Below are 52,976 nucleotides of genomic sequence, written 5' to 3'. Positions count from 1 at the left end.
GCCCGGAAATGCTATCTCTGCCAACAGCCAGGTCACTTTGCCAGAGTCTGCCCCCAGAGGAAGGAATGGCAAGGGATGGTAGGAGCTGTGGAGGGAAGAGAGGAAGAAATACCGAAGCAAGTAAAAGCCAACGCCTGGCTGCCACCGTCGGGGCACAGCAGCCAGGCCAAAGAGCAGTGAAAGTGCCCACGCCAGAACCTCCTAAACCCGCCCTAGTGATAGAAGTGGCGCTAGAGCTGCCAAACGGACACCCTCTAAAGATAAAGGCGCTGTTGGACTCAGGCAGCTCCTGCAATTTCATGAGCAAAGAGTTTGCAGCTGAACACCAGATACAGACGATCCCTTTAAGCAACCCCCTGCAGGTGACCACGATCGATGGCAGGGAGCTGTTGGGAGGAGAAGTCAGCTTGCAGACCGTCCCAATGATAATGAAGGTGGCAAGGCACACCGAACTGATAGCGTTTAATGTGGCCACCTTGGGAGGAGCTCCCATTATATTGGGGATGAGCTGGCTAGCGTTACATGATCCGCTGGTGGGCTGGCATCAGAGAGTGGTTTCTTTTGGTTCAGCACATTGCTTAGAACACTGCAAAGAGGGAAAGGGTTTGGCAGGGGCCCAAGCCACCCTAGCAGGGACTGAAGTAACGGAGAACGTGAAGGTACCACGACAATACGCAGATCTCCGCGACGTCTTCAGCGAAAGGGAAGCTGACCAACTACCCCCGCATAGACCCTTTGACTGTCAAATCAATTTACTCCCTGGGGCACAGCTCCCTGTAGGCAAGCTGTACGCCATGTCAGACAGAGAGATGCAGGAGCTAAGAGAGTTCATTGACAAGAACCTGAAGAGAGGGTTCATCAGAGAGTCCAGGGCGGTGGGGGGCAGCCCAGTGTTTTTTGTGGATAAAAAAAACACGAACAAGCCGAGGCTTGTGTGTGACTTCAGGGCCTTAAATGCAGTGTCAGAACCAGTGGCTTTCCCTATGCCCAGGATTGACGACATTTTGACAAGGGTCAGGAAGGGAAAGATTTTTACTAAACTGGACCTAAGGGGGGCGTACAACCTGATACGAATAAGGAAGGGGGATGAATGGAAAACCACCATGTTCACCCCTTTGGGGGCATTTGAATATTTAGTTATGCCCTTCGGCCTACAAGGAGGCTCCGCGTGCTTTCAATCGTTTATGAACCACGTCCTGGGGCCTTTGCTTTACAAGAATTGTGTGGCCTTCTTAGACGACGTGTTGGTGTATTCTGAGAATGAGGAGCAGCATGTGAGAGACGTCAGAGAAGTGTTGAGCAGGCTGCAAGCCAACCAGCTGTGGGTGAAACTGGAGAAGTGTCAGTTTCATACCAAGGAGGTGGAATTCCTGGGGTATCGCCTGTCAGACAAGGGATTGGCCATGGATCCCGGCAAGGTCCAGGCGGTGCTGGAATGGAAAACACCCAAAACAAGGAAGGATGTGCAGAGGTTCCTAGGATTTGGGAACTTCTATCGTAAGTTCATCCGAAACTTTGCCCACCTGACGGCGCCCATTACGGACTGTCTCAGCAGTAAGAAGAAGTTCGTTTGGACTGAGGAGGCGGAGCGAGCATTTGAGGAACTAAAAAGGGCCTTCGCCTCGGAACAACAACTCCTGCATGTGGATTTACAAAAACCGATGAGAGTGGAAACTGACGCATCAGACAGAGCTATTGGGGCGGTGCTTCTGCAGCCAGGGAAGGAGGAGTCAGAGTGGAGACCGTGTGCCTTTTTTTCGCGAAAGCTGAACAAATCCGAGAGGAACTACACGGTGTATGACCGAGAACTACTAGCCATTCATGAGGCGTTCCGGAGATGGAGGCACCTGCTAATTGGCGCACAACATAAGGTGCAAGTGTGCACTGACCACAAGAACCTAGAGTATTGGAGGACGGCACGAGTGCTCAACCAACGGCAAGTGAGATGGGCCCAGGAGTTCTCCAAATTTAACTTTGAGATTTGTTACGTGCCAGGCCCAGAGAACATTAGGGCGGACGCTCTCTCACGCAAACCTGAATATTTGGAGGGGGAGGGAGCACCCGAAGAGAGACATGTCATTCCAGAGGACCGCTGGGTGTGTGGGGCGGCATTGGTGGGACAAAGAGAACTGGTAGAGGAAACAGAGAATGATGAATACGCCCAGAATAAGCTCAGAGGTCTTAGGGGTGAGGGAGAGGAACCAGGGGGTTTCGAGGAAAGAAATGGAGCTTTGTATTACAAAGGGGCACTGTATATCCCTGAAGGAGACTTAAGGGGGAGGGTACTCAAGCAGTTGCACGACAGCCCCACGGCGGGGCATTTTGGACAACACAAAACCATGTGGTTGGTCACCAGGGAATTTTGGTGGCCTAAGGTGAGGGAAGATGTACGGGAGTATGTAAGAGGGTGTGAGCAATGCCAGCGAGCCAAAGGGGAGAGGCGGGCACCGGCGGGGCTATTAGAACCCTTACCAACCCCAGAACGACCTTGGGAGGCAGTGTCGATAGATTTTATGACTGATCTGCCGAAGTCCAAGGGGAAAACAGCCATCATGGTGGTGGTAGACCTACTAACAAAGATGTGCCACTTTGTAGCCTGCTCGCATGCAGTCACGGCGGAAGAGACAGCGAAGTTATTTGTAGAACACATTTTTAGGTTGCACGGGGTGCCATTGAGGGTGGTCTCAGACCGAGGAAAACAATTTACTTCCAGGTTCTGGAGGAAGCTCATGAGCTTACTGCAGGTGGAGGTCAACTTTTCGACTGCCCGGCACCCTGAAACCAACGGGCAGGCGGAAAGAGCAAACGGAGTCCTCCAGCAATACCTGAGGTGTTATGTCAATGACAGAGAGAATGACTGGGTAGAAAAGTTGGCGCTGGCGGAATTTGCCTACAACAATGCCGAGAATGTGTCCACAGGGATGAGCCCCTTCTTGGCTAATTATGGGTGTCATCCCAGGGCTTTCCCAGGGGGAGAAGGGGAGAGATGGGGTGTCCCGGCAGCCGAGCATTTTGTAGAAGAAATGGAAGCAATCCATCGTCAGCTCCAACTCAACTTAGAAAGGGCGAAGGAAGAATACAAGAGGCAGGCAGACAAGAACCGAAGGGAAGGTGAAACCATAAGGGTGGGAGATAGGGTGTGGCTGTCAACCCAAGGGTTGCCGTTCAAAGGAGGTTGTAAGAAATTAAGACCCAGGAGATTGGGTCCCTTTGAGGTCATTCAACAGGTCAACCCAGTGGCTTTCAGGCTCCGGTTACCCAACCACATGAAACTGCACCCAGTATTTCACAGGTCGTTACTGTCACCGTATGAGGGGGGACGAGAAGGGATGGCCACTCGGGGACCGGTCATAGAAGAAAGGGAATGCAGCAGCCATGTGGCAGAAATCCTCGACGCCAGATGGAAGGGGGATCAGGTGGAGTATTTGGTAGCGTGGGAAGGAGAACCGGAGTCAGAAAACACTTGGGTAATGGCAGAAGATATCAATGACGAGGTATTGATAGAAACGTTCCATCAAAGGTTCCCAAGGAAACCTCAGCCTGTGGAGAGGTTCCGGAGGGAATACTTTGGGACCACCGATGAGGAGGAGGAGTTGGAAGGATTCTCGGAATCGGAAGGGGAAGGGGAGATGGACTCTGAGGAGGAGGAGTACTTCGAGACCAGGAACCGCAACAGGTGGAGAGAAGTGTTCGGGACATCGGAAGATGAAGGAAGTTCATTCCGGGGTTTTGCCTCCTCACCGCCCGTAGAGGAGGGGGCGAGAGGGGATGAAGGGGGCCCTGGAGGGGAGGTGGATGTCAGGGAACTGCCATCGGAAGGAAGGGAAGTGAAAGGGCTCACACAGGTTGGGAGAGACTCAGCAGCTGAAGAGGGAACCAGTAGGGGGAGAGGAGCTGAGCTGAGGGAAAGGGAGCTGGAGGGATGGCTCAGAGACACTTCCAGCGAAAACAGTGGGGAGGTTTCAGGACCTCCTGTAGGGACACCCACTCCTCGCCGGAAACTGTCACGCAGAGAGTCCAGAAGACGTGTTTCCGTTAAGGAGCTTTTATGTTGGAAGCGATTCCGAAAGCAACCACTGTCGGAATCTGCCAGCGACTGACGGAGCCATGTTTAAGGGGCTCCGTTACAGACAGAGGTTTGCAAACTTGACCAAACTCTGAGGGACTAGGATTTTACACACAAGCAGCTCATCGTCCCATCACAATGTGTATGGTTTGTTTTTTCTTTATTTTTTGTAACTTTAAAACTGGAATAAATATTCTATAAAAAAATTAAAAATAAAGAAGCCATTGACCTGCTATCAATTTCAACACAATGTTTCCAGATCGATGTTTCATAGAATCATAGATTTGAAGAGTTGGAAGGGACTCCAAGGGTCATCTAGTCCAATGCCTTGCAATGTAGGATTCTCAACTAGATCATACGTGACAACCTCTGCTTAACAACTTCCAAAGAAGGAGAGTCCACTACTTCTCATGGGAGTCTGCTTCACTGTCGATCAGCTCTTATTGTCAGAAAGTTCTTCCTGATCTTTAGTTGGAATCTCCTTTCTTGTAACTTGAATCCATTGGTTCCGGTCCTAGCCTCCGGAGCAGAAGATAACAGGCTTGCTCCATCTTCCATGTGACAGCCCTTGAAATATTTGAAGATGGTTATCATAGCTCCTCTCAGTCTCCTCTTTACCAGTTCCCATCCCCTTCAGGTGTAGAGTGTAGTGCTGGCATGTGGGAATTGCATGCATTTCTGACTTGCAGCACACTGGTCCTAATCCAAAACAAACATAAGCAGTCTGGAGATCTGCTCTTTTGTGGTTAAATGGGCATCAGGTTTACAAAGACTGCTGTCAGCTATATGTAGTCCAGAGAAGCAGCCAGGTGTTTCCCTACTATGATTTATGTCCGAATATGTTTAAATAAAGAGGTGCTAGTTGATGGTATTCAAAATGTTGGCTAGGCAATAAAATGCCTTGTATGCAGTAGATTGCTGTCATCTAGACCAAGGCTGATCAGCATCTGGTGAACCTGAAGACGAGGATGGAGTTCCTACCTGTTCTCCCTGCCTTATCCTTGTTAGCTGAAAGGCATTTGGAAATCCTTCCCAATTTCCTTCCTGGTGTTTGGCCACAGCATAGAGGCCATTTGTGTGCATGTTTGTGCATTTGTGAAATCACAGTTGCTTTGCCATCACCACCTTTCTTTTGCTATTCCTCAATGTAAATCAGTGGTTGCAACCTCCAGGTGCATATCCTATAATGCCATGAGTCTTAAGCATGCATAACTTGCTGCAACCTCTGGACAGCGTTCCTAGTAAGTAGGACACCACCAAAATGAATGGCCCTGGCACTACTTATGTGCAGATTTAAATCCCATTGGTTTTCTTGAGGATTTAAGGAGCCCTAACTTTATTTTTCATTTCTTTCAGGCATTAGGAAGCTGGCCCTCATGCCAATATCAGCACAGCAAATAGCTCATCTATACGGGATTTTGTTTTTTTCATTATGTTTTTGCCTTCCAAGTTTTCCTCGTTTTTCCAAATGTAGCAAAAGCTAGGCCAGTTCCTCTTTTTATGAGCTCTTCACATTCCATTCCCTGGGACAAGTCATTTGAGAGACATTTCCCCACCTATTCCAGTTCTGTAATCTGTTTCCTTTTCATATGGTTTCTTGGTTAACCATTACGCTGTATTCTTTTAGTACTTATATACGTTGAGGGTTCAAATAACATTTATTTCCTAACTTCCGTGTTGTTGGCATCTCTTCCTTGCATTTGAATTCTGTTTCCAGAATGTTAGCTGGTGAATCCAAAAGGGGTAAAAATGAATTAAATTAGCATTGCCACGGTGGCCTAGGACTTAATGAGATCTTTCTCATAAATAATTTCCAGATGTTAAGTGCAAGGAGGTTGCCACACACTGACATGAGCTCATGACAAGTGGCTCCCTCTTTGGTAATGACAGCTACCGTTCCCCGGGAGGGCAGCGTATGATTTCCTTCTACGTTTTCACTAAAAACGCCAAAGTGATTTTGCAGGAGTGTTTCTTTTTCCTGTTGCAAGCAAATCAATCAAGCTCCTAGCGAAATGGCTCCTACATGAATACTTTACTAAAGTTATGCTGCAGTGCTCATCATATCTTGAAAGTGAAGTTCCTTCAGATAAATTTGGCTTCAAAAGAAAAAGAAAAAGAAAGAAAGCTGGACCTAGCACCCTGGGGAGGCTGTTGGGGCCGCAGCATAGTGGCAGGGTCCACTGCCAATACTTTCTCTAGGTAAAGGTAAAGGGACCTCTGACCATTAGGTCCAGTCGTTGCCGACTCTGGGGTTGCAGCACTCATCTCGCTTTATTGGCCGAGGGAGCCGGCGTACAGCTTCTGGGTCATGTGCCAGCATGACTAAGCCACTTCTGGCGAACCAGAGCAGCACATGGAAACGCCGTTTACCTTCCCGCTGGAGCGGTACCTATTTATCTACTTGCACTTTGACGTGCTTTTGAACTGCTAGGTTGGCGGGAGCAGGGACCGGGCAGAGCCTCTCATTTATTGTGTGTGTGACCTGGTGCCCTGAGTACTGCCAGGAGGCTGGCTCTAGCCACCCTTTTGATTTCCCACAATGCCCCTCACCTAGCATCATTCTGGGGAGTTGTAGGACTTGGAGCACTGCCACCACTCGGGCCTATTGACAGAGGAGGGGGTCCTCTAGAAAACACTTTGCCCAGGCCCCTCCAACCTGGAAGGAAAGAGAGGCCCCATCTTAGAACACCATCTTGGCACTTTATTAGATTTTGTTCTACTTAATGTGCTTATTCCCACATGCATGTCACAATGTTTAGGGAGCACCTCTTCCTATAAATCTAATCTCCTCAATTGGGCCAAAGGCATGCTTGGTCTTAGTCTACCTGAATGGTAACTTCTGTGCAGACGTTTTCTGCACATAATGCTAAGCCTTGGTTTATTGAACTGTGGTTTATTAAACCATGGCTTAGCATTTGGGCTGAACCCTGCCCATTGGCTTAACTATGCCTTGTTCACTACAAACAAACCATGATATGGAGCCATGGTTTGTTATCGGCTCATGGACCTTGGTTTAACTATGGCTTGGTGTTACATGTGAACCCACCACCTCTCCTTAATCATTGTTTTTTTGACTACTCCACCCCAGCCACTCCCTGAGCTACAAAACTACAAGAAAAGAGCATGAAAACTTCAGAGGAACAAGCCAACATTTGCTTGCTATCTGGGGGACAACTGTGGTTTACTTATGGTATGGTATGTTTAGAAAACCATGGTTTGTTTGGCATTTTATGTTAACCAGACCTAGTAAGCAGAGCGTTCTTGGTGATAGATTCCCTTCTATGAAAGTGCCACCCTACATGGAAAAGCAAAGTTCTGATCAAGTCCAAAAGAAAAATGGCCTGGCCCACTTTGGTTCTGGATTTTGATTCTGAGTTTTAGTCCCAGAGCAATCCTTTAATATCTGATCAGACCCAGATCCTGACAACCCCTCCCCCCAATATTACTGTTGAGATTTGTGAAGGGACAAAAGAAAAATCTATCCAGTTCCCTCTGCTAACCACCACCTATATTTTATATGAGCAAATAATATCCAATACAATAACTCATATTCTATTGGCAATGATATTCACTTGAAATGCCAAAGCTTTTTCCTTCTATGTAATTTGAAAAATATTATTTGACTTTCTCATGCCTAATAAGATGTAGCTGATGTTCCACTTCATAATGTCTCTCCTTTTGGATGATAGAAACTACTTCAGGCTTTGTGTCCTTGGGCACTTAAAGCACTATGTCAGTTTTTACAAAAGACAATTGGGTTCTTGAAGTGTGTTCTGATGGAATTCTTCACATTCTACTATAAATTTACTGTCTGGACTTTTTGACACAAGTTCCTTGACTTAGTCCTGTGGCCTCTACATGCATAATTTCCATTACCGTTAATATAAATCATCGGTACAAACCTCTGCTGAATTATGGGGATGGGAGGTTTACAAAGCTCTTATTCCCCCGCCCCCCGCAACTGGAACCCACCCTGTCTTGATTTAATTCCCAAAGGTGACCTAAGGGACATGCTGGCTCAAAACAAAACAGTGTGAGGAACGGAATGCGCAAACGTATTTCCAGAAGCTGGTGCATTTGTGCAATAATCGTTCGAGGTTTATAGCCTCTGAATAAAAATGGAGAGTGATACAACTTCCTTCCCTTGGATTATAAACCTGATACCATAAAATATGCCATCAAAGACCCGAGTGAAGCTTACACTGTTTCAGGGGAAGTATCATGAAAAGGAAGCCACACACAGGGCGCAGCCATCATCTCCTGGAAACAGCATCATTTTTGCTTAATGGGAGAGGGGATGAGTGGGTGGTGAGACTGGGGCTTCACAGGTGCATTAGCCAAACTGGTGCTCCCATCAGCGCTTCCACATGGCCCCAACCCTACCTTGCTTCTCCTTCTTCCACTAAGTGGCAGTGAAGCTGCTTCTGGGAGACTTGCTGCAGCTGGGCCAGCTGCCATGTATCAGTCTGCTGCTTGCAGTGCAAAACTGAAGCTTAAAGCACGGTGTCTGAGAGCTGGCTCAGGTAGTTCTTGATGTAGCAAGCCCAAAAGGCTAATAAACGACACACATGCCAGGAGTGCATTCACAAATGATACTAAGACTGGTGGTGTACACGCCATACATTTAAAGCACACGCAAAGAGCGTGCACATCCAAGAATCATGAAAACTAGTTTATTCCTTCCAGAGCTAAAATTCCCAGCACCCTTAACAAACTACAGTTCCCAGAATTCTTGGATGGAAGTCGGAAAGGAGCTTTAAATGTATGAAGCCATTGTCCTTTGGATTTCAGTACATCACTGCTAACGCAGTACAGAAGCTTTTGGTAACACAGCAATTGGGAGAAACTCATCCATTTCCCATTAAATGTGCTCCTTTCATTTCATTTGTGGACACAGAACATTAAATCCCAACTTTTTGGGAAAATGCCACGGGACCACATGAATGCCTTCATCTTATTTTCAGCATAAGCACATGCCATAGCGCTGTCTAATAAATGTCTTTTGTTTAAAAAAGAAAAAAAAGACAAACATTCAGATCGTGTTATTATACAATCTATAATCTCAGCCCATTTGCATTCCAAGAATAGAGGACTTGGTGCTATTGAAGTCTGCATCTGAAGGACTGCTTTTAATTTACATCCCCTAGTGAACCCATTAAGGGTAAATGTGAGACGGTAACGCATGTGTCCATTTTAGGAAGTGATGTAAGCAATTTCTTTGTATAATATTAGAACGTGATGTGGCAGCAGTAAAGGCTGCTGAATATAAACAATCTGAGACTATGACGAAAGAAAGAGGATGAAGAAATCATGACAGCAGAGAAGCAGACATAACAAACAGATTCTCTTTCTATGTCCTTTCCAGGGCAAATCTACACTACTAGTTTAATCATCATTTCTCCTCTCTCTCGAAGGAACTCTTCTTCCTTGGGTTAGGATCTCCTGCAAATAATTCTCAGTACCCCTAACAAACTACAGTACAGTTCCCAGGATTCCTTGGGGGAAGGCAAGACATGTAAGCTGGCATTAAATCATTATAAACTATGTATGGTAAAGTTGACTTTAGAGTGATTATAGGCTGTTGCAGAAACACTTGGCATCAGTCTTCTTAACACACACCGCTACACTAAATAAACAGGACCCTCAGCAGCAGTAGCGTTGGAGCATGATGTCAAAATATGCCCCCTTAATGTTTTTATATGCAAAAGCTTGTCATAAAATTATCTAACAATTTCAATTAACACAAGTTAATCGAACACAAGTCGCAAAGCAAAACACACACACACCTCAACACAGAGACTGTAAATATGCAAAACACACACTTTTGGTGCATAATAAGTAATATGAAGGATTTTGTTAATTTTTGGTTTTATTTAACACAAGGCTAGGTTTTCAGCCTATATATTATTTTCAATATGGTAACATAAATCACTTGAAAATTGAGAGCAGATGTTACATAGCAAAAGTAGCTTGGGATTATTGTGCTTAGGTTGTACTTTCATGGAAAATACCCACAGCAGGCTTTGAAACATGTTTTACGCATAGAGTAATGTGGCTACTTGAAAAGAATATTTATGTATTGGACTCTTTTATTACAAGAGGTAACTCATCTTGTTAGTCTGGTTTCAGATGAGTCAGACTAAATTTACAGATTGTTTGGCTGGAGAAATACTTTCCAGTACGTTGTCATTTGTAATTGTATATATCCCTTGGGTATATAACCTTTTCACAGCTTCTTCTCCCACCTCTTTTTTTTTTTTTTTTTACAGTCCACAGAAGCCACTCCCATCCAATTTATATAGATGATTTTACTTTTTTCCATATGAAATGGGCTGAAGCTTCCCTTTCACTGGGAAATGGCAGGTCTTTGCTCCGCTTTAGACTCAACCACAGGTCAAGGAACGGATCAAATGGTATGAAAGGGCCAATATATTACCGGGCCAAGTTTTAGGTTTTGATAATGGTGTACCCTACACAACTTGGAGGGCTGCAGAGCTGGCTATAAGAACACGTTTGATAAAAGCGCGTGACAAAGGAGACACTGGTTATGAGGGATAAAGCGCATGAGAGATACAGTGGTACCTTGGGTTAAGTACTTAATTCGTTCCGGAGGTCCTTTCTTAACCTGAAACTGTTCTTAACCTGAAGCACCACTGTAGCTAATGGGGCCTCCTGCTGCCGCCACTGCACGATTTCTGTTCTCATCCTGAAGCAAAGTTCTTAACCCGAGGTACTATTTCTGGGTTAGTGGAGTCTGTAACCTGAAGCGTATGTAACCTGAAGCATATGTAACCCGAGGTACCACTGTATTCATTTTATAATCTACCTCACAAACAAATAAGAGCATGTGACAATGGTTTAATTGCCATGTTCTTACTGGAGAGAGAGAGTACTCCAAATGAAATTAATGTAAGACTTAGGGAGTATATCTGCACACACTCAGCTGGGCCTAAAGAGCAGGGAGAAATTCTATTCCATTTGCATTTGAAAGTGAACATACCTACAGTAGTACCTCGGGTTACATACACTTGGGTCCATCAATTGTAATTAATGGTCAGTGCTAGGGATTGCCAGCAGCTCCATAATATAATACAAATCCTTATTAGTCTAATACTTTGACTAGCAATCTGTATGGGCACCAAGGAGACCATATATTTATTCATGTTATTCTCCTTTCGGAGGTTATGCAGTTGGCCCATCAAATGTAGGAAGCGTCTCTGATTTGTTGTGTTGCATATAAACAATTAAACAGCAAAAAAAGCACTGAGCATTTCAATCCTTATATTGTGAAGGCTCATCTAGCGATCCCAGACATGCCTTTGCTATCCACATCCTTTCCCCTTGACAATTCAGTGCCCTGTCTTTCCCCACCCATGATTTATTTTACAGTATTGCCTTTTTCAGTTTGCCTAACCGAACCTCATTTGACTAATCAAATTGTCCCAACCTTGGCCAACTGCCCCACAGTTGTGTGCGCAGCCCTAATTTTATGAAGCTTTCAAAAATCACCACATACGTGGAATTACATGTTCCAGATCCTACTACTATTATTTTTTTAAGGATGGTTCATGATTAAATAGAATGATTAATCTGGGATTACTTTGTTCATAGCTTTGTAATTATACCTTTGCTGCGCCAGCTTTCTGCTAGAGATCTGTCTTTCTTCAACCTTGCCTGTTCATGCAGACTCTATTCCTTGGGGCTGCTTCATATCTAATTATTTTCCTGCTCTCTGTACAGGAAAAAATGTCTATGCTCCTCCATACTGACTTTTCATGGGGTGGAGCTGCAGCTGGTGCAGAATGTGGTGGTCTGTTGGTTTGTTTTTTACAATTTGCTGAAGTTAGCATATTTAACCAGTCCCTTGCAACTGTATTGGCCTATCATAAGGTTCTGGAAGCATTTCATGTGCTGATGCTCACCTTTAAGCCTGGATCTCTCATACACTTCTCCAAGCATAAGAACATATTCAGTTTAGAGTTGGGGTATATGTGTGTCTGTGGAGCAGGGCCTTTGCAGTGGTGACTCAGGGTATTTGGAACTCTTTACCCAAGGGACCCAAAGTTTGCTGATTTTTCAAAAAATTCTAAGGTAATAATAGGGAGGATTAGCATGCTATTTTTAAGCTAGAACACTTAAATATCAGAGTGTGTGCATGGGCTGGTACACATGGCTGGGAACACATTTGATGCATGCCAGGAAGTTTAATCACAGAATGCTTGCTTAGGCTGCCTTCCCCTTCCCTGTGAAGCAGAGGCCTGACTCTGCCCAAATGAGTGGGAGGATACCACCAGGGGAAGATCCTGAAATGGGTAAGATCCACTGGTGGGGCCAGAGCAGGACTGGCCTGGCCTTTGATCCATTGGATCATATGCCTGTCTAACTCCTGGAGGGGACCTGATTCAGCACCTTCAGTCATGCTAGCCTGAAACTAGTGCAGCAAAAAAGGCCCCCTCCCCCTCCAATGCGGCAGTAGCTCCTCCTCTCTGATCATCGTTAGGACTGCTCTGCCCATTTCCTGGTTAAAATATTTATACCTCCAGCTGTTACTAGATTATAGCAGGGTTCTGCAAACAGCCAATATAGTAAACAGTAAAACTCAATGAAGCGGCAAAAATAACTCCTGATAAATCATCTGCATTTATTGTAAAACTCTTATGAGATTTTTAAAATGTTATTTTATACATTTTATCTCATTTTCCTCCACTGCCTCCACCTCCTGCAGGATAATGTAGTTAGTAGCTTCTGCATTTTGTTTTGTATGGTATATTTTTATGGATAGAAGCTTCACAGAATCCTCTGGAGTACACAGAATATAAATACAAAGGAGTAAACGGTATAGGGTATTGGTTGTGTTGCTACTACGTGGTTCAGAGCGTGGGCGTGGGGGAGAAATTCCATTTGCTTTGCATTAAAAGGCAAACCTACTGAAATTGATGTTTTCAAAACTCTCTGCAAACCAAAACACAGCCATCTTCTGAAATTCACATTTCTCTGAATTTTGCAGTACATTTTTCCAGCCAAGTCATGTGTACAAAAATTCACATACAAAGGGGAAGTTTGCATAAAAATACACATACAGTGGTGTTACACCTCGGGTTACAAACACTTCGGGTTACAGACTCTGCTAAGTAGTACCTCGGGTTAAGAACTTTACCTCAGAATGAAAACAGAAATCGTGCGGCAGCGGCGTGGCAGCAGTGGGATGCCCCATTAGCTAAAGTGGTACCTCAGGTTAAGAACAGTTTCAGGTTAAGAATGGACCTCCGGAACGAATTAAGTTCGTAACCAGAGGTACCACTGTATTAGCAAAGATAACATACAAAACATATTGTAATAGGGGAAATATAAATATTAGGGGAAATATGCTTTACTATGTGTATACTGGGAGAAAATTGAACGAAACTGCTGGTGAATTTTCATGAGCACCTTATAAATAAAAATTCTCAAATTTATGTAGAAATGTGCAGAACTAAGGAACTGAGAGAAACCCAAACTGACAGATTCACCTTTCCTGATCCAACAGCAAATGCCATCACAGGCCACTTCTCAAAGTGCAGGTGGAAGCGTGAGGAGGAAGAAAGCTGGCTTGATGTGATTCGTCTGCACCAGTTTCACACACAAAGCTTAAACTCCATGCATTAAAATAACACTATCCATTGCATTAAACCGTGCACAAACCTCACTGGCTGAAATGTAAAGAATCACTCCCATGAACATCTGATTTGTCCCATTTGTATAAAGGTACAAATGAAAATATACCTTTTGTTTTTTCAGCAAGTTCCCCCTCTGTTAAGTATGGTACTTGAAAAGAAAAGAACAGAAAAGAAAAGCTTTCAGTATTTTCCACATTTAAGAAAAGAAAAATCAGAAGGCAGGTTTGTTAAGGAAGTGCCAGGATCTGTACTAAATAAGCCTCATGGCCTTTGGTCGTTGACTAAGAACTTTCCATAGTACAGTTTGCTAAACATCATAATTCCCATGGTAACCAATGCATTGCATTGCCATTCCTCTAATATATTGTGTACATTTTTCTGTTTAGAAGCAACAATCACACAGATACAACACTGACCTCTCTGCCCTTTGGAGCAATTCCTTCTAAAATATGGAGGCCAACCTTAGTCTCGCATGGCCCATGCAGGACACAGAAGGAACAGCATAAGCCAGAAGTATATACTTTTCACTAGAAAGATAAATCATGGGTACATAAAGAAAGTTAAAGCACAACATGAAAGAACCTTGCAATGCCTTGCGCTCATCTTCCCATCTGCACACACAGACGGCATGAAATGTTTGGGTGTTTGAAAGAATACTGACCGTGAAAAAATGATACCTCAACAACCCAAGCTATTATGAAAATGGCAATCAAAACGTATCGTTAAAATAAGTAATGTCGATCAAATGCCCCTAAAGAGATGTTGGCATCCATCTGTCTTGAGAGACAATGGAGTGCACCTCTGGGGGTGCAGTTAAACTGCTGAAGGAGGCATACAAGACACCATCCAACTGTCTTAGGAACTCCACTCCAGCTTTGTGTAGAGTTTACTCCTTAGCCTTAGCTTCTCCTGAAGATGTCCCGCAAGGCAGTGGTTATATATTTTTCTCATGAATTAGTATACCCACAAGGCAATGGAGGTTTAGTATCAAACTTTTCCTTCTCCTACATAGGCTACCTTCCTAGGTTGACAAGCCCCATCGTCCCCTCATTTTCCTCCACTGAAACCACCTCCTTGACCATTGGACCCAGTATCGGTCTTGTCCACTCCATCCGCCAGAGCCTGTCTTCACATGCAGGGGAAGAGTTTGAGACCTGTCAGCTATTTTAACCTGATTTAGCCAGCCAGTTGAAGCTGTTTCCAAGGTTGTGGCCACTGTCACATGCTGTTGGCTTCTAGGAGACAAAGGTGTGAGTTGAGTGCAGCGTGGAGACCAAAAGTGGACAAACTACTCTAGAAGGAGCACGATGTACAGAAGTACTGCTGCTCCCTTAACATCCCTTATACCTCCAGTAAGATTCAACCCAGTAAGATTCAGCCCGGTTTCTGAGACTGGCAGCCTAGGTTGGTGTCCAAAATGAAAAGGCCCTGCTCCTGATAGATATTGTGCAGCCCTTCAGCTCTGTTCCACATGAAACGTGGAAATTCAGAGATCATTCTCCCATGGGAATTGCAAGTTGTGAACATTCCTGAACCATATTTTGTGGTCAACCGAAAGCTAAGTCCAGTTCATCTTTTCCCACTTTATCTCAACAATGGCTCAAAAATCTGTGTCTTCCTGTTCCAAAGCACTCAGCTGAGCTTGTGATAGCAGTGGCATGGTCTGTTCAACCTGTGGGAGGTCAGCATGGGGTCTTGAAGAAAAGCCACATCTGTTAAAGACTCAAGGAGTTATGACAATAAATCCCCACACATGATCCAGTTCTACGGGGACTTGGAAGCATTTTTCCGCCGTTTACGCCTGAAGGAGTATTTTCAACACACACAACAACAAGACAAATCAGAACAAACAACAACTTCACAACACAACACCTCTCAACCCACTGGAGAACAACAACCACCCTCCCAACAGAACACTGACCACCAACTACCACTGAAAAAGTGTTACACAAAAAGGGACTCCACATGGACCCCTCCTGATGGACGCAATACCACACTGGACTTGTACATTGACTGCTTCCGCCACAGAATCCAAACAGATGTAACCAGAAAACACCATCGCTTACAACAAAATCTAAACCATGCTGAAAGGAGAGCCATAGATAATCTCAGAAACAACCCAAACATTATAATTGAAGAAGCAGACAAAGGGGGAGCTGTCGTCATCATGAACAAAACTGACTACATTCAGGAGGCTCGCAGACAACTTTCCAATACCGCCTTTTACACAAAATTGGACTCAGACCCCACACAAGAATACAAGAAAGAACTGAACAAGATTGTTAAGGAGCTACCCCCACACATCCAAGAACAGATCCTCACCAACACACCAACAGAACCTCGACCAGGAACTTTCTATCTTCTACCTAAAATACACAAACCAGGAAATCCAGGACGCCCCATCATTTCAGGTATTGGCACTATTACAGTGGGTGTCTCCGGTTATATGGACTCTGTTCTGAAACCATATGCCATCAGTGCTCCCAGCTATGTACGTGACACCACAGATTTTCTGAGGAAAATACAATCTTTAAATAATCTTCCCAACAATACTATACTAGCTACTATGGACGTGGAATCTCTGTATACCAACATCCCACACAACGATGGTTTACAAGCTATAAGGAACACCATTTCAGATAAAACCACAGCGGACCTTGCCACCAAACTCTGCCAATTTGTCCTTACCCACAACAACTTCAAATTCGGTGATGACCTGTTCCTTCAGATCAGCGGCACAGCAATGGGCACCCGCATGGCCCCACAGTATGCCAACATCTTCATGGCAGATTTAGAACAACGTTTCCTAAACTCCTACCCACTCAAACCTCTCTTGTACCTACGATACATTGACGATATTTTTATCATCTGGACACATGGTCAACAGACCCTGGACACCTTTCACCAGAAATTCAATGATTTTCACCCCACAATCAACCTTACAATGAATCAATCTATGCAAGAAATACATTTTTTGGACACTACTATAAAAATACAGGATGGACGCATAGACACCACCTTATACCGTAAACCAACTGACCGACAAACATATCTACATGCCTCTAGCTACCATCCCAAACATACCAAACAGTCCATTGTATATAGCCAGGCACTACGTTACAGCCGCATCTGTTCCAATTCTACAGACAGAGACTCTCACCTAAGAGATCTACAGCAAACCTTCTCAGAACTAAAATACCCAGCAGATGAAGTTAGACAACAGATCAACAGAGCCAGACTGATACCCAGAGAGAACTTGCTGCAAGACAGACCCAAAAAAGAAAATAACAGAACTCCACTAGTCATCACATACAGCTCCCAAGTTAAAACAGTTCAACGCATCATCAGAGATCTACAACCTCTCCTGGACAATGACAGTTCTCTTTCTCAAGCTCTGGGAGGAAGACCTTTCATTGCCTACAGACAGCCACCCAATCTTAAACAACTCCTAACCCACAATAATACTACAACCAGACTTAACACGGACACTGGCACCAGAGCCTGCAATAAACCCAGATGCCAACTTTGCTGCCACATACACCCGGACAACACCATTACTGGCCCCAACAACATCACACATACCATCTCGGGACTATTTAATTGCTCATCGTCTAACATTGTGTATGCCATCAAATGCCAACAGTGTCCTTCAGCTCTCTATATTGGACAAACAGGCCAAACCTTACGCCAAAGAATAAACGGACATAAATCTGACATCAAGAATCACAAAACAGAGAAACCAGTAGGAGAACACTTCAATCTCCCAGGACATTCTATACAAGATCTCAAAGTAGCTGTTTTACTACAAAGGAATTTCAGAAATAGACTGGAAAGAGAAGCTGCTGAATTACAACTCATTACCAAACTTAAAACAATGGAGAAACCTGGTCTGAACAGAGACATCGGATTCTTATCTCATTATACATGACTAAGCCATTTCTCACCTTCTCACCCCTTGCCTTTTCCTGTAAGACCTATTACAGTCGTTAAGAGTCGTCAACAGGCTCATCTCAGCTATCTGCCAATCTCCGATTCCCACCACCCTTCTAAGTAATACCCCTCCCCACCTTCTCAATATATAGAAGGATCTGGTAACTTCTGTTTCAGTGTATCTGAAGAAGTGTGCATGCACACGAAAGCTTATACCAAGAACTAACTTAGTTGGTCTTAAAGGTGCTACAGGAAGGAATTTTTTTTACTTCGACTATGGCAGACCAACACGGCTACCCATCTGTGACAATAAACTCTTCCTTTAACTTACCCTCACATGAACACGGTTGGCAAATGCCTGCTACTTGCATGTTTTGTGCAATGCTTCATTTTTTGGAAGTCAGTTATTTGGACTCCTTGCAGTACAAGCAGTGGGATATGTAATAGGCCCACTTAGAAAATATATTAAAGCAGAATGGGAATTGTAAAATAACGCAAACCAAGAAGTCCAAGACGTTCCCAGCTTTTGATGTCTAATGAGTCGATTGCATGGAAACCTCCAGAAAAGAGCATAAGTTATGAATAAATACATCATCCCCCTTGGTCCAAGGCTTCCAAGTTTAAATCAAGTGCAGCGCAGTGCAAGTGCACATCATCCAGATGTTTCTCACATTACTATATTTCAAGGGTTTACTGGAAGTGATCTCATCATAGATGGTTAATGTTGGTGACCGGCTCCGCATGTTATTCATATCATGATTTAGCTTTAAGATACTGGTGGATCATAGTGCTGTTTAAAATGGATAAAAATGTGCATTTAGCCACTCGCAGGGAGACGAGGCAGAGCAACTTGGATGTGACAGGGCTGACTCTTAATCCATGTTGAAAGCGAGGAAATTAAACCCACGTATAAAGGAAATACCAATACTTTTTTTCCTGGGAAATAAATTGAGTTTGGCTAATCTAGCAAATCAACAGCGCCACTGTCCTCCTACAGAGCAGGCCCTTCATTAAAGCTGCAATCAATCTCTTGCAGGCTGGGAAAAAATATGAGTCAGAGGACAACAAAAGGAAAGGAGAAATGCAGCCCAATCTGGTGTGTGTTTCCTTGGAAGCAAGCCTCACTGAGCTCCATAGGACGTAATCCCCCATAAGCGTGGGAGGGATCGCAGCCACAGAATTATTGGCTGTTATGGAGCCATGAACCTTATTTCAGTGGCTGAGACCATGTGAGACATGCGCAAGCTCCAGGGTTCTTTTCCTGGTCACTCCAGTTTAGAAGGAACAAGGGAAAAATCATGGCCTGGGGCTAGATAAGCAAACAGTCTGACTGAAGATGCAGTCCCATGGACATCAAATAGCCTTTAACACACAGTTAATGTACTATTGAATTCTACAGAAGGGCCATAGCTGAACCATACAGTATCTTTTTTGTATGCAGAAGGTTCTAAGTTCAATTCCTGGCATCTCCAGATAGGTCTGGAGACACCTCTCTCTGTAGCATAGATAATATTGAGTTAGACCAATACCTGATTCAGTAAAATGCAGCTTCTGACAATCCTTTGTTCCTAGAATTTGGGCACACTTAACTTTCCCACAAATTTCACAGACTAGCAGGTCATGCATCCATAGCAGCAACCAGAGGAGGAATGACTGCTGGGAGGAGTGCAAAGAGAAGAAAAACCACGGTACATCATCAGCAACACAACCAGATGCCTTCATCTGCCCCTGCTGCAACAAAACATATCTCTTCCGTATCAGTCTCCACAGCCACAGTAGACGCTGCAATCTTCCAACAGTTTGACTTCACCCCTAAAGTTGCACACCTCCATTGTATCCCAATATAGTCGGATGCCAGCCAATCTTGCATATCTTTGGTGATCATTGTCTTCCATGAACACAGTCTTAACAGTGAGTCCTTAAGTGACTGTGGAGGCCAATTCTGAATCCACACATACTTCCACAGTGGGGACATCAGTTTCGGGGGAGGAGTTGATCACGGTGAGGGTTTGTCAAACGTGCCTTCCTCTTAGCACATTTCCCCCTTTGCATATACCAGGTTATAGAGCCCATAGCCCATGGTGGAGTTTCAAAAGAAGTCTGTAGACACATCCTGAGAGTTTTCTATTCCAAACAAAATAGTGGCTTGTATGTTGAGTCCCATGCAATGCCTGCTACAGCCACTGGAAGCTGCCAGGCATAGCTACAATACTGGAAAATGCATAAACTGCCATGATTGCCACTTGATAAACCTCCTTAAAGCGACTAGTCACCTCATTCATGCTATGGAGAAGTGGTCCTATTCATGATCAGTGACCAGTGACACTTGCTTCACTAAGCTAATTCAGTGTAGTGTGGCTATTCATCAGAAGTGGAGCACAATGCAAGTACATCTAAAACAAAGCAAAGATATTCAAATAACTTTCTCACCGACTTCATTCAGTTTTCACTGCCTCTGGGCCAACAATGCATGCCAGGGTCCGTTAGGTCTGTCAGGCAGAAGATCAAAACAAGAGGCACCAGCGATGGAACTGGAACGAGCTGTATTCTCTGCAACTTCAGCCTTCAGTAACAAGGGGACCCTTTATTATTTTGCACCGCTGAAGTGATCTGCACGAGACGAGGCCACCTTTCGAACCGAAAGGAAAGAACATCTGGCAGCAAAGCATCTACCAGCTGTACAAACAGTGTTGGGGGCAGGGTGTTAAAACTGGGGGAGATCTGCAAGATACTAAGATTTGAACAATGGCTCACGCTGCTGAATCAGTGTGTCACAGGGCACTTTTTCATTTATTGTATTTATATTCCATCTTCCTTCCAAGGAGCTCAAGGCAGCATACGTGGTCCCCTTCGTTTTTACTATGACAACCAGCCTGTGAAGTAGGCTGAGTTGAGAGATAGAGGCTGGTCCAAGGATCCCCAGTGAATTTCGAAACTGATGGGCAATTTGAAAACAGGTTTCCCCTAAGCCCTAGCCTGACCTTCTGCCATTCCACCACACTGGCTCATTGGTGTGCGTGTGTAGGAATATAAGGTTTAGGCATGTAGAAAACCATAGCTATGTAGAAATGCACAGGTAAAGGTTTACCTGACCGCCTCTGACTAAAGTGCATCATTCCCCTCCTTAGCGAAGGCTGCTTCGGAAGCATGTACATGGCGAATGCAATGTTTGATGTGGGCTCCCACAAGTACACCTAGCCCAGGATCAAGTGGGGAGAGAGGGGGCATGTGCCCCAGGCAGAAGGCTGGGTGGGGCAAAATAGCATCCTGCCCTGGCCACCACCCACAGGGCCTTCCCTGGTGCAGTGGCTTTAAATGCAACTGGCACCGGCAGGGTGGGTAGGGGCCTCCTTTGGCTGAAGCAGCTCAACCAGTGCCAGATTTACGTATAAGCTAAACAAGCTATAGCTTAGGGCCCCACTCTCTTGGGGGCTCCAAAAAAATTTAAAGGAGAAAAAAAACTGGGTGTACATTTCCAAAATATAAGATAAAAAACAAAATAAAACCTACATACAGCAACAGTGTTTTGTGTTGTGTAGACTCCTATGATGTATTTCACTGTTAATATACTTCTTAATTGTATTTCAGTTCAACAATTACTTTGATAACACACACACACACACACACACACACCCAATATATGAATTTGAGTCATATGATATATTGGGTTGTGTGTGTGTGTGTGTGTATGTGTGTGTAATTTGGTATATATTTCAACAATTCCAAAGTCTGACAGTCAGTAGCACATATGTTGTAAAGGTGTGGTGATCCGTTGTGGAACGACCCCATTGAAGAAGATAACAGTATTACCCAGATCACATTGCTAATATTTAAGGGGCCCATCATAAGAGTTCAAGCTTCAGGGCCCCCAAAATGTAGGTCAGCCACTGGGTCCAAGACAAGCTTCCCTAATCCCCTTTTCCCTCCTCATCCTCCCACATGAGGGATGATCACCTGGTGAAGCAGCTTCCCGGTGGTTCAGGGTGAGGGACACCCCAGGGCTGGAAGGCAGGTGCTTTTTCCAGCAGCCATTAGGGAAAACAGCCGGGAGACATACTCTGTTCTACCACCCCAATATCTGACCTCTAGAGAGGCACGTCTCTTCCTCCAGGAGGGTAGAGTAGGGCCACGTCACCCATTTTTCTTTTTCTTTATTGCAGTGGGCAGAGAAGTACACCTTTACAACTGTGCAGACCTGTGTTTTATATCTAGCAATTTATTGCAAAGCGCTTTTGTTGATCTGTGCTGTATATAGCAATACACTGTAAATGGCTCATAGTGTGAATCGCTTTGAGTGCCCCCTGAGAAATGATTCATACATCAAATAAATAAATAATACATTTGGTCAACATCTACAACAGCATTTTTTAAATTAGAACTTCTCACGTGCTTTTATCACAGTTCAGTTATGGCCAAAAAGGCTAATAAAAAAACTGGCCTGCAAAGGTATGTTTTAATTATCAGTACTGGAAGGTATTTGGCAGCATGCTAATGGACTTGATGTTGTGCCTTCGTGAAGCAAAAAACGCATGGCAGTTAATTTTAAGTACTCCAGTGTTGTGTCACTATCCCTGAAATGAAACAGGAAAGGAGACGCATCATGCAGAGAATATCAAAACAATCATTTTAAGTCCAAACAGGAAAAGAAAGTGGGAAATGTAGAATGAAGTACAAACGGAGATATGTTGCTCCCCCTGCTGACGATTATTGAATATAACCAAAGTGTTTCTCAGACTGCAAAATCCGGACCATGCCTGCCGCAGTAAAAATCCTGGGTGTCCCTTATTTTCAAAACATTTTTGCTTCAAAGAATCCCAGCGCCATGAGTACCTGGCTTGTACAGTATCTGAAATAGAAAGCTTTGTACCAAGGCATCCACTGAAATCCTCATAGGCAGATGGCAAGAGCAACACAGGAAAAGTGAAGCAAGGAGATGAGAGCTACTCATCACCGTCCTTTCCAAGCATCAGTTATGTCTGCAGAAAACAAGGGAGATAGCAGGGACTGCCGAATGACTTTGTTCTCAGCCACAGCACCTTGCATTTTTATAACAGCAGAGGAGCCTAATAAATCCTGCTGAGTTGAAATACATCAGTGTCAAGCTTTTGCCAGTGACTTTGCCCAGCTCCTTAAAGAGGCTCAGATTCTGCTCATTGATCACCCCTGCCTGCTGCTCCTGCCTGTTGCTCCTGCCGTCTTCATAAGTTCACTTCATAAGCCTGCAGCTGCCTGCCTTTATTCCTAGACTGCAGGGTCCCTGGAAATTTTGTGCAGAATTAATCCAACAATGTTGCACAAAAAACTAGATTCTGAAATGGGCAATCTGTGTGGCTTGGGGGGGCGGGGGTGGGATCTCCGCCTCTGTGAAATGCAGTTACTCCGCTTTGATGATAATTAAGCCTACTTTGTAGCAGGGTGAGAATGTTCTCACAATTAAAGTCACAACAGGAAGGCTGCCATCTTTCTGGTGCCATCACATGACACAACCACATGGTACATGATGTCAGTGTGAATTAATATGATTCCAGATTGGCTAGATCATGTAGCTGCCAGATGATGAAGAATCTTAAAACACATGTAGTGACTGCTGAGAGTCTTGAATAGAAGTAAAATGGTGCACGATAGACTAATTCTTCTACATAATAATATTCACCTTTAGCCACAAAAAATCACCTCTGCTTTACTCTAGTCATGCATTGGCTCTAGCTCAGCAAGCACCCACTTATGTGGGACTCTTATGGCTGTCGGTTAGGCCAGCTCTGTCAAAAGGCCAAAGGGGAACATGCTGAAGTAATTGATAGCATAAAGTGGAGGCCCGCAAAGATGTAAAACAGGGATAGAGATGAAAGGGTGGGTTTTCAATTGCTAAAAAGGAAGGATGTATGCATGGTTGAAATGGGATGACTATGTGGAGCAGAGGAAGAAGTTACATCCAACATTTCCTCTGAAATGCCAAATGAAATGTTCAGTAATGAGGGCCAAATTATACATAAATATATAGTGTCCTTTTTCCTTTAGCAGCTGTATGTGTTTGGGTAATTTGTTTGGCAAACCATAACATACTGGAAGAAGTCTTACTTTTGAGAGTCAACTGCTTTTAAATAACTTTCTGCATCAGTTCCCCCCACTTCAGATGCAATAGCAAATCACAGTTTGCCTCTTGATTCAAACGGATGAGAGGAAATCAGGGCATGTGATGGAAGCATGTAAGCCCAGGGTTTCCTCATGTAGTGCCAGACAGTGCTTAACATCATGTCTGAATCGAAGCATTGAATCCATCAAGCTTGGTCTTGTCTACTTTGGCTCTTTAAGTTCTTAGCGGCTGTTCTTAGCTCTCCTACATGGAAACTTTAACTGGAAATAATGTAAATTGGGCCTGGGAGCTCAAATGTGTGTAGCAGGAGCTAGCCACTGTCCTACAGCCCCTTCCCAATTATGACCCCCACACACACACTGCGCATGTGCGCATTCACACGGCCTGCTCCCTGACTGCCCACATTGTGCATTGGTGGGTAGGCTGCTGATGTACGGGTGTGAAACAGAAAACCTCTGCTTGTTTTCCCACGGGTACCAGTTGCCTTGGAAACTATCACCTCCGGCTTGTTATCTGGGGATGCTTTTAAAAGGGAAAGCACAAGTGTGTGTTCAGCCAGGACTGCTAATGGGTGGAACGCTTGGCACTTGGGCCTATGGCTCCCTCTGAGCCCATTGTGTTCCATAGCATACGGTTTATGAGTATTTGTTCCCCACAAACACCACCTGTAACAGCTTACTCTTATGGTTTGTTTGTACCCCACCCCAATGCTTAACTTTCTCACGCATTGGAAGACCGCAGGAGGTTACTCTGCACAATCCCACTGCCCATATGCGGATCAAAGTGAGCATGCACATCCAAATGTTCATCATTGGGGAGACATCTATTTACAATGCATCATAGTGTTTATGGAATGTTTGGAGAGGAATATGAAGGATGTGTTTGTAGCTGAACTAGATTGCACAGTCCTATTTTGGCTAATTTACAATGCAGTGCAATGCAGACTTACTCCAAAATGCATCCCACTTATTTCAGATGTCTCAACTATCTGTAAGACTGCAGCCTTAATGGTTTCCCATGCCTATTGATGTAATACATGATTCCTGTTAAGTCCAAAGGTTACTACTTTAAGGGTACAGACAGAACCTACTTCTTGGTGAATGCTTTTAAGGTGATTGTTGCAACCTTGATCTCCCCCATCCACCTGCCTATTGCTAACAGTGAAGCCCAGGATGAATTGGGAACAAATGTCAGAGGGCATCTCAAAGATGTCCCTTATTAGGAACAAGCTCTAATGCACCTTGGGCATGAGAAAAGTCCACGAGAAATGCAAAACCTAGGCTGGAACTGCTCCAGACACTGGTGAACTGGAACGCATAAAACACAGACCTTACACACTTGGAACTTTTAAAACTGGAAATACATTTGTGTTTGTCTGGGGAATGTTTATTGGTTCATTTTTGTTTTATTATGTATCTTGTGTTCTCATATTGTATTTTTGTTGTTGTGAATCAGCCTGCAATCTTCAGCTGAGTAATTATAATGAAAGTGAGGATGAGCTGTCAGATGGCTTTGATTGTAGGCCCCCAAATGACATCTGGTGGTGGCAGCTGGAACATACCAGTTGTTTGGTCTAACACAAAAGGTATTAGCGACTGATGTGAGTATATTAGCAACTTACCTCAACAACATATGCATCCTGCTTGTAGATTTTTATTTTCAATTACAACTATATTCTGAAGGCTTACAGTTTACATACTGAAGGATGGAATGAACGCTTTATTATTATTTAATGAATTATATATCACCCTATAGCCAGAGGTCTCAGGGCAGTTCACCCAAGGATATTGCTCTTTAGAGAAGCCAGAGCACATAAGCTATTCATTTAAATTGATGACAAACCACTGGAGCCAAAACTTGTGATCAAGCTATATCTGATTAGTAGTGTCAGAATGTAGATGTGGATAGGTGTCTTAAAAAAATGTGGCACTTGTGGCTCTCTAGATGTTGTTAGACTCCCATAAGCCCCAAGCAACTAGCCAATGGTCAAGGGTGATGGGAATTGTAGTCCAGAAATTTCTATAGGGTTGCAGATTCCACACCTCTGCATTCAGATGTGCAATTTTGGATCCAAATTAAGGCTCATCCAAATTTGGATTTCATATTCTAGAATTAGGAAGCCATATGGAACCACAACACAACTTGAACTGTTTCAGTGCATTAGTACCTTCATCGTTGTATGCTCCATCTGCTTCTAAACATTTCAGTCATAAGCTTATATACTTTTGTAGTTTTCTTTCCTCAAACTGACATTTGTACTTGAAGTAGCAAGTTTGTGCTTGAAATTCAGCAGGCAGAATGATGGCAGTGAGCTCTAGCTCTTGCTGAAATAGTGTTTCCCAGCCCTGGGGAATCAGTTCTAGCCAGATGTTCGTTTCAGTATGGTCCACTTAAAACTACAGCACTCTTCATACAGAAAAGTTGGAAGAGTTAACAGCTCCCCAACCCTTGTTGTTGCCAAAATGTATCTGCAAAAGCAAAAACGGAGAGCTGCACCTACAACCTTAATACAGATGCAAAATGCTATCACCCATAAATAACTATATAGAAGTTGTTCCTTACAAGTTATCCCTAAATAGTCCATTCTGGAGTTTTGCAGCAGGCAAAAAGGTTGTAATCACTTTCCTCTACTTAAAATGTGCAAGTTGTTTCTTTCTGGGAACAGAATGAAAACAACATTAGTGCTACATTAAAAGACTTTTCTACCCCAACCTGGCAGTTTGAAAGCACACCAAAGTGCAAGTAGATAAATAGGTACCACTCTGGCGGGAAGGTAAACAGCACTTCCATGTGCTGCTCTGGGTTCGGTGTTCTGTTGCACCAGAAGCGGCTTAGTCATGCTGGCCACATGACCTGGAAAAACTGTCTGCAGACAAACGTCGGCTCCCTCGACCAGTAAAACGAGATGAGTGCCACAAACCCAGAGTCATTTGTGACTGGACTTAACTGTCAGAGGTCTCTTTACCTTTCCCCAGCACAATTTTTACTTTTCACTGAACCTGCAATATGAAGCTGCCCTGGGTTTCAAAAGCAGATTCCTACATGGCAGCAATGGGGATAAGTATTTTTAGTGAAAAGCAAAGTTAAACCTTCCTTGACTTTTGAAACACTCCATCTCTTCTCCAAGTGTCAAAAATCAAATTTCATAATGTACATTTTCCCACACACTATATATAGTCAACATGTATAGGAAGCAGATCTTTCAGTATGCTAGCCCTGCTTAACTGAAATGAATAAGCTCCATTCCATTTTATTTTCTTTACATGTACGTAGTTTTGAAATAGTTTTATTTACAGCATTATACATTAGTTGATATATCACTGCTCAATAGTAGTAAGCAGTGTAAAATTATTTGTAGAAATGGCTCTACTTGGTTTTGTTTTACATACCAAGGATTAAACTTCTATAGCTTTCCGTAACGTACAACAGATGGCTTTGGTTAAGTTTGGAGAACTGTACAAAACGACTATCGGCTTTGCTTTTAAGAAGCTTTGCACAATAAAGATAGTAAGATATGGTTATGAGATTCAAGCTCATCAGGAGACAAGATATCTTCCACTTTACCTCAAAGTACCTGGCCTCTGCTGCTGTTCCAACCACACCTCACCAACTGCACCCTAGTTTTAAAGTTTTAAAAATGTCTTTCCCATTTGTAGTGATAAAGTGGATTAGTACTTTAACTGGAGCAATATATATGAACTGAAGGAAACTGGTTCACTCATCTTACAATTTTGCTTTCTCTAGTTTATGTGAACAACACATAACTAAGGCTACAATACCAAACACACATACTTCTAGGTAAACATTCACAGGATTACACTGAAATTGTGCATAAATGGTTACAAACAAAATCTGTACTAAAATTCTACCCTGTTCATGCGTAACGCAGTGCTTACATGCATTGAACATCCATTTCAGCTGTTGAGATTTGCATGGTTACAGTTTTAACAATTTTGTTAAGGTAACATTCTACTTGACATCAGCAAAGCCTGGTTCCCACAGTTACCCAAGGCTCAGAGCTGGAAATGTTATGTGAAAATGAAACACTCAGAATTGATCTTATGTGGGAGGCTTAGGTAATTTCTATGCCACTCTACTAAAATCCCAGCTGTCAATCTAGGCAGAATCATGTATGTTTACTTCGTAAATCTCGCTAAATTTAATGGGACTTTAAACTAAGTGTATACAATCCAATTCCTGCTCCAACTGATAAAATGTGCCTGCCAAATAAAGTATCACACCAAATAAATAGAGCATGAACTGAGCTGAAGTTAAACACCTGCTTCCCAAGTAGAAAAGGTGTGTACTATCATATATTGAATGAAGAGAGCAGAGCTTCTGATTGTACCTCTAATCAGGCATCCCTTAAATATGACCATTTCTGAGATATGTTGCATACAATGGTATGTGAAATACATAGCAGTCTTGCTTACATCTCTGGGCTAGCAATCTCTGTATTTCATTCAGGATAAAGAATTTCGTCATCTGTACAACTTCAAACTACAGGAGAAAGTTTTCACACTCTCCCATGAAAACCAATAGAAAAATGGTGCATCTGGGAAAGTAGATCAAACCTTTCTCCTAGACATGCTTGTTTCCAAAATGAAGTACTTTTCATGGCAGGAGCAAACAGAAATACCAAAATATAGTACAAGCGGGCAGACTGGCCAAACTTTTTCCAATAGGGTTTTTCAAATGCTTCTTCCTTTCCACTCTGTACTAAAGGTGTTTGTTTGTTTGTTTAGCAATGAGTTGCTTACACTTGCATAAGTTCAGATCCTGCAGCAGTACCAAGGCAACTGTTAAGATGCAAGAACCCTGAGCTTCAGTAGCGGGGTGGGAGGTTAGAAAGAACTGTTTTTTCTCTGTAAGGGGAGCACAACCTGAGAGCCTCCAACCAGAAAAGATGGGAATTTCTCTCTCACACACATGCACACAAACGCAACCAGGGGAAATATCTCTATAAACTGATGGGTTCAGGTAACCAGTATCTTTAATATAAGAACATTCAGAAACACAAGTTATTTTCCTGGAGAGGCACCACTTATAAGTAGCATCAACACTATACAGACATACATTATCTATCCTTTCTCAATGCTGGTATCTGTTTTATTTACATAATGGAATCCTGTACAGGAAGTAGTAAGAGTTCTCTCTGTGGGTTGTTCGGCAGAGAAGAAAAATCAAATGATTGCTTGTATCAGGCTGGCAAGATGAGAAAAGCTCCTGGAGAAAAGTGAACTTGCAATTCTACCACGCTTCAAGCTGTGCTTACAGCACATGTACGGGCAGTGATTGCTGAAGAGGATAACTTAATTTACAAGTGGCGGAAGCCTGAGCTGTTTCCGAACTGCCTTTGCTGTGATCACTATGGCTGCCATCTGCAGTGCCACCATCCATCCGTAACTAGAAAAACCATAAGCTCTCGGACATGTATTGACCAATGTTTTCTATACAGTTACATAAGTCCATAAGCACTTTTTCAACTGGTTATAATAATAATTTATTATTTATACCCTGCCCATCTGGCTGGGTTTCCCCAGCCATTCTGGGCGGCTTCCAACAGAATATTAAAATACAATAGTCTGTTAAATATTAAAAGCTTCCCTAAACAGGGCTGCATTCAGATGGTTAGGGGGGCTGGGGGGGGGGGAGAAACAGTGAAATAGTGCATTTACACAGTTGTCCTGTTGTAGCTTGAGCATTGTCACAATACTAATACAAATATAGGCCTCAGGCATCATACTATAAGCTGTTGTTGTTTACAGTTGTATATAACCACTGGTTTTAATTAAAGGAACAGCAACAGGAGAAACAGTACTTTAACTCAAAATCCAGACACCCATTAGGCAGAAGTTTACCAAGAAGGCCAAAGTGTTTAGCCACACCAAAAATACTAGTACAAAAGTAACTTGTACTAAACCACGTGCTTAACAATTTAATACAAATCTGTTAAAAATACTCCAATTAACTGGAGGATAAACTAAGCACTTAATGGATATACTTTCAATGTATACACTATTCAGTATACTCTATTCCATTTTATGACTGGCATAGTACTGCCGGTATGCAATTAACTGAGGAAAATAATTCAGTATGTTTATACTTAAGATTCCTTATTTGCATAGAAAGCAACACCCTGTACAGCCAGTTCTGACCAATTCGGTCTTTTGCCTCATTGATTTTTTTTTTTACCATGTTGGCATCATATCAGGAAACCACATTCTTCCAAGGTGTTTGGAAACTTCAGAATGAATTTGATCCAGATTGTAGTCATTGTCTGGAATAAGCACTTCCTCCATAATGGACAGCTGGGTAAGCCTGCCTCCGCACATCTTTACAAACTCAATGAAGCCTCGACATGTAACTTCACATTCACCAAGCCCCATGGCAGTTAGATTCTTACAGCGTTCAGCAATGCGAATGAGTTCATCATCCAAGGGCTGTAGGCCATTAGCACAGACAACCAATTCAATCAACCTTGGGCAGTTCAGTCCAATACGCCCAAGCATTGATTTGCTTACTGCACGGCCAAAATAAAGATGAGTTACAGGTGTTTCCTCCCTGAAGAATGCATCAAATTCCTCCTCATATAGGAAGAAGTACATCACAATGTTGACTTTGGGGGAGTGTTTAATGAGAGCATCCCAGCTTTGTTTTTTGATAGCGTGAAATTCAATCTGTCCAGGATTTTCACTCACAACATCTATACGAAGATGTTCAAGATTAACATGCTTCTCACTTGAAAGAGCCAGTAACAATTCGTCACTTAGTAGATAGTAATTAAGAGCGAGCTCCCTAAGGCCATGACACTGGTCAGCAACACAAAGAATTCCTAGGAATGACAAAAAGAAGGAAAGAAAAGTTAAGTACAAAGAAAGACTCTAACTTAGTTTACCTCTACCACGCTGAAAAACATTCCCAATTCCAGGACATCACAATTATCAGAAACCAGCTTCAAGTTCTTAGGTTGTTATCTAACAACTTTTATGTGAAGGTGCATAAGATTGTGCCATTACGTACGTAGCCTATAATAAGGGCTAGGATTTTGCCTGCCATGTATATCTGTTTGAATGCATCACTTATTTATATAAACATTAATGTATGTTTTAAATGAGGATTATTGGTAAGAAGGTCTGTATATTGTTCAGCGGATATTTTAGCAATCATTCTAGATTGAGGTCTAGGATACAAAATAATGCTTGTAAAGAACTGTTTTTGGAAGATCCAATCACTATGGAAAGCAATGTAAATGCTCACTGAGAAAAATAATTGCATTTCAAAATGTAACTTTTTTGTACAGTCTGCTGTCTGTATGCATATTTTCTCTCAGTATGTTTCAAGAACAAAAACCTTCACAACAATTTTATTTACCCAAAAGGATTTGACACCTATGAAAGGCAGTACTTGTCAGTATATTAACAAAGCAAGCAACACAAGCATAAAGGACTCAAATCTTAACATAGTCAATTAGTGAAATTCATTCACCAACATTTGAAGTCTATGGAGAATAAAGCTGTGATTTTCTTAATTGTTTTCAGTTTCCAAACATTATTTTGGGCCTACAAAGGTATTTCATCTGAGTAGCAGAGACTATGGCAGCATCCACATATATCAATAAAGCAAAGTTAATAGTTCATTGTCAACACAGATGGCTCTTGCTTTGGGAATGTTTTTGTTTTGTTGCAACCCAATCGTAAGGCTAAATCATCTCTGGAGTGAAACAAGCCATGATCCTCTTTCAGATGTAATGCTAATAATGATATATACAGTTTATTTCTTCTGTAATAAAGACAAAAGTTGATAAAAGAATTTCATAAACTTGGTAAAGTAAGAGGCAACCTTGATAATTATGAAGATGATTTTTAAATAAATAAAATGTTAATTGAAGTAAGTAATCATGAACTGCTACTTTTAGTTTTCTCAGATTACTTACCAGCTGGTGAAACATGAGGGCAACTGCTCATTTTGAGCAATTTTAAAGTGTCACTATTGTTTGCAACAAGGACCTTCAAGGATGGATCATCTACTGGTGTGTCTTCAATCTTGATGGAAGATAATGACTTGGAATTGACAAATACTACTGTAAGCGCTGATACGAAGTGAGCCTATTCAGACAAACAAAAAAAGAAAAGAAGGAAAACATTGGTATACAGTTATATATTCACTGCATGACATTTAAAAAGTTTGTCTTGATACAAAAAAACCTTTAGGTTCTATACAATACCATTTACATTTGGCTAGTAAAAGGTATTTAAAGTTCCTTGATTTTAACAAGAAATATCTAGAGACTAAAAAATTAATGATCTATTACCATCAACTGCAGATGTCAAAAAAATATGACTTTAAAATTTTATTCCCAAATCTTTCTTTCCAAAGGAAAAATGTATGGAAATAACAAACAAAATAAAAAATAACTGACAGTCAGGCCACTATGAAGTGGAAGCTCCTAATTCCATTTGCTGACTGGTTGAGTACTGGAAATTGCAATAAATTAATTAATGAACGTCAAAAATTGACATTGAGAAATCAAATGTTATTTTAAAAGGAACATGAAGCTCATGCTCATTTTACATCCTGCATAAAAATCTGGTACTGAAGTCCCAATAAACTTCACCCTGCCACTGCAATTAGAAACTCTGCCCAACCTCACCCCAAATTACCCTAGAAATTCATTAGGTACAGAGTAAACCTAACTTTTATAACAGGTCCCACCTCATTTTATTTACAGACATAATTTCAAGTTCAGAACTCTATGGAATATTACCTTGGAAACATTCATGAAACTTGGTTTTGCCGTTGAAATCAAGCCAAGTGTCTTGATAGAACAATTCACCAGCTGAGATAGGATGTCACAAGCTGCTTCTGCAGACTCTGTACTACTATCAACCTGAAAGGCAACACGCAATACTTTAGTGAAAATCAACATTACATTGAATTATATTCATTATGCAATGTAGAGAGCCAATGAGTACTAGCACCATGTGCTGCTTTGTACTCGTGCGTTGAAGTTATTGCAAAGCAGTTTTGATTCTTCATTAGCACACCTGTCCAAAATTCTGTACTGCAACTTCATTAATGCTTCCCAGAGATTCTTGAGCAGCAACTATATATTGTATGCATGACACAGAGTTTAGTGCTGATTTCATAAAACATAGCAAGCAGTCTATGTCACTCCAAACCTGCTGGAAGGAAGTGTACCTTCCAGGCTGTCTGGAGTGATTCAGTTTAATCCAAAGGCAGGTTGACAGTGAGCACATGATGCCAGACTTCTTGGTGGGGAGGTGGGAGGGGGAATTGTTTGGTGGAAGTGAATGGTTTTTGGACCAGCAAGGGGCTTCAGATTTGTTTATCTGCTAATTAGTGGGTGCAAGTATTGCTTTGTTTATTGCTTGAGTACTGCCAATGTTTTTGTTAGTTTATGGGGCTGGTGTGTTTTTGTATGTTATATGAAATGTTAATCTATTATATAATCTCTCCGTTTTTCCAACAGCATTATATATGTGCATATGTTTTTCTTTAATGTAAGTCACTTAGACACCTTCAAGTGACAAGTGACTAAATAAGAATAATAAGAATAACCTGAAGCTATTACAGTATTACCCTTTCTCCAAATTGGTTCAAGGTGATGAAGAAAATCTATTCCTTTATCTTCACAAGAACACCATGAAGTAGGTTAAGCCAAGAGATTGTGATTGGTCCAAAATCTGAATTTGAATCTCCTTGGTTTCAGGCTCTCTACATTTCTACCTGAAATGCTCCAAGTAGGTGGTAAATACACTATACTTCACTTACTGAAACTGGTAAAGAAATAATGCTGAATGTGCATTTGAAAAGTAAACCCTACCTAATTAACAACAACAAAAAGTATCCTGAATCCAGGAGATGCCCACATTATCTCTTAACACTGGTTTCCCTGGGAAGATAGGAATTGGAGACATAGAAAACTTGCAGTTGCCAGCACATTTCTATTTGATATTTCTACACTTAAAAAAACAGTAAACACTAGCCTAAACAAAAAGTTTCTTTAAAATCGACAAATACATATTCTAAAATTCAATGTACATAAAATATTCTTAATTATTACTAGAACACAAAAGAGGCTTCTTTACCTTGAAGCTGACATACTGCAAATGATCAGCATGTCTTTTAATAATCTGTTGAATGAGATCTGGGTGAGTAGACTTCAAGTATGAAGTAGCAGGCTGATTAAGCTCAAATTCAAACTTTCTCCAGAGATCAGGAATATGAAACACTTCATTCCATCTCCGGCAAACTGAAGATGCACGGGCACGATCAACAAGAGGCAGGCATTGAAAGATATGCAAGACTACGTGGTGTGGCAGACTTCCCCAGTCCATCAAGGTAAAAGGATGAGATGTGTCAAACAGAGTGTTGTAAAAACCAGTTTTCTGCTTTTTTGTCCTCTGTAGTGTTTGAAGAACTGGATTTTCAGCTTTAGCTGTCTGCCTGATCCTCTTCATTCCGAAAGCAAAATGATTTCAGGTACAATACTGTTGAGATGTATAGAAGCTGCAAAGCTTTCTGTAAGTTTTCAAGTACTGTAGATCTCTATAAAAGTACACAGGGAAGTAACAAACAAAATAATTAGAATTCCAAAGTATATCTTGCAACTTTGCTTCTGTAAGCTATAATATTGTTTGATCCTTTGTCCCAGTTTTCAGAACAATGCATAAGGACTTAAACTTAAAGGGGGGGTGAGGCACATGCATGTTTCACTCCTCTTATTTGGAATGAAGGCAATTACTAGTCTCTATATCAGAAACAGTGATAAGGTAGTGTTCCCAATCACAGGGAGGTTTGCAAGCATGTTCAGCTGCACAGCTAGTCAAAAAACAGTGGCAGGTATAAGCACAGTTTGACATAATTAGTTGGGAATCTTGTTCTAATAAGTGATATATGAAACATATGGTTACAGTATTTTTCTTGAGGCAAGGAGTTCCATAGCTCAGCTCTCCTAAAACAAGTACTGACATTTGCTCTAGAGTATCACAACTTACCCACTTCCAAATTTTAAGCAGAAACAGGAAATAAGTTTTCTTTGGTATTTCCCCCTTTTATACATGCCCTTTAAAGGTGTTTTTATTCATCGCCTGTAATTTCTTCTCCCATTCTCCTTTCGCACTCAGCTCATATCTTATCTCCAACAGCCATTCCTCCATTCTGTTGTTTCTACATTCACTTCTACCCGATTCCCTTCCTTTCTATTCCTAGTTAATTATTGCTATTATATTTGTTAACTTGCATCCCTGGCAACTTTTACTCAGCATGCAAAAATGGTGGCTGTGCTGACACTGATTCAACCAAAAGCTTATGGTATGCCAAGAGAGTAGTTCAAGTACTGGGCATGCTGTGGCCTTCCTGAAAGTGGCCCAGGGCCCATCAGTAGGTCCCAGGCCACTGTTTAAGATTAACCAAATGAAAGTTTAAAATCAATTAAAAAGGTGTTTTTAATTTTGTGAATTATAATTTTTTTGGTAGAAGTTCAAATCTTTCATTAATGATAAAAATATTAAGAGGTTTAATCTTAAAGGTTAAATCTTGCACAAAGAGGGGTGTGTCCAACTGTGTCACTTACCAGCAGAGCATTTCACCAGCAGAGTGAAACAATTTTGGTAAATTCTCCCTTCTTCCTCCCTGCCCCCATCTGTTCTGGAGAATCTTACAATTCAATACTGTATTTAGGACTTGGGGAATGCGGAATTGCTAGAAATTGTTTCCCCCCTTCACCTTGCTGAGTGACACCATTGGATACAACCCAAAATATTTTAGCAATGTAAGATGAGGACAAGAAAGATAATCTTGTACCGTATAGGTTACAGACATTTGCAGCCAAGACAGATATATAACATAGGAACAATGGGTCGTATCTAATGCTAGTTCTGCTCAGAGTAGACCCACTAAAATTAATGAATCTTTCTTAGTGAGGCCTAGTAACTTAAATGAGTCTACTCTGAGTACAACGAGCACTCACTATGTAACCCAATGTTGCTGGGGTTGTTTTTTTTTGGGGGGGGGGGTAATTAAGCTAAGAGGTCTTAAGCATGAGCCAAGATGGAGTTCATCAACCTTTCTGCTCTAGAACAAGTGGTTCTCTAATCCTGGCGAAGGCCTGGACCACTTAAGTAATCCATTTTTAAAAAAATAAAGAGCAGACAAGCAGTGTTTTTCCAGAGGAAAGATAAATAGTATATTGAAGCTGAAGGTTCACATTGCTCTAAAAAACACTTATATTCAGAGAAGATGAATAGCAGGCAAGCGGTGGGGGGGGGGGGGGTTCCCCAAAGAATGTTGCTGGAGTCCCTGGCTGCTAATTATTGGGATAATTAAATGCGTCCTCCAATCACCAAAACATTACTAGCAAACAAGGACAATTTACAGCACACAAGTCCACTCTGAGGTAAGTCTGACTGAATAGGCCTTACTCACAGGTAAGCAAAGTTAGGACTACAGTCTTAGTAATAATATTCAGATACTATTACAGTATTATCTCTAAATCAGCTGTGAAAATCATAGTATAGTTTTCTGAGAATTAGTTGACAAAGCAAGCAAAATATATAGCTATAAAATGACACAAACTATAAAGCTGCAACTGCTGTACAGTGGTACCTCGGGTTAAGTACTTAATTCGTTCTGGAGGTCTGTTCCTATCCTGAAACTGTTCTTAACCTGAAGCACCACTTTAGCTAATGGGGCCTCCTGCTGCCGCCGCTGCACAATTTCTGTCCTCATCCTGAAGCAAAGTTCTTAACCTGAGGTACTATTTCTGGGTTAGCGGAGTCTGTAACCTGAAGCATATGTAACCTGAAGCATATGTAGCTCGAGGTACCACTGTATTCATTTTATAATCTACCTCACAAACAAATAAGAGCATGTGACAATGGTAGTGTTAGCATACCATGCTAAATCATAGCTAATGGTTTACAGTGGTACCTTGGGTTAACATATGCTTCAGGTTACATACATGCAGCCAGTTTGACCAGAATGCAGAGCAATACTGTAGGAACGACTAATTCTGCACATCTAGAAATTATAAAGCTGTAGTTGGTACTTTTCTCTGAACAAATTAATAGTTAAGACAAAAACATTGCATGTGAACCAAAGTGTTTCCAAATAGATTCAAGCTTGCCACCCCCACCCCCCAGTTAAGTCAACTACAGCTTAATGGCTAGTTGTACAAGTCACCTAGCCTTGAATTAGAGGTGCACTTGCACACATACTTCTAGAGAATGTGGAAATTCCTGTCTAACACAAGTACCTTTATGGTGTCAGAACAGCCATCCCATTGATGAGTCATCCTGTCTGTGTGAAAAGATTCCTTAACTCGAGAGCAGGGTGGGGTCCTAGAAGAATGGCTGACCTATGAAGTCATCCACCAAAGAAAAAAACGACCTGCCAAGTCTAGGAAACCCATGAGGGACTCAGTTAAGTTTCGGAACTATGACTTGTGCAAGTAAATCACTTCCTACTAGTGGTTTGAAATTCAAAATATCTGGAACTGATTAATTTCATGAAAGAAAAACGCCAATGGAGCGAGACTTCTGACACAGAAGAATGTACGATGCAGTTTATAAAAGCTTTGCAAACCTGACTATATCCAAACATATGCCTTTATACTTCAACTAAGAAAATTACAACTGTTTAAGTACTAAAAATATGATAAACAATTCAAGGTTCACCCAGGCTCAGCGTTATATCGGAATGAAACCAGAGACAGAGGACAGGGCAGCAAATGGCAGCAGGTCAGGGATGTCCCCTCAATACTTATTAGCAAGGCAAGCCTGCCTGGCAAGCCGACCAAGCAATTTCCATTCTGTAAGCTAAGCACAATTTGTATTAACATGCTTGCGACAAGCAGGAAAATTAAAAGCCCTGAAAGAACTTTGGACTATTGGAATTGAATGCCAACCCAGCAACAAATCATAAAATAGTTTTGAAGCTGGGATTCAGTACTGCTGACTTCTTCCCATGATTGCTTCTTAAATTTGTCCATTTGTAGGAAAGCTGCAATAGCTCTAATAGATTCTAATGAATCTCTGTGCAGTTTGGCAAAGTTCAGAAAAGGGAAAGATACTCCAAAAAGTATTGTGCAAAACAGGGAACTAAGGCTGCAATCCTATGGACACTTATACATATGGGAGGAAAGCAGTTCTCACAAGGGAAGGAAATAAAATGTAGGATCTCCTAAGAAGTAGTATTGAGCCAATACTTTCTAATTCTTTCATACCTGTATATAACCTAGAGTTAAGTGCATGAGATCAAATTATTCAGGAATGCGAAAACTCAAGAATAAGGCTGATAAGGAGCATCTTCTCTAAAGAGAGATGCAACTACATTTGGGGTCTTCAGAAAACAGGTGACCGGGTAAGGGGTTATGACAAGATTTAAAAATTAAGCATGTTGTGGAAGAAGGGCACAGAGAAAGGGTTCTTTCCCCCCTCTCTCAGAACGATCTAACCGTTTCCAAGGAAGCTGTTTAGATTTAGGACTGAAAAAATAAAATACTTCACATAAAGCATAATTAAAGGAAATGGGTGCCACGAGCTATGGTGATGATCACTACTTTAGAGGGCTTTAAAAGTGATTAGCTTATGGTGAATGATAATCTGTCAATGACTTGTTAGGATGATTATTTATCCCTAACACAAAACACTAGTTTTTCAGGATCAAATACAAGAGAGGGCTATTTCTACATGCCCTGCTTGTGGACTTTCTAGCTGGTCATGCTGGGAAACAGTATGCTGAGTTTAGGTCTCATCCAGCAGCTCTCTCCTTAAGTTACCACTGGAACATAAACTCCCATGAATACAAAAAATCCTTCCAGTAGCACCTTTAAGACCAACTAAGTTAGTTCTTGGTATGAGCTTTCGTGTGCAAGCACACTTCTTCAGATACACTGAAACAGAAGTTCCCAGATCCTTCTATATAGTGAGAAGGTGGGGAGGGGTATTACTCAGAAGGGAGAAATTTCTCACCTTCTCACCCCTTGCCTTTTCCTGTAAGACCCATTACAGTCGTTAAGAGTCGTCAGCAGGCTCATCCCAGCTATCTGCCTATCTCCCATTCCCACCACCCTTCTGAGTAATACCCCTCCCCACCTTCTCACTATATAGAAGGATCTGGGAACTTCTGTTTCAGTGTATCTGAAGAAGTGTGCTTGCACACGAAAGCTCATACCAAGAACTAACTTAGTTGGTCTTAAAGGTGCTACTGGAAGGATTTTTTTTATTTTGAATATGGCAGACCAACACGGCTACCTATCTGTAACTGGTCCCATGAATACAGTGGGTTTTGCTTCTGAGTAACATGGATGGGAATCTGCTCTAAGACCCAAGACTCCTCCCTGCAAGAGAGAAGAGGATGTCAGGAACTCAGCTCTGACCAATAAAGGATGGGCCAGATTCTTTCAGCTTGGCTCACAGAAAAGCTGCCCAGAAGATAACTAAAGTACAAGGAGTGGAAGATATAAGGCAGAGATCGTAACTGTCTCTCACTGGCAGACTGCTAAGTGCAAATCATCTTTTTCTCAAAAGTTGTAAAACTCCCATTCAGGTTAGGCATTCTGGTTAGGCACTCTTCGAATGAATATACAGTGGTACCTCGAGTTGAGAACTTTGCCCCAAGATGAGAACAGAAATTGTGTGCCGGCAAGAGGCCTCATTAGCGAAAGAACGCCTCTAGTTAAGAAGAGTTGCATATTAAGAACAGACCTCTGGAACAAATTAAGTTCGTAACTAGAGGTATCACTGTATTTTAACTATTAAGGCAGTATTTTGGTTGTAGGTACATTATTAGATGCAGACATCTGGAACTAGATTTTAAAAGTTAGTAACAGTTGGACAAAAAGTTACATTAATATCTCATTGCAGAAATTAAAATACTCTTCACTATTAATTCTTTGAAATGCAGTTGTTGTCTTGATATTTCTTTTGCATTTTATTTCAAAAACATACAGAAGACATATTTCTGGTTTATTTAGCAACAGAACATGCTGAATATCATAGCATAGATAGCCTGTTTATTGCTGCACAAAGCATAGAAAGTACATCAATGAACAAATATTTATGGATAACATTCAGCTATTACTAATATGGCAATGTTAAACCCAAAGCAAACTATACAATACATTTTTGTACCAGCATTCTCTTACCTAAAGAATGTGTCCAAATTATAGTTAACGCTGGATGAATGAACTGGGTTATCTGCGGCCATGAGTCAATCACCCACATCTGTCTGCTTGCACTTCTAGGCTAGGTAAAATATCAAAGAAATTTTAATTTAGTTTGCCAAAACAGAATTTCAGAGTTTGTAATCTTCCTATAATATGTGGGAATTTAAGAACTACAACTGCACAGAGTTCAGATTTTCACCTATTCTGACACAGAGAGAGGAAGATACAGTGGAACCTCGGGTTACGTACTGTCCTCCTTACAAATGCTTCGGGTAACGAGCTCCGCTAACCCGAAAGTAGATGCCCCTAGTTGCGAAGTTTGCCCCGGGATGCAAGCGGAAGTCGCGTGCCGCCACCAGCGTGGCAGCAGCAGGAGACCCCATTAGCGAAAGCGCACCTCATGTTAAGAATGGTTTCGGCTTAAGAACTGACCTCCAGAATGAATTAAATTCGTAACCAGAGGTATACCACTGTACCAAATAAATCAATTTTCTTCTTCCTTGGAAACCAAGTTCCAGTTTTAGGATTGGAAAATGTTTAACATTCAATCTGCAATCCTCAATCCAACAAACACCTTATAACTTCATCACTACACCTGATAAATTATGGATAAGATCCTGGAGTGTGTGTACCTTTTTATTTTTAAAATTATGAACATTCATTCTCATAAGGTGCCATTATAGATTCCTCAAACTGATCCCTTTAAACTACAAATACCTCCTGAGCACAAAAGCAATCTGGAGTTTTGCCACCACAGTTCTGCCCCCCCCCCTTCCCCAAGGACTGATGCTGCTGTTGCATACACAACAGTTTGAATCCAACTCCTGATGGCAGGGGGAGAGCAGAAGATGGCTTATCCATCTCCTCTCCCTAGCAGTCCCCTGAAATGCCTCTACTGAATAGGGTGAGCTATGGCACAGGAGACTGAAGGTAACTGCAAGAAGGTGGAGGCACCTTCCAAGAGTAGACAACGTTCTCATTCAATGTGGCTTTGGTGACTTCCCTCAGCAATCTCAGTCCCCTGAGCCTTGTGGCGAGGCTTTTCAGAAGGAGGAAAGACACCCATTGCACACCTCTTTCCCAGTACATAAAATCCAAGCCACAATCTTTCCGCTTCCCCCAAAATTTCCTATTAAAAATAAAACCCTGAAGAGTAGACTCAACTGCTTTTTAAATTCTTTTGTATTAAAACACACTTTTCACCATATACTCCCTAACTGCGTTTTTAGTTCTGCTTTAATTGTAACATGGTTTTATGTAACGGGTTATTCTGTTTTATATAATACTTTGATTTAGTTTTCTTTTTATATAAAAAATAGACAAACAGAATGTTAAACAAAATATTTATCATGCAGAGACCCCAAAACCGATTAATGAATATTGAGCATTTATAGAGCAGTTTCAGTGACTCTGCAGAGCATCCTTTTAAAAAAATTGTATTTTAAAAAGGACGCACACATTTCATATGCTTTTTTATAAGGCATAATTTCATAAAAATCAAGGGTGCCTTCAGATGATCATGCACAAAGCCATACACCAGATCAGGACAAAATCCAAACAGTGCCATATCTAACAAAAACCTAAGAATTCTAGATCTGAAAGCAGTACACCTCTTTTTTTGATGAGGGAGTTTTAAGTACAATTTAGAAATTAAGAGAATATGCCCTTTCTCAGAGGTTCAGCCAATGATCTCAAACTGGCTAAAGCACAAATGCTGGAATAGAAATTGGTAAGTGTAGTGTGGCATGTGTAAACACAGTGGACGACTTGACCCAATTCATGGTATTTTCAGAGAATTCATGAACACAAACTTTGCCATTTGCAAGTCAAACTGATATGCTGGAAAATGACACCATATAAAGGTTGCTTGTTTCACCAATTTTCAATTCTGTCATGACATAGTACAGTTTTGAAAGAGGACAAGATAAAATGTCCAATCCAAAACACAGACAGTTGAAATAATTGAGAATAGGTTCAGGTGAAAGAAGTTGTCCCATAATAACTCACATTACCATATATATTATGTATTGTCAATAGTTTAGTTTTCCATTATACAGGTTTAAAGTCATCTTGTATTCCAACAACTATTTAACATGAAGACAGCATACCAGTCGTATTAACTTAGACACTGAGAACCAAGTTACAGGTTTTAATGTCTCAAGTAATAATAATAATAATAATAATAATAATAATAATTTATTATTTATACCCCGCCCATCTGGCTGGGTTTCCCCAGCCACTCTGGGCGGCTTCCAAAAGAATATTAAAATACTGTGATACATCAAACATTAAAAGCTTCCCTGAACAGGGCTGCCTTCAGATGTCTTCTAAAAGTCTGGTAGTTGTTGTTCTCTTTGACATCTGGTGGGAGGGCGTTCCACAGGGAGGGCGCCACTACCGAGAAGGCCCTCTGCCTGGTTCCCTGTAACTTGGCTTCTCGCAGTGAGGGAAGCGCCAGAAGGCCCTCGGTGCTGGACCTCAGTGTCCGGGTAGAACGATGGGGGTGGAGATGCTCCTTCAGGTATACTGGACCAAGGCCGTTTAGGGCTTTAAAGGTCAGCACCAACACTTTGAATTGAAGTTTCTTTCTGCAGTTCTCTGACTGCACATAACTGTGGCATTGTGGGAAAGTCTTGCTGTTAGCACTATTACTTCTTTTCTCTTGCATTCTGGGAAGTCTCGCTCATAATCTTTTCTCTGCTTCTGCACAAGAGTCTGAGAATGTTCTGAACAGTTCCCATTGAGTTCATGAAACAGTGTATCCTGACCTGTTCTTAATGCATTGCTGACCACATCTACGGAACGTGATTGTTGTATTCCTTCATGTTATGTTCTCTCAATATCAATCTTTAGTTATAATTTAATTAGGAGGATTCATGCCTGTCTAGTTCCAGCCCCATTCCTCCTTCCTTGATCTATCAGTGATTGATGTAATATGTTATTCCCGCCTTGTACCTATGTTAACCAATCAGCAACAAGATGCTTTGTGTTTGTATCAACCAATCAGCCACAAGTACACCTGTGGCAATGTTTGTAATATTCAATAAAAGAGAGTTCCCGGGGCTTGCCCCGGCAGACGCCTCTCCTTTGACACCTACCACTCGTCTGTCGTGATTTCAACCCAACAGCTCAGAAACGTACTGGGGGTTGTAAACTGAGGGTTGTTTTGGAAATAGAAATATAATGTATTCTGGACTGAAGTAACAGGAAACAACATGTAATGGCTGTTAAGAATGATGTGCAAACATCATCATGTTATATTGCTGTATAACTCATTTAAAAACAGCTGCCATTTCTAGTTGTATATTGCCCTGTGATCTTCAGATGGTAGCAACGAAAATAAAAAAATAGTTGGCACATTTCCACACAATTGTTTACCATGTGACTATGTACCTTTTACACTAGATTCAGATATATGTTAATAACTGGAACTCATAGTTCTGCAGTAAAATCCATGTGAAGATGTAAACAGTCCTACTATCCTTATCTGATGCATAGAAAATTGGTGTAGAAAAACTGACCATCTTCAAGAACTAAGCAAAGAATCAAACAGGATACTTAAAATCTCTACCATCTGAAAGAAAATTGACATTGGGTTTAACATCACCACTCTTAAGCTGTCTTTCAATGACAAGCGCACTGGATACATACCAGAAAATGCATTTTTAGCAAACAAATCTCATATTTGAGCTCCTGCAGTTATTTGTGAAATAAAGAGATACCTACTGTCGTTTGTTCAGCCTAGTGTTAAGCACTCCAACTTGCAATCAAGGTCCCTAGATTTTTCATTCAACACCGTTGTTTTTCAAAACCTGCTGGGCAAAAATCAGAATTGAGTCAAGTTAACACTTCACATTCCCTACGAAGAAAAGAGCCCGTGTACTAAGCCACAAGAGCAAAATATTAAGTTTCAGGTAACAACTCATTAGGTGCCCAATACTAGCTGTGTGGGTTAATGGTTTTTCTTTTCTCCCTTTGAAAAAATCTTCCTGGCAAAAAAAAAAAAAAAAAGGCCTTCCAGCACCGAAAGCGCATCAACTGCACCCTTTTGTCCCACTGGCTGCGAGCACACCGACAGGCGAACGAAAGGCAGATAAGTCTATTTACCTGTCAGCAGCTGCAGGGCTGTTTATAAACAATCGCTCAAGGCGTACACGGACGCGCACTCTTTTACGTCAGAAGCAGATTTTCAGCTCAGGGTGCATTAGGGGGCTAAGGGCTAATTACTAGCATTGCTTTATGATTTAGGAAGGCTACGGCTTTGCTTCTTCCTCGTGCCCCCCCTCCCAAACCACCACCAAAAGGCGCTTCTTTCTCCCTCCCTCGAGTGCTGCCACCGACTTCCCCACAGGTTTCGTGAGGTCTGCCAGGTGAAGCAAGGCGCGAGGGAGCCCAACGGACGCCCCCCGCCGCGCACTTCTGGTGGGCGCCCCACTGCCGCCCTCCGGGCCAATGGGGACTCGCGGCGGAGGCGGCTGCTACTCTCCTGCATCCTGGCTCAGCCGCGCCTCCACCGCTCCCGACGCCTTTCAGGCCCTGAAAGCGCGCGCGGCCGTTTCTCCGCCGCGGCCCCCCGCCCTCCCCCCCAAACGGGCCTTGTTGTTGCGTCTGTGGCGCAGGAGCGAATGCCGCCCGCCCCACCCAAGGCGGCCGCCCCGCGCTCCCCTCACCTCAGGATCCCGAAGGCTCGTGCCAGGACGCGAGTGGCGGGCGGGCGGGCAGGCGGAGGAGGAGGGAGGCAAGGAAAAACAAGTCGGCGGCGCCACCTCGACCCCACAACAAGCCCAGTCACTTCCGCGGCGGCGGACTGGAGGAGGAGCTGCCTCAACGCCTGACCCGCACCCACCCTCACCTTCTTTTCCTTCCTCTCTGGCGCATGCGCGAGCGGGCACAGCTCCGTTGACCTAGATTCCGGCGCGTGCGCATCTCGATCTCCTCGTCGCTCACTTCCGCACTCTGCCGCTTCGCCGCGTTCTTTTTACGACAGGCGAGCCTTTCCCTCCCTTGGAGCCGAAAAGCGGGTCGGGTTCGGTAGGGTAGGGTTAGGTCTGGTGCGGACTAGTAGTAGCGCGCGCATACGGGGGTGGGCGGGGCTGCGTGCCTCCCGCCACCATTTTGTGCTTGTCAGGGGTTGCCATGGCGACGCTTAAAATGGTAGAAAAGGCCTGTGCAGTAGCTTTAGGGAACTCCGCTTACTTACACTAGGGTAGCATAATAAATAACAAGATGAAAAAAAATATTTTTAAATAATTCTAGTGGCACCTTAAATATCAACTAAATATAAGCTTTCAAGGTATGAGCTTGTAATACACACTTCGTCTGATACTCTGAAGCAGAGGTAGGGTAGCAGGGGCAGTTATTAATAGGGTTAGAGAATTATTGCCTCTCAATTAGGAGCAGCTGTGACGAAGATGCCATTTGGTCATGCTGATGGGAGGCTAAAAACAGGAGGAAAAGGAAGCTGAGTGAAAAAATTCCAGTAGGGCATCTGTTGCTTTCACTGTGAGAGAATTATTTTTGTAGACTTGAGTGCATGTGTTTTAACACTTCATAGGGCTGGAGCCGAAGCACTTTTGATTGGGTAAATGCTGTGGACGCCTGACTCCCACCAGTCTCAGATGGCATATCCAATGGCAGGGGGCGTTTATTGTGTATATGTTAAATTTATGGCCTGCCATTTGGCCAGGCTGGCAAATGCGCAAGTAATGGAGCTTCTGAACACAGTTTCAATACACGGTAGACAGGGGTTGGGTGGGGACAGTGTGTGGTCCAGTAACATCTGGACCACATCGCTGCCTAGGGAATGAAATCAGTTGAATTAAGTGGTTGCTTCATGTGCTGGAAGGATATTAAAATGGGGAGCATTCCCCAGTTTAGCTGACTGGCTAAAGGTGGCTGTTGGAAATGTGAATGTCAGAAGACTGCAGGGTGGAGCAAATGTGGTTGGTTGAGTGCAGCTGTAAGGAATAGGTTGATTTGAATGCAGAGAGTCATAATGCATAATTTTGGAATATCATGAACCCCTAATAGTCTGTAGGGACTTTGAAATTCCACTCAAAACACCAGGCTTGCCTTAACAGCCCCCTCCATTTTCCCTGACTCATTTCCTGAGATATATATGCATTGTCTTTTCTAGGGGGTAGAGAACTTGTGCTCCTTTGGCTAAATTAGGCTCAGCACAGTCCCCCATTTTGACCTGTGAGCCCATTTCCCCCCAAACCATACCTACCACCTCCTTCGCTGACATGTGGCATCAGATGCAGCTGTAAATAAACGAGCAGGAGCCCTATAGTGCAGTGAAACCCTGAGCAAAGTGGACTTGTTGTCAAAACCGATTAGCTCATTGGTGCTTACAGCAAACCACAAGTTGCTGTAAGCACAAGCATTTATTTATTTAATTAATTTGTATACCACTCTTCATCCAAAGATCACAGGGCAATTCACAACATAAAAATACAAAATGAAAACACAAAAGACATAACCAAAACCAACAAAGCGATGCAAAGGATGGTCCTACACATGTATAACTTGAATAGTGCCCACAAATTATTATTATTATTATTATTATTATTATTATTATTATTTTGAGTCCTGCTGCCATTGTGGAGAGGAGCTCCACTCATTTGTCAAGGCCCGCAAAGAAAGGGTGGGGGAGTTCAGGATTGGGCCTGCTGGCTGGATCTAGTTCTTCACCCAATGCCTTTTTAAATGATTCTGGAAATGTGTTAAAATCCTGCACTTGCCTTTATAAAGTATTAGGAGCCTATTACACATCATCAGAGGAAAAATAATCAACAACCTACCCGGGTGCATTCAGTTGCTGTGAAAGGGCAGCACATTTATATGGCACCTGGGGGTAGATAGCTGCAAATAGTCATTTCTAGTGGTCTTAGAGGTATGGCTTACTGTGCTTCCAATTTTCCTAAAGACCAATGCATTTGCATGGTTTTACACCAAGGCAAATAGACACAATGTAGTACAAAGTATTTCAGGAGTAATTTGGAGTATAGCATATTTAAATTATGACCTTTCATCACATCCCAATACACTCATCACCAAGCTATTGGATTGGGGTGGGTGACTTCTAGTAGCATTTCTCCTATTATTCTATGTACCAAAACAAGCAATGATTCATCCTTGATAAATTATGTATTAAGGAGATGCAATCCATGAATTCATTTAGTCATTTGGGTACAGACTTGAAATTGCCTCTTTAACTGCTTACTTTTACCCCAATTAAACTAAGTATATGCACAGAGAAGGAGACCTCCACATGCACAACAGTCAAAGGATGAAAATTTGCACTGCAGTTTATTTTGCAGTGTCATGCACAGACTTGTCTGGTGCAAATATAAAGAGTTCAGGGTTAGAAAGGCAATAAAAGCTGCACAAGATAGTTATCACATAAATATACCTATTCAGATGAACTAGTTAACAGGAATAAATTTTAGAACACCATTCTCATTCTTTAAAATTGAAATAAATGGTCTTATCATAATTAGATGGTGCAGTTCTAATGAGGTGAAATTGCCAAGGAGACAGAAGTGGTAGCAGCATTAATACCTTCAAAGTAGGTTAGTATGTCAACATTCATGAAGGCTGGCTAGTAGTTCTGTTAGTCACCAGCAGTGTTCAGGGCCGTGTGCCATGCAATGTTCTTTAGTGGGTCTTGGCAATTTATTTAGTTCTTTATTTTTTGAAAAGAGGAATTATATCTCTGGGGTTTTTATATTAAAAAACTGCATCATAAAGAGAGTCAAGACATATGTCTGTACTTCCCAGCCTTCAAGGAAGTTTTGTGTTGCTTAAAAAAAATATAGGCAGTTTTAAAGAAAAGGGTCAGCATGATGTGTCAGCATGATGTAACATCAGTTCTATAAATAAAATGCTAGTTCATCCATGTCATAGGTTCTTTCACCTGTTTAAAAATAGGTAAGACTGATAAGACAAACAGCATGCAGTGCATGAAATAAGCTTTTTGAACTTAGAATAGTATAGAAATCTATTGTCACATAATTTCAACAGTGACAGAAACTAGGCTTGCCAAATATTTTCCTGAAATTATTAAAGACACATTCCCATTATTTAGCACAACCCTACTCAATGGTACACCTAGCTTCAGTACAAAATAAATACTCATGTCAACTTAGCCGTGAGACAAAACAAGTTTGCCCATTATTTGCTCTAATTATAGAACCACTGGCAATGAGATTATGCCAAATTCTGGCAGGATATGGTGTAACTATCAATGGAACCGAATGCATTCTGGGGCTTTATGCCAACAGTCTTGTTTTATCTGCATCAGATTCGCTTAACACTGGAAGGTTATTGAGTATAGAATCGGAGACCTTTTTTAATGTCTCTGGACTTAAGGTAAATCTTCAACAATTGGAAATAATATTCTTTCATGTTCCCCCACAACTTCAGGAAGCTTCCAAAATATTACAAATCCCAATAGTGAGAAAAAAAAGCTTCAGATACTTAGGCATTCAAGTTACTTATCATTGAATGAATTTATTATTTCAGTCACAGACCAGTTCCAGCTCACATACAGTATCAGGGAAGTCATAAAACACAATAGGGATACATTTGTATTACTTATAATTTAAACAAATTACTGTGTATCAGACAAATTATATCAAGGGATGGGAAACAACAAATATGGACATAAGATGTTGGAAACAGAACTCACAACACATCTATTAACCCTTGCAGGAACAACTATTGCCAGGACATGGAAATCATTACAATTGTTAACTATGGACCAATGGCATAATGTAATCTGACAAACAGCATTATTGGAAAAAACTGACACAATAATTTAAAAGTAGCAAAAGGCCAAAAGAAACACAAATTTTATGCAGTGATATGGATTTATTGATTACAGAAATAGTCCTGCATATGGTAGAACAGTACCCATAGTTTACAGCACAGTCTGGCATGCATGAAGAACATCTTTCCTTTTATTTCCCCTTTCCCCTCCCTCTCCTCTTCATTTAAATTCTAATGGATACAAAATGCCTTTTATTTACGGCCACCAATCTAAGCAATACACATTACTATACATCGTTTCATATCTGTAATAATTTTGGTATTTACATTTTGCTACAACTTGGCTAATATATTCAGAAACCTTTATCTGAGTGTTTCTTGTTTTATTTTTATTTTTATGTAATTGTTGCATTTCAGTGCAACCATGTTAAACATTTTAAAGAAGAAAATGAATAGAAACTGTGTTACGAAAAAGGTAAACACTCATATTTCCCATATTTTCTAACCCCCTTTATCATTGTATACACAGTAGCTGTAATAGCAATTGTTTTCCTTCTCCAAAATAATGAACAGCAAAAATAAAATAATTACATCTCTGAGATTTGTGGATAAAAGGTAGTATTCAAATTTAATAAATACATAAATAATAATAAAAAAATTCTGTTGGTATTTTGTTTTGGCACAGGAACCATCATCATGAAAGAACTTCACTGGGTTCTGGTTAATTTCCAGTCACATTTCCCCCCCTGACCTTAGGCCTGAGGGCCAGGGCTTTTTTGATATTGTCATCCATATTGTGGAACTCCAACCTAGAGAAATTCATCAGGCCTTCTTGTAGAAAATGTGTGAAGACCATCTCACTCCCACAACCAAATGAAAATTAATTGTATTCCGGAACTGTTTTGAAACAAATGTTATTGGGAGTTTTTGAAAATTTTAGATTGTTGATAATTCAACACATAGTCTTTCTGCCCATTTCATTATGTTGAATTGTTTTTATATATTGAATTTTTACAGATTTGCTGTTATGGGTTTTATGTTTTGTTAACAACCCTGAGTATTTTTATTGCCACGTGGCAAGATACAGATTTTAAAAACAAACCACTTACCCAGGCTATCACTAAAAGTCTTATGATAAGTGCCAAACTACACTTTTACGTCATTCATGTCTTTAAGTAAGTGTGCTCAATCTGACTGCTTTTATTTTGAAGAAAGATGTTCCAGACCTGGACTGGGCCCCTGTGCCAGTATTCTGCTGAAATTGACCCCACAAGGGGTGTCCAGATGTTTTTCTATAAATCTGTGCCAGAGTATAGTGCCCTCCGTGTTTAATTTTTAATGAGCATTCCTTTATATTAGTGGATACTAATTTATATGGTTTAGATAGTCATAAATTGTCCTACTAATTTTCAGTAAAAGTTGCATTTTCTCTCATTTCAATCCCAGTAAAAGTCTACTGGGCACTTCCAGTCTGTACAAAGAGCAGATCCCATCCTTCTATTCTTATTACTCTGGACTAATAAACATCCTTTGAAATCCTACAAGTGGCTTTGACTAGCCAATACATGCTGGAATTGATAAATCCTCAGCCAGCTAAGAGTCTGTGTCCCTATATTTCTGTAATGTAATTGGATTACCTTTTACATACAAGTCACATAATCTGAATCCTTTCTCTTCCGATAACTATCAGGCCACCTCAGTGGGAGAGATGGGAAGCAGACTTAATTACAACTTTATTGCCTCTGGATTACTCATAAATCGATCAGTCAGAACCCAGACAAAGTGGAATGAAATGCTGGACAGAGCCACGTTACAGTTACAGTTACAGTTACAGTTACAGTTACATAGCTTCAGGTTACACATTCCACTAACCCAGAAATACTGCTTCAGGTTAAGAACTTTGCTTCAGGATAAGAACAGAAATCAGGCTCTGGCGGTGCGGGGGCAGCAGGAGGCCCCATTAGCTAAAGTGGTGCTTCAGGTTAAGAACAGTTTCAGGTTAAGTACAGACCTCCGGAACGAATTAAGTACTTAACCCGAGGTACCGCTGTGTAGAGTTTCCCCTTCCTCTCACAAAACATATTATATTGCTTCTAGGATACACCATTGCATTCCCACTTCCCTCAGGTTTCCTCCAGATTTTTGCCCTCGATGGACACTCAACGTTCCCTTGCATCTGAGCAAGCAAGCTCAGTCGACATGTGACCTGGTACTTTTGCAAACCTTGATGTTCCCTTAAATCTTCTGATACTTCCCTCTTGTGTGTGGTTAGTGGTTGGTACCACTGGCTGCATGATGACTGGAGCTTGGAATGAATTTGCCATTAGTATACAGTGGTACCTCAGGTTAAGTACTTAATTCATTCCGGAGGTCCATACTTAACCTGAAACTGTTCTTAACCTGAAGCACCACTTTAGCTAATGGGGCCTCCCGCTGCCACCGCGCCGCTGGAGCACAATTTCTGTTCTCATCCTGAAGCAAAGTTCTTAACCTGAAACACTACTTCTGGGTTAGCGGAGTCTGTAACCTGAAGCGTATGTAACCTGAAGCATATGTAACCCGAGGTACCACTGTATACGATAGAAGGTGGTCCTGTGACTTTTAGAGGACCAAATACGTAATGATGAAAAGGTTTCTTTCAAACTCCCATTCCCATACACCCTGATTGCGACTGGAAACAGTTCATGTTTAAGAAGCAGCAGTGCTGTGGCAGGCCACAAGAGGGTACTACCACATTATGCACTGTAGCAAGACATGCCAATATCCTTATAAATAGTGTTTGCAGTTAGACTGCCATATTCTTCTAAGGCAGAGGGCCTCCTCAGTAGTGGCGCCCGCCCTGTGGAATACCGTCCTATCAGATGTCAAGGAAATAAACAACTATCTGACTTTTAGAAGACACCTGAAGGCAGCCCTGTTTGGGGAAGTTTTTAATGTCTGATGTTTTATCATTTTTTTAAATATTATGATCATTAATTCTGTTGGGAGCTGCCCAGAGTGGCTGGGGAAACCTAGCTAGATGGGCAGGGTATTTATTATTATTATTATTATTATTATTATTATTATTATTATTATGTTTTGTACTAGAGCCAGAAAACCTTGTCTGGATGTCATATTATTTCACCTGTAATGTTGAGCTGAATTCTCAGTTATCACAGACACCTTCCACTCCTTTTTTTAGCACATTAAGATTGCTAATGCTGTACAGGAAAAAGTTATGGAATTATAATTACCTTGGCTAAGGAAAGGATGCTGTGACTGGCATTATCCAGCAGATGTCAATGTTGCATGTGTATGGTACACAAGCTGTTGGAACGTAACACTGGGACCTGACATGGAGACTCCCTTCTCTTTGCACGTAAAGCACATATCTCGCCAAAGCATTTGAAACCCAGAGTTGATCCTTCCCTTGAGGAATGTCAGGGATCAGGCTGCAGACTGGGACCAGTCATTGAGATGGGAACACTACTGGGTTGTAAACAACTCTCTTTCAATGATGGTAATGTATCTGACCCATGCAAATTAATGATCTGTTTCTAAGACCAAGTAAAATAATGGAAGACTTACGGGACACACAGTCACCTCTTTTGTAACAGTCTCAGTCTGCTACTTGGCAGATTGCCAGCTGAAGACCAGCCATACGTTGCAACTCTCAGGCCTCGGTTCGAAGCAAACTTCCAATATTTGCCCACTCATACAGTTTACCATTCACAAAGCAGACCATTTGCAAATAGGACTTCCGTTTCTGAAATGGGCTTCACCTTTCACTCCTCCCCACACTCCCAAAATCTGCTCCAAAGAGTCCCCCACCCACCCAGAGCAGATTTTGAGGATGTGTGGAGGGCTGCAGGGTGGGAGAGAGAAAGTTGAAGTCTCACTGCACAAAATATGAAGTTTATACTGCTCGTTCCCATGGGTGCCACTCTCTCTGGACACTTCAGTAAAATGAATCTGAGCCTCGAAAAGTGCATAGAGCTGAAGTAGGAAGTGGGAAGGAGTGTCACGCTTCCAACTTCCTTCTTCAGCTCTATGTATTTTTAAAGGGAAGGGAAGATGACTATCCTCACCATCCCATGATCAAGGGGGCAGTGGGAGGGGATTCAGATACTTCGTTACACCCAAGTGGCAGAAAGAACCCTATAACTGTTTAAAATGCTAGCAACAGTTCCATCCTTCAGGGTTTTGCCTGTTAGTAGACTACTAGGAAAAATGAACTTTGTGTCTTCGTAGGGAGGGGTTCTCTACTTCAAGAGCCAGGGGCTTTTG

General features: G+C 41.9%; 1 protein-coding gene across 3 annotated transcripts; it reads right to left on the bottom strand.

The window, feature by feature from the left end:
• Positions 1–28,721: 28,721 nt before the first annotated feature.
• Positions 28,722–44,817, bottom strand: LOC308471521 (F-box/LRR-repeat protein 21-like). Of its 3 annotated transcripts, none has more exons than XM_080995552.1 (7): positions 44,609–44,817; positions 43,665–43,750; positions 39,918–40,017; positions 33,859–34,318; positions 32,514–32,636; positions 31,683–31,854; positions 28,722–30,581 (listed from the first exon to the last, which is right to left on the bottom strand). In XM_080995552.1, exons 4-7 carry the CDS (start codon positions 34,228–34,230, stop codon positions 29,938–29,940), a joined length of 1,311 nt encoding a protein of 436 aa, XP_080851678.1. In that variant the 5' UTR covers positions 34,231–34,318; positions 39,918–40,017; positions 43,665–43,750; positions 44,609–44,817; the 3' UTR covers positions 28,722–29,937. The 3 variants fall into 3 exon arrangements, with proteins under 3 accessions (XP_080851678.1, XP_080851679.1, XP_080851680.1); XM_080995553.1 differs by having other exon boundaries at positions 39,918–40,012; XM_080995554.1 differs by lacking the exon at positions 39,918–40,017.
• Between the last annotated feature and the right edge of the window lie 8,159 nt (positions 44,818–52,976).

This window comes from Podarcis pityusensis (genome assembly GCF_964106645.2).
Source record: "Podarcis pityusensis genome assembly, chromosome: 2".
Classification (NCBI taxonomy): Eukaryota; Metazoa; Chordata; class Lepidosauria; order Squamata; family Lacertidae; genus Podarcis; species Podarcis pityusensis.
Note: the sequence above shows the minus strand (reverse complement) of the source record. Positions and strands in the feature narration are given on the sequence as shown.

What these genes read in the sequence shown, in the direction of transcription:
- LOC308471521 (XM_080995552.1), bottom strand. Translation starts at nt 34,230, where the DNA reads ATGAAGAGGATCAGGCAGACAGCTAAAGCTGAAAATCCAGTTCTTCAA. An exon ending in GTTTCATGAATGTTTCCAAG is followed by an intron (nt 31,855 to 32,513) that starts GTAATATTCCAT and finishes TTGTCTGAATAG; the next exon opens with GCTCACTTCGTATCAGCGCT. An exon ending in CCCTCATGTTTCACCAGCTG is followed by an intron (nt 30,582 to 31,682) that starts GTAAGTAATCTG and finishes TGTCATTCCTAG; the next exon opens with GAATTCTTTGTGTTGCTGAC.